At 34.5% G+C, this 72,089-nt stretch overlaps 3 protein-coding genes and 1 pseudogene across 4 annotated transcripts in view; 2 read left to right on the forward strand and 2 right to left on the reverse strand.

Annotated features, from left to right (window-relative positions):
* Positions 1 to 19,368: 19,368 nt before the first annotated feature.
* On the reverse strand, positions 19,369 to 21,157 carry LOC110638244 (LOB domain-containing protein 37). Its single transcript, XM_021788736.2, has 2 exons — positions 20,279 to 21,157; positions 19,369 to 20,181 (listed from the first exon to the last, which is right to left on the reverse strand). The coding sequence occupies exons 1-2, from the start codon at positions 20,460 to 20,462 to the stop codon at positions 19,631 to 19,633; spliced, it is 735 nt and encodes a 244-aa protein (XP_021644428.2). The 5' UTR covers positions 20,463 to 21,157; the 3' UTR covers positions 19,369 to 19,630.
* Positions 21,158 to 23,411: 2,254 nt separating this feature from the next.
* Positions 23,412 to 27,831, forward strand: LOC110638212 (uncharacterized; annotated as a pseudogene).
* A 247-nt stretch (positions 27,832 to 28,078) lies between these two features.
* Positions 28,079 to 34,287, reverse strand: LOC110638211 (uncharacterized). Of its 2 annotated transcripts, XM_058150217.1 has the most exons (8): positions 34,030 to 34,287; positions 33,852 to 33,946; positions 33,601 to 33,741; positions 31,149 to 31,247; positions 30,378 to 30,454; positions 30,107 to 30,215; positions 29,633 to 29,961; positions 28,079 to 28,515 (listed from the first exon to the last, which is right to left on the reverse strand). In XM_058150217.1, the coding sequence occupies exons 2-8, from the start codon at positions 33,919 to 33,921 to the stop codon at positions 28,423 to 28,425; spliced, it is 918 nt and encodes a 305-aa protein (XP_058006200.1). In that variant the 5' UTR covers positions 33,922 to 33,946; positions 34,030 to 34,287; the 3' UTR covers positions 28,079 to 28,422. The 2 variants fall into 2 exon arrangements, with proteins under 2 accessions (XP_058006200.1, XP_021644377.2); XM_021788685.2 differs by having other exon boundaries at positions 33,852 to 34,287.
* Positions 34,288 to 57,617: 23,330 nt separating this feature from the next.
* LOC110638217 (casein kinase II subunit alpha-2) overlaps positions 57,618 to 72,089 on the forward strand; it is a 20,782-nt gene continuing 6,310 nt past the window's right edge. Inside the window, 4 exon segments of the mRNA XM_021788692.2 lie at positions 57,618 to 57,787; positions 57,790 to 58,069; positions 58,238 to 58,367; positions 59,248 to 59,442. Of these exon segments, the coding sequence (XP_021644384.2) occupies positions 57,739 to 57,787; positions 57,790 to 58,069; positions 58,238 to 58,367; positions 59,248 to 59,442 (654 nt within the window). The 5' untranslated portion in view covers positions 57,618 to 57,738.

Here is a 72,089-nt window from a genome sequence, read left to right on the forward strand (position 1 = left end):
GATAGCATATTTTCTTCATAAATAAGAGAAATATAAATATAATAAGAAAACTCATAAAATAATATATAGAAATAAATTAATGTAAAAATAACATTATATACAAAATTCTAATACCATAATAAAAGCATGTAATACAAATCAATAAAACCTAAGGATTATTTATTCTTAAATATTTCCATTATTAACCATGTGGTCAATATTTCCTCCAAGAAAAAATTAAAATCTAAATGTATTGTATATTTCCTTCAAGTAAAAAATCAACATCTAAATACATTGTTTCAACTTGGTCATAGTCAAGATCATTATGCGTAGCATAACATTCATTTCCATATTTTTCTATTTCTTTTATCACGATTTTACCACTTCTGGTGTATCTGCTATTTCTCAATATTCTGCCAATTCTGGTGGTAAGATATATCTGTCACTTCTGGTAGTGAGATGTAATATTATAATTAGAATATTATTATTATGACCACCATGATTGTGAAAAATATATCGATTTCGACCATATCCATGTCCACAGCCATGATCACATTAGGGAAAGAAGCATAATCAGATGGATGAGTTTTTTTATTTTTTAATAATATTATACCACTTCTAGTGGTGATATCTTTTCAATAATAATTTTGTTATTTTGTTTTGCCATAAGAAGACATAAATTAATTTAAAATATTTCTCATAGTTTTGCTACTGTAGAAGCATATTTGAGGCATGAAAAATAGAGAATATTTTTTCTAACATATACTTCTTAATAATTTGTTCTCCACATATAATTGAGAACTTATTCATAACTGAGTTCTACTCAACGAACTCTTCTAGAGTTCAAGTGGATCTTTTACTATAAGATATTTAATTTACACCACTTTTTAGTAGTTATATGTTTTTTACAAACTCTTTCAGAGTTCAAGTGAGTCGTTTGTTGTAAGATATTTAAATTCCATAAAAATAATAGTAATGAAAAAAATATTATTGAATGAATTTCAACATATAATATCTATGACAAATAGTTCTTGTCCATAATATCAAAAGTCACAAATTCAAATTTTGACAAATTTGACATATTATCATAAAGAATTCAAGGTTAAAAACAAAGAAACAACTATTATTGATAAAAGATCAATAATAAAATTACCTCAAAGCACTTTTAGTAATTTCTTAATTTAGATAACAACATTTTCTTCTAGCCGGATTATCATAAATCACCAATTGGTCCAATTATCCAGCCTTAGTACTTTTGAAATTATAGAGAAGAAAACATAAAACCTATGTATGGTTGAGGCTTGAAACTCATGCTGATAACGTGTTATAAAATAACAACAATAAAAGATAAGAATATATAGAGAGACAATAAAGAGAATTTCATTATATGGATGAAAAATGAATCCAGAAAAATAATCACTATAGGGTTAAGTAAACCATATTTATAGCAGATAAATTACATCCCAAGAGACACTATATTACAAATTGTTTTAGCCCTCTAATCTCAATTACAAACAGACACTAAATCTCCATCAATATAAGTTAGAGTAGGATAAAACCTGATCCACTAGTATTATTTGTAAATGATTGAATTGTCCTGACGGATTAGTTGCAGGATCCATTGCTAATTTGTCCTGACGGATTAGCTGCAGGATCCATTGCTAATTTGTTACTAACCTATAAATTCGTCATTGATGTCATTTTTTTTTTTAGTGCTTGAAGATTAGACTTACTTAGATTTGAATCAACTTTTACTAAAAATTTAAAATTAATCAATTAATTTGTTAATCTGTAATTTTTATAAATTTCTTTAATTTGGTCTCTTTTTATATGTGGGACTCGTTGACAATTATTAGCAGAGAGCTAAAAAGAAAGCTGACTCATTTTTTCTCTCTTTCTTTTTTTTTTTTTTTAAATTCAATTACACATATAAAATTCTCAATTATCTGTGTGAGGATATCGAAAAAGCAGGCGTAGTTAGCAAATAAGAGTGTGAGAAGAATCCGAGAAAAGCATATAAGGAGAAGCATAAAAGTCAAGGTTAGTGAAGTTTTTATAACACTCAGAATTTTGAGGAGGATTCCTAAACTTGAGATACAACAACAAAATGACACACTAGTTTTCTAAAGGGAATTCTCTGGTATCCATGCTTTTTGGCTTTTCATTCATTAAGAAAAAAAAATAAGAAATTAAAGTAATCATGTGCTTAAAGATTTCCCAAATATTGATAAGGGAATTGTTATTTGACCCTATTTGGCAATGGTACAAAATTATATTTAATTATTGTTATTATTATGTAAAATAATTAATAAAAATATGTGTTATATTATTTTTTTATTATTAAAATAAATATATAATTATTAATTTATTATACAATATATAAAAGAATTAAAATATAATTATTATTTAGAATACTTTATATTTATTAATTATTTATTATAATGTTAAATAATTTGTTGATTTCAAAAAATTAATTAAAGATATAAATTTTATGATTAATAAATTTTAAAAGGATAATATAGTCTAAATAAAAAAAAATCAACTGCATGAAAAATAGTTTTAAAAATAGAGTTAATACAAATTACAACTGATAGATAGTCTATCAGCTGCAATTTGAATAGGCTTATCAAACACATTAGCTCATCTGTTTAGATATGTATCAACTATTAGTTAAATCAAAAAGTTAATTCAAACACCCACTTAGACTTTACTTGACTATTTGTGGTGGCTTTTGTAAACAAATTCCACCATTTTTGGTAAGAGAGCCTTGGAGATGTTTTTATTAAATGTAATAATAGAGGGTTTAATGTGAAATTAACTATTCTTGATTTGTGTCTAATCTAATATTAAGAAACTGAGAGATCATATAACATCTTTGAAGGTAAAATATTTGTGCTCACCCAACTTGAAGGTTGAAAATAAAATACCATAACTAGTGGCTTCCTATAGCAAGTGAGCTCCAAAAATTGAGGCAATTCTCTCTAAAATGGGCTCAAGGCATCAGGACAAGATTATCGACAAATGGGCCTAGTGCCCAAAACTCAACCCAATTCATTATTACCAACTTTTAAATCTGGTCTTCATTTGTATTTCCTGAATCCTCTGAATTGTTTGTTAATTTGAAAGCTGATTACTGTTGGGCCTGCACTACTACGCAACAATTCTGTAGGAAAGTGGACCTATTATTTGAAGATTACAACAATGATTCATTCTATCTTCTATGATTACAAAAGCTAAAGCTAAGCTAAACACGTGAAGAGAAAAGGACAAGCTGATTCAGATAACTAACCGTTACCAACAAATCGATATGACCGATAACTGACTATGCTGACTCATCTTTGCAGCCAATGAACACGTAATGAATTAGATAAGCGACGCCGCTCTATACTCACCACTTAATAATTTTTATTAGGAAATTATAAGATTTTTAATTTTTTTCAAATAATAATGAAATATGATGGAGAATCTGAAATTGAAATCGCCAAATCGGCAATTGACCAATCACGTACGGGCTATGGGGTATAGGTCCCACAAAGATAAGGGAGGTTCATGCACAAGGCGATTCCCTCGCTGAGTAAGCCATGACTAGGATGGAGGTGACATGTTCACGTGGAGAAATAATACGATAATTCCGGTGTACCATATCACTACATTAAATTAATAATAATATGACATATTATATATATTATTTATTAAAAAATTATTTTATTTCGATAATAAATATTTGATTCACATTTTTATAATTGAAGTGTTGTTACCTGTTTGATCCGATGTATCACATCATGCCTATTAAACGATAATTTTCCGTTCACGTGGGATCCAACATTCTCTAACGCAGGGAAGGGTGAAATTGCAAGAGAGAGAGGGAGAGAGAGAGAGCAGGAAAAGCAAAGTGAAAGAAAGTTGTAAACAAACAAGAATAGGCAGCATTCGGAATCTCTAAGATACCAACGTTATCATCCTCCACATTAAGCTACCCAATTGTCTCAACTTGCTTTGCCACTTGCTTTCATATTCCTATATTACATATAAAGATATTTTTTTATGTAGACCTAATTTACTATATATTCAAAATATATAATAAAATTAATCAATTAAATATATGAATTATATATATATATACACTTAACCAATATTAATATCCATTTTCGTATAATTTTCAGTTTAAATTACTAGTTTTGATTTAAAATTTATGAGAATTGGATTTTTTTTTAATTTTAGTTTTAATTTAATTTTGGTTTGATTTTAAAATTTGATTAAATTCTAACAGTTGAAATATTTTAAATTTTTCTATTTAAAAACCATTTTCACTACTTCAACGCTATGGCTAATTTTCCTAGACTATTCAAATATTTCCCTTTTCTTTTCTTATTTTGTTTTATGGAATTCTTTCTTAATTATTTAAAATTTAAGTAAAGAAAAATCCTTTGTTTTGCCACTTTTTACATTTTGAATATGTGAGCTGCAAATATTTTAATTTTAGTTTTTTTTTTTCTTAAATCTCTTCTACTTTAAGAAAAAAGGAAGAAAAAAAAATACTCTTTTACTTTCAAGGAATGAGAGGTTATGAGGGTGTTTGGTTTAACTTATAAGTTGGCCAAATCTACGTATAAGTAAAAAATTAAAAATAGATTAGTATTTGATTTGGCTTATAAATTAAAAAATTACTTAAAATAAATCATAATTGAGGTACTTCTTACTTATTATTTATTTATTTATTTTAAAACTATGTTTGGACCAAGTAAAAAAATTATATTATCCTAATAATTTTTTAAAAATATTAATATTATCCTCATTTTAATAACTACAATATTTAATAATATATCTTTTTTTATCATTTTGATAAATTAAGTTATTTTTAAAGATTTTTTAGCCAAATAATTAAATTATTTAAAAGATAATTTTAAATAATTTTACCAAATAATTAATTACTTATTTTAAATTAATTTATAAGTTTAAAATATATTTTAAATCAAAAGCTAAAAGTAAGTAGTTAAGCTAAACACTTATTAGACCATTCAAGCCTTCATCTAATCTATATTGTTTTTTGTTTTTCATTTGTTATATAAAATTAATAATAAATAAATTTATTTAATGAATTTTAATAAATGTAACATTGTAATTATTAGAAAAATAGATAAAAAAAATAAGAAATAATATCTTATAATAAAATTTATTATTAATGTTTTAATGATTTTAATTGGAAAAAGAAAAGCCTGCTGCTGTACCAAGTAGTTTGAAATTTATGATGGTAGACTAAGGGACTGTGTTGATATTGCTGGTCAGAAAATTATTTTTTTAAATATATTAAGTAGAGAATATTAAAAAATAATTTAAAATTAATTTAATAATAAAAACTCTAAAATAACAAAACAGATTTTCTCAAATTATTTTTTTAATAGCATCTAAAATAATATTTTTATTCAGGAAAGCAATTTTAATTCTCTAAACACAATGTCAAATAGGCACTAAACTTAATGAAGGCCAATCTTAGCGGCGGTGGTGAAATCCGACGTCTCTCTCTCTCTCTCTCTCTCTCTCTCTCTCTCTCTCTCTCTCTCTCTCTCTCTCTCTCTCTCTCTCTCGTTTATCTTTTAATTAAGAATAATTAAGTGCAGGCCAACAAATTCCCTCATTGCTCCTTCCAAGGGTGGTTTTTATTTTTATTGGGACTTCATATTCTCCTCCCATTTCATGGAATCCTATCCTGTGGGAAAATTATCATTTTCTATAATTTTTTTTATTATTTCAATTATTTGCTCAATGCTATTATTTATTGATAGTAAATTAGTACTATGTAATTTTAAAATTACATTGTGCCTTATTGATTACTTTAATAAGACTAAATAAAAATAGTGTTACACTTTTTTTTATTTATTCGTTTAAAAAAAAAAAGCACTAATTTTATGAGAGATCTAATACTTAAAATTTTTCAATGGAAATTTAGAAATGTTAAAACCATTTTTAGAAAATTAAATGCACAATAGATTTATGCTAATTTTTTGTGTTTTCATGACTTCATTTGTTGATCGAATTAATAATTAATTTTCATTTGTGAGAAATTATATAATTTTATTTTTTGGTATAATTTATTAACTCTGTTCACAATCTTAGAGACTATTCCAATATCACTGAAGTAAAATTTATTAGTTTTTTTTAAGAAAATAAAATATAAAACTTTCATTGAATGAAGACAAAATACAAAAATCTGAAGTATAAACCATTTATCCAAAATATAATGGTAATTATTTTGATTTAAAGGAAGTGATCACGTTGATAGAGCATTTAAGTTAGTCATTTGACGAGAATAATGCTATACTCGGTGGTAATCGATCACTATTAACTCTATGATTTTTCTTTCTGAATCTGATCTAGAAACATCAAACTTTGATATACTTATGAAGAAAAAAATTATATTTTTTTATCGTTGTACTTCTACTCAAATAACAAAGCAAATTGCCTAATAATTTCTTGATAAGAAGAAAAAAAAATCTCCAAATAGAAGAAATAACAAATCCTCATAAATGAGGAAATTTTAAATCCTCACAGAAGAACTGAGAATAAACACAAATTTACTAAAAATAAATATAAATCTGTTTCAAAATAATACAAATCTAAGAATTATTAAGAAAAAAAATAAAAAGAGGAATAACTACTAGTAAAAATACTCACCAAGATCACATTAAAAAGCTTTAAGCAAAAGAAAGAGAAAGAGGAGGAAGGTATTTGTTCGGTAACTATTAGTATAATTTTAAAACAGGTTAAAATGGAGTTTTGCATTACTTTGTGATTAAACGACAAAGTGATCAAGATTATAATTTAGTATTACACTCTAAGTAACCCAATACTGTTGGGTAAATAAATAAATAAATTCAAAATATAAAAAAAAATAAAAAAGAATTGATGGCGCCTTTACGTGAAATTGGCTGAACGATTCGGAGATGGATGGCGTCATAGTTAATTAATGGGTGCTTTAAAAGCTGACAACAACGAGTGGGTGGCGACCAGTGACCAGCGAGGGACCAAAAATTTTCCAAGTGGTTGAGAAGGTTCCGTCGGGTCCACACCCAAATGGGCCAGACACAGAATTGCAGAAAAATGAAAGGCACGTATAGGACCAAAAGCCATTTTCTTTCTTCGCTTCTGATCTCTATAGCTTGTTTTGTTAAATATGGAAGGCCCCCAATCACATAAATTTTAAGCAGAGTGTTGAACATCCAGGCAGCAGATCACAATAGCTAACCCCACCTAAGCACCTGTACAAGTTAAAATGTTGATGTAACGGTCTCAGAAAATGGTGTTATTGGTTTGGGTATTATATATGGTGTGAAATCAAGTGATGAAGCTTATTGTAGCAAAATCTTTGCTTTTAGATTGTGATTCTATATTATATGACTGAGTTTATTGCTATCTAAGGTTTGAAGATGTTTTTAATAGTAAGTTTTATCGATTTGATGATAAAGAGTGATAGTTCGGTGCCCATTAATGCGGTCCTATTGTTAATATTTATCCCGATTTGCAAGTAGAAGATGTTAAGAATTGGAAATGAAAAAGGAGTCGGGGATTCTGAGGGAGAAGAGAGACTGAGAGCAGGAAAAAAAAAATCCCTGCTTGAGTTTACTATTAATGTATTCATACTTGCTCTTGTTCGGTAATATAAGTTATTTTAGTAGTTGTCAGTTATTTTATTAGTGGTTAGTTATTAGATATTAAAAATTAGTAGTTAGTTATTTACACATTGATTTAAAATAAAAAATGTTCGAGAAAAATAACTATGGAATTAACAATTAAATGTAAAAATAAAGGTGTCATCTTATTTACTCTAATTAAAATGCTCTCTTAATCTTTAGGAGGAGTAACTTTTTATAAACAATTCTCTTTGTAACAACTTGATTTTTTAATATATATAAAATATTTTTAATTAGACTATTAATTTATTGCTATTATATTCATGGTGTTAAATTAGTATTTTCATAATAACAATTTTTTTATGAATATTGTTTTACATATATTATTATTACTATTATTACCAAAGTTTTAATTAATTTAAATATAATAAAAGAATTTTAGACGAATTTTCAAAATAGCAAACAAACCTCTCCCCCCAAAAATCTCTCTCTTCTTCCCGCATCTCTCCCTCTCTCTATCTCTATTCACTATCCCTTAGGCCAAACCTATGGCTGGCAACGACCAGCGAAGCTTTAGTGACCATTAGCAGACCTGGCGCAGGCTCATCGAGCAGTTAACAACAGCAGCCGACGTGTTTTTCTAGCGAAACGCGCAACAGGGGAGGCGAACGATTTTTCTCCTTTTTGGTGATTTCGATGTTAGATTGGAGCCAAACCATCGGCGTTCAACTCCTCTTCCTCTTGGCTATCAGATCCAACCAACTCAGCTCCCTATTGTCGTCGGAATCCGACGAATCGAGGAGAGAGAAACAAAAACTTCTGGTGCCTATTCTGGCCAATCCGACCGTTAGATCAGTAATCTGAGGCCACCATTGGACTCAGCGCGATGAAACCTTCAAGATGGGACTGATTCTGCTATGATCAGACACCATTTGAAAAAGGCGATCATCAAACATCCAGATTACTTAGTGAAATTTTTGAGTTTTTCGATGCCCATAAATTAAATATAATTATATGATAATTATTAATAATTTATAAGCTTCTTTTGGGTGCGATCGGATCGATAATGGCTCACCGGACTCGGAGTCAAGTTTTCAGCTCGGTCTAGGTGTCCTGCGGGCTGTCCCAAAAAGGGGCCATGTTTACAGTCGTTTCTAGCATTTTCTGACATCTCGGATGCGTTTCAGATAGCAGAATTTATAAAGATAATTCCTAACTCAAGCTATGTGATTTTTACCTAGGATTAAGTTGGCTAATTAATCTATAAAATATTCTTAGTTTAGTAAAATTAAGTAAAATGACTCTAATTAATATAAGGATGATGTAGAGGACCTCTAGGAATATGTTTATAATTTTTTTTCGAAGTGTTGGAAATAATTATTTAGACTGTAGAGGAGTTAGGGACCTGAGCTGGAGTTTAGCTGATTGAACTTAGATTAGGCTTCTTGTTGGCCCCAGATGGGCGTTATACTTGTTATTGTGGGTCTGAGACCCTGTGTGTTGCATTTTATTGCAGGGGTGATTAGGTCCAGTTATAGGTGAGACTCTATCAAAATTTCGGTAAGACCTTAGAAATTATTTTTGCTTGTTTAATTAAATTAATTAGTTAATTCTATTAGTACATTGATAGAGGTTAGTACATCTGTATAGGTGATCAGTGTCAGTTAGCCTTTTTTCTCTCTAGCCGAACCATCTGTAATCGGGTTGACCAGTCTGTGAGTTGGATATTGATTATTTTTGTAATTTCAATATTAATTATATATCTGGTATATTCGTGCATTTTATAAATATTTAATTATGTACATAAATAGTTAATATATTATAGGCATTTTGATTGTTGCATATTTAATTATTATTATTTGCTTCTGATTACTGCCCTGAGGATAATTTGGAGCTTAGTGTGTTATTTATATGTGGCATATATGGATATGGATTGAATGGGTAGTCGCAGCTTCAGCTAGTCTCACTGGAACCCTATAACACCTTCACTTTAACTAGTCCGTGCATTCGACTGTTCCAATGATTAATATCGGTCCGGACAGTCGAAATGTCTGAAACTATATGAAAACTAGAGTGAAGAGTCATAAATAACCCAAATAATGGTAAGAAAAAATTTTAGAAATGAAATACAATAAAGTTAAATGAGCCGGTGCCCCAGCGATGGGTGACCCAACAGGAAGTTGCTGTAAAAACAACTAGTAGCCCTAGACCCGAGGGAAACCCTGTGAAATAATTTCTGGGATGCTAGAGAAGAGTTACGACACCCTAGGTAGCATTAGAATGCCAAGAAAAGGTTAAGAGAATTTTTAAGATCGGTACAAACAATTTTTGCTCCTTAAGCCAAACGGATGGCATTTTGATCATTTTACCTTCAAAGAAGATTTTTGACCAACTTGTCCATTTATTTAAGTAAATTATATGACATAAAATATGAATAAAAATTTATGAAAATTAAATTAAAAATGAGTAGAAAATAAAGAAAAAGAAAAGAAAGAAAAACAAAATTTAAATTCAATAATGACATAATGATGATGCAATTAAAAAGTGCTTGGCCAATCAAAATCAGACAAGCTTACTTATAAGAGATAAATGAGTTAAAAATGAGAAAAAACCATCTTCTTCTCCAGCAATAATCTGCCGTCCCAACACCTCCTCTCCATTTCTTTTATTTTTCCTTCTTTCCACCATTAAAGCACCATCACCAAGCTTCCAAATACCTACCTTTCTTCACCAAAATTGTTGGCAGCCTTGATAAACCTCCATAGCTAGCCATTAAACCCAAGGAAAGTGGGAAGAAAGGGAAGGAAAATTGAGGATTAACCAAGAGAAAATTCTGCTCACACAAGGTTAGTGCATAAAACAAGTTCTCTTCCTTCTTTAATCTTTGTAAGCATGCTAAATCAAGTAGAAATTGCATGAAATCAAAAGAAAACCATGAGTAAATGGAATCTCTAAATATTGGTAGCCATGAGAAAGTTTGAGAATTGTTGGTTTTTACTGAAATTCAGTGGTTATTATTGATGACTATAAATGATGGATAAAGTGATTGGTATGAGTTTGGTGTGTGTATGCCATGAATTAGAATTTTGGAGTTAGGGTTTGGGGCAAAAATTTAGGTTTTACTCATGTGTTAATGAATGAAAGTCCTAATGGTCAATTAGTGACCATTTGGCTGTGTTTGATGAGGAATTGAAGTGAACTGTGGCTTTGGATTTGAGGTTGGGTATGCTGCCTCGTAGGACCTGAAGGGCTGGATGTGAGTCCAGCAAGTTTGGGTAGCTGTAACTTGAGTGGTGTAAGTTCAATTGGTGCAAGGCCAATTGGACATAAACCTAGACACATAATGCCATAACTTTGATGAAGAAACCTTGCCCAGAAAACAAACTTAGAATACCCTAAAAATTGATCAAATCTGGATAACCAATTCTGGACCTAGTAAAGTAACCAAATGAACATTGTCTGTTCATTTGGCCATAACTCAGTGTAGAAACATCCACCTAACCTGAATTATATATCAATGGAAAGCTTAGACAATTTAGGATAACTTTCATGAAGACCATAACTCTAAATTATGACTAGAACTAAATGAAATTGTCCATCAAATTCAGGACACCAAAACTGCCAGAATTGATTCTGTCCAGAAATTCTGGAAAAATTACAATCCGGCCAGTTATGGTAATTTGGACATAACTTGAGCTAGAAAAATCTAAATAGAGTTATTCAAAAAGGGAATTAAAAAAGACATATAAAGGAACAACTTTGATGAAGAAAAGCTTTCCAAATTCTCACTGTAGAATTGTCTAATGGAACAGTAAACTCTAGCACCCAAAACTGAAATTTTTTATTTATTTCCTATTGGTTTGAAGTATTGATTGGCAACCAATGCCAACACTTTTATGAACCAAAATGTGCTAATTTCATGTTGTTAGAACCCATATAACTATTATGTATGAGAAAGTCAACATTTTGAATAAATAGTAGGTGAATAGTAACCCCAAAGATATAAGAAATAATATTAGAAATTTATACTTCTGCTAGTAATAAAAATTAAAACATTATAAATTATAATTGGAACATATAATGAAATAATGATACTTATGAACCCTTAATGGTATTTATGTGCCTATGTATTGCCTAGACACGTGTGTCAGATTGGATAGATTGGCATGCTAATAGGGTATTGTTATAGCAGTACTGCGTAAGAATTTATGCCTATATTTATGGCTTTATGCCCGCACTCATGGCTTTTATGTCCGATTATATGTTATCATGGCTTTTAGCTATACTGATATGTTATCATGGCTTTTTAGCCATTCTGACTGTATACGTGGTTGAAGTTCCGCATTTCACGTCCCAAGGTATGACGGCCCGAGGCACCGCGGTGTCCAATGCCAACGACCCGTTATCCAGTTTAGTCAGTCTTTCATAGGTTACTTGGGCAGTAAAATTTATTGAAATGAGTTAAGAATAATAGCAACTGAAAATATTAGCAATTAAATAAAAGAGTAAGAATATTTAAAATAAATTAGATTAGTTATTTAGTAGAAAGAATTGAAATGAATTGGAACTGTAACAACAAAAAAAAAATGATGAGATTTGACTTTGGCGTGTGACAGTGGAATTCCACTATCATTGCCAAAGTTTTTATTAAAAAAAAAAAAAAAATTTTCCAAAAACGGGAGGAGGAACCCCCCCCCCCCCCCCCATTCTCTCTTTTCTTCCTCTCCTTCCCTCTCTTCTTCTTTCTTTTTCCGGTGACCGACCGGCGACCTCCCGAGCAGCTCCCCACCTGGCCGGCGACGGCAAGAGCCACCAGAAACGGCGGCAAGAGAGGGAGAAGAGAGAGAAAATGCGCCAAGACAAGGCGCAGCCTTTTCCAAATACGATTCCGGCTTCATCCAACGTCCGATCGAGGCGATTCAGGTGGCGTTGGAAAGCTTGTTCCGAGACCTTTCTTTTGATACCAATTTTGCAACAAATGGAGGTCGGATGAGTGAGATATGGAGGAGAGAAGTTTCGGGTTTTTCAAGCTTTTTCGTCAGATCTACGATGATCCGACCGTTGGATCGATGATCCGAGACCACCTATGGACTGAGGAAGAGGAGAGAAACATGGTGGTATGATCAGATCCGGCAAATGTCGCCGGCGACCCGCGGCCGGCCACCATGCGCGGTGGTTCCAGCGGTGGCTCCGGTGGACTATGGAGATGATTCAACTTCCAGAGGCTTCCTCATAAATTTTTGGAATTTTTGAGACACAGATAAACTTCGGGTAAGACAATTTCTATTATTTCTCTGTTTGTGGAGCATAAATACAGTGTTTCTTAAGTAGGAAAAATTCGAGAAAAATTCTAAGAAAAATATATGATGAAAGTAAAATTATTTGGAGATATTCTATGGTGTTTGTTGAATTTTTGAGTGATTATAGAATATTTTTGAAAAATATAGATAGATTTTAGTTAGATTTTTAGCATATGGGCATATAAGATTATTTGAAATTAAGATAATTAAATTTTATATAATTGGTTGAAGCTTGAGGATGGAGGTTTAAATATGTGAATATTTAATTGGGTTGAATTAAGAATATGTTAGATGTTAGAAACTTATGGAATTGAGTAAAATTCTTGAATAAAATATTCATGGGTGATTAGAAAATTACAATTCATTTTGCAATAGCCTTATAATATTATTAAGGACCGTGGGACAAAATTTTAGAATTTTTAGAGCTTGTTTGAGTGGATTTTTGAAAAATGTCAATTATAGGGACTAAAACGTAATTTTTAAGATTTTGAGTATTGTCTGATTTGGAGGGCCCAGGAGGGGCCATGTGATATTGATGAGATGTGATTTTGGAAATTGAGAATTTAGAAGTGTTATTTGAGCCTTTTTACAGGTTAGGTAGGTTCCAGGTATAGGGGAGACTCTGCCGGATTTTCGGTACGACTTAGGACGTACTTGGTCTTTTCTTGATTTGTATTGAGTCATTTGTATTAAATAATTGTAATGTAATTGTCAGGTGAGCCGAGACAGCCTTCTTCCTCCGCCCAGCCGCCCTAGTGACCGTTGTCAAGTCTGTGAGTAAAATATTAATTTTAATTGTAATTTCGATATTATTATATGTTCAAGCATGCCCATACATCACTTATATGTATATATCTATGTAGTTAAACTTTAGGCACGATTTATATTGCATTCATAACTGTTAAAGTGCCATGGATGTTGTGGTAATTTGGAGCAGTGTGCGTGCGTTAGCGTGCGTGTGATGTGGTGTGGACTATGGATAGAACGGGTAGACACGGCTTGAGATCTTCGCTGGGACCCGGTCCTTCGGGGTAGACACGGCTTGAGTTCTTCGCTGGGACCCCGATTTGGTTATTATTGATATTTTAATTTTATTAAATTTTAATAAATTATTTGAGATTTTTCGGATTTTAAAAATCGGGTTCGATTTTTCAAAAATATAAACTTTGATGATTTTTAAAAATTTATTTAAAGACCACGTGGCAAAACTAAAAATATATTTGGAGTCTACGAATTTTTCTGAGTTTTCTGAAATTTTTTCGAAATTTTTGGACCTCATTTTCGGTCCCGAGGTAGAGTAAAAATTCAAAATTTTATATTCCGAATTGAACCGGACCGGATCGGACCGGCTCCCTCTCCTTCTTCTTTTTCTCCCGCGCGCGTCTCCTCCTCCTTCTCTCTTTCTCCTATTTTCTCTCTCCTCCCGCCATAGCCAGCCGGCCAGCCAGCTCACCGACGTGCCGCCCCACCCCTTCCCCACGGCTGGCCGCCACCCCAAACCGCCGAAAAACGCACTTGAACGCCCCTCCCTTGTGCGTGCGACTGTTCGTCTTCCTGGCCAAAATCCGGCCGATCCGGCCGCCAATCGGACCGAGTCTTGTGTCTAAACTCATCTACTCGTCGAGAGCTTTCCATAGACACCAAGAACACCGAAATCCATCGAGCGGTTTGTCCAATTTTTGCCCGGGAAGTTTTAGCCCATTTTGACTTTCGGGCTAGATTTCTCGCAAACCGTGAACCCCACGAGAAAACCGAGAGTACCAGAGCGCTCCATTCGTCGAGAGCTTCGCGGGGATATAAATTTCAAAATTTTCCGACACCATTTTACGGTGGGTCCCACAGAACTTCGCAATGTTTTCCGAGCATTAAATGAGCTTAGAAAATTCTGAAAAATTTATGTACTAACCCCCATGTTGTGGGCTTCGTGTAGGTATCCTCACTTCGTGGAAATTCGACAGTTGTTCAGGTCTGTGAATTTCCGGCCAGACAAACCCGTTACCGGAAAAGTCTCCGAATTGGACCGAGGTTTTGGCTATCCCCCCATTGTCAGACGTCCCGAGCGCGTCCCGGAGTCGGAATCGGCAAAGGTAAACCCGAAACTTGCTTTTTCATAATTTTCTAGTGCTTAAATAGGATTAAAAATCTATAAAATATTCGTGGTAGCTCAGAAAATTATGATTCTTTTTGCAATAGCCTAGTAATATTGCTAACGACTGCGGGACAAAGTACAGTTTTTGCAAAAATGATCAATTATAAGGACTAAATTGAAATTTTACATATTGTGATGGATGACTGATTTGATGGGCCCAGGAGGGGCTGTGTGATGTGATTGAGTTGTGGATATATGGATTGTGAATATAGAAGTGTTTTTTGAGCCATTTTGCAGGTTGGGTAGGTCCTAGGTATAGGGGAGACTCTGTCGGATTTTCGGCACGGCTTAGGACGTATTTGGTCCTTTCATGATTTGTATTGAGTCAATTGTATTAAATAATTGTAATGTAATTGTCAGATGAGCACAGATGACCTTCTTCCTTCGCCACCGCCACAAAGGACCGTTGTCAAGTCTGTGAGTAAAATATTAATTTTAATTGTAATTTCGATATTATTATATGTTTAAGCATGCCCATGCATCACTTATATGTATATATCTATGTAGATAAATCCTAGGCAAGATTTCTGTTGCATTCATAACTGTGAAAGTGCCATGTATGTTATTGTGGTAAATTGGAGCAGTGTGCGTGCGTTGGCGTGCGTGTGATGTGGTGTGGACTATGGATAGGACGGGTAGTCACGGCTTGAGTTCTTCGCTGGGACCCGATCCTTCGGGGGTAGTCACGGCTTGAGTTCTTCGCTGGGACCCCGATTTGCTTTATTAAGCGAAAGTCCGACTTGAGTTCTTCACTGCACTGTGTTGGATTTAAGAGAGTCAGATAGGGATCAGCTCCCATATATTATGATTGATATTATTGGGTGTGTGAGTGCTCCAAATTACCTTTTTGATGTTATGATATGAAATTATTGCTGGTGTTGCATTTCACTCTACAGGGTGCATTAGTTTTAGATAGTTATAGAGATTATGGTTTAAATTGATATTTTACTCTCTGAGTCGAACGCTCACTCCTGTTCAATATTTTTTTCAGGCTACATGAGGATTTTATTGTGGTTAACCTGTTTTTCTCCTTCGCAGGTTGTTTATCAATATTTGTGTAATTTTATTTACTCCTAGAATTTCCACATGTGTTAGAAATATTTAATTGATTCGGTTCTGTAATATAAATTGTTATATGGACCTGTAAAATTGTTATATGGACCTGTAAAATTATTATATGCATGTTTGATAGACTGGATGAGGGAGCTGAGGTCCCATTTATTTTATGCTGATATGAGTATGTGGAGGGTGAGTTGAGCTCCCCAATTGATGATATATTTTGTTTACAGGTCGGGTGAGTGAAAAACTCCCCGTTAAAAGGTCCACTTTATAGCCGGACTCTGTCCGGTTGGTTTCTTGAAATTGGGCCCAAATGGGCCTTAGAGTTGGGCTAATGAATAGTTAGGCTTACTACGGGCCTTGGGGGCTTTAGGCTGGCCCAGGTCCTAATGCCGGTCCGGCCCATAGGTCGGGTCGTGACAAATAGTTTTTATTATTTTTTAAATTAATAGATATCCGATGTGACATTGGTTTATAAGTATATTATATTAATTAATGATATTAAATAGTTTGTACAAGCTGTGTATCAAAGTTGGGCTAGACTTCCTTAATAGTAGATTTCTGACAGATATTAGGTTGGGTTGGCTCAAATAAATATATAATATTTTATTTTTTTTATTTTTGTTCCCATGTTGGGCCTTAATTTTGGTCCTAGTTATAGGTTTGGGAATAGTGAGGGGTTGTATACTGACTTAGGTCCTAGTGTCGGTTCGACCAGTGGGATCAGGTCATGACACTCTCAATCTCTAAGTATTAATATAAATATTATACCACAAAATATAATATAAATAAGAGAGATAGCGTTTTGACTCTAATCAAAATACTAAACGCTACCTTAAAATATATTGTTGAATAATGCTAAAATGCTATTTTAAAAATTGTTGTCAACTAGTGCCTAGGTGTGATGTCCAATATTGAAAGGAGTTTGATTAATTTCAAGCTCATAATATTGATCATCAAGTTTTTCTCTCTCAAGTCCAACTTTTTGGAAGGAGATAGAGTAAAATAACGTTTTATAAAATAAAATTTTTCATACTTTTCAAACTTTTCTATTTTTTTAGTATTTGGGAGGATGAGAATGTTTTTTTATGATATTTGAAAGTTTTAAAGAGAAAACTTTATTAACCCACCAATTTGATGAATTAGAAAATGTAGGTTTTCAAAAATCTCTAAAAACCATACATTAAAAAATTTTCTATTCTCCCAAATATAAGTCAATGATTTTTAAACCTTACAAAAAAACCTTCCATTACTTTAAAAAATTTCCTCCCAAACAAAGGCTAAGAAGGTCAGCATTTTAATACACATGTCTATCCTGTCTTAATTATCTTTAAACATATCTTAATGGAGTCAAAATAAGAGATGGTGTATTTATTAATTTAAAAATAATAATTAAAATTTAAGAAATAATTTTTTTTTATTAAAACAAGTAGTTTCTATAACTTGTTTATTATATACTTGTTGTATAAAATATATTTACTCAATTTAAAATAAAAAGATAATTTATAATTTAATCCCTAAATTTAGTGATACATATAACTTAATTCATATATATTTTCAAAATTAAATAAGTCAGTCTCTCACCTTCATCTATTAACAAAATAGTCTTTGCCATTATTTTACTATTAATTCAAGTTTCAATTGAAACAATGAAATCTTTTATATTTTGATAAAACTAGTTTTTTAGTCACTCATTTTTCAAATTTTATATTTAAATAGTTAATATTCTTTAAGTAAATAGATAACTATTTTAATATAGAAATATATTAACTGTTTAAATATAAAAAATTAAAAATGAGAAATTAATTTATTTGATTTTAAAATTATAAAGAGTAAATTATTAATTTTATTGCGATATCAATGACTTAGTTTATTCAATTGAAATAAGAATTATTGGTAAATTAATATTATTGATTATTTTATTATCGATTTAAAAAAGCGAATAACTAATTTATTTAATTAAAATTAAATTATATATTTTATTAAATATGAAATACTAATTAAAATTATTCAAAACAAAATCCCACAATTATTTAGCTGTATGGTACAACTATAAATTAAAAAAAAAAAAAAAAAAAAAAAAAAAAAAGAAATTGAAATTGAATTGATGATGCGGATCCCACCACTCCCAAGATAGGAGGGGGAGATGATGGCCCTCAAGTGGGAGGGACGAAAAAAAAATTGGAGAAAAGAAGATGTGTAGACCCAAGAGAAAGCAAGCACAGCCAAAATCAACGCTGACTGCTTGCTTCCCCAACCCCATTGGCCAAGAAAGAGACGTAAAAACGCCAACTTTTGTAATTGTAGGCCTCCACCCTCTTTAATAAATCCAATTTCAATTCACTTCACGTCTCCTTGAGTCTTCCAAAAGCCGAGAGCCTCTCTTTCTCCCAAAGGAAAGCTAAGCTCTTTACCCATCCAACTCTCTTATTCTCTATTATGGATAAGCCGCGGAGAATGGTGCTTTATCATGACGTCAATTACCTACATTTTGCTTAATTATTTTGTCTGCTCCAATAAAATGGGTGATTAATTACTCATTACTAATTGCCTACCTAGTGGATAGGTCAAGCCTTTGGACCTAATACTTCCTTTGCTTGCTTATCTTGGTGTTTTTTTATGCAATTTTCATTTTTTTATATTGTTTTCACACTTAAGCACATTGAAATGTGGATATTAATATTAAAATTGTACGTAAAATTATGAAATTTTAAATTAAAATAATAAAAAAAAGTGTGAATTTTTTCACTTTTTCAAGAATTGAAAACATAAATTTTCTGTCAAAATGGATAAGGTTTAGATTAAGGCTTGTTAAATAATATTAATTATTTTAATAATTATTTATTATTTTAATAATTATCCATGTTTTAATAGTTATTAATTATTTTATTAACTATTAAATGATATTATCTTATTAACTCTGATCAAAATACTCTCTCAATTTTTAAATATTATTATAAATATTATGTAATCGAATAATATTACTAAATAGTATAAATAAAAAAAATAATTAAAATATTAAATATTATCTTAAAAGTTATTGCTGATATGATCTAAGTTTCTTGACAATGCTTTTAATTTAATGCAGTTGATATAAAAAAAAAGTATACCCTTTGATAAAAAAAATAATTTAGTAAAATTTTAAATTTTTATTTTTATTTTATTTAGTGGAAATGAATTTTTTAAAATTGAAAAAAAAATAAATTTGATTTTGTAAAATTTTAAATAAGAAAAAATGAATTTAATAAAATAATTTAAATAAAAAAGAAAGTAATTTGTTTTATTATTCATTTCATACAGTCATCACAACAGAAATTTAGCAGGACAATCACTGGCAAATTCATTTGTTCCCTTGGCCACTCACAAGAGAAATCTTCTACCGGTGATGTACAAAAACTCGCCGGAGAATAATCCAATTCCGGGGGAAAACTAACCAAAAATTATCAAAAAGGACTAACTCCCATGACGGGGATGTCAGATTCACAAAATTAAGCAAAGCACTACTTTTTATCTTCCTAGACAAATAGATTCAGGAGCTTTTTCTCTCCTCCATTCCCGTATTGATATCCCAGCCCGCTCTCCAGGCACGTTGTTGTCGTCGTCGTCACTGACTCCTCTGAATTCATCGACGGAGTCTCCGGGCGCCGTATTTCCGGTTTACGTAGGGCTGTCTTTGGGGAAAAGATCGGTGTCAGCTGAAGATCCAGAACCCTCCGTGGAAACTGTAGCTGCAGTTGTTGCTGCTTAATTTCGTCGGTTCGTTTCCGTTTTGGTGAACCTTTGGATCTTGAATTGGAGAATCGGGAATGGGGGTTCGGATTTGGATCCTGGAGTTTCCACATGTCCGTACAGGCCACTTCTGCTTCAGACGCTTCGTCGGAAGCTGGGAACGAAGATCCTCCAGCTGCGAGAAGCTGAGGCAACGGCCGCAGCGTGCCGCCGCGTAGAACAGTTTCTACAGCAGCTTGGCAAACGTGCCAGTTTCCGGTCCCCAACAGCCCTACAGCACCGTTTACAGGATTCACGGTTCTACCGCAGGCTTCAAATAATAACGATTGAAACAAAGCTGAAAAACCAAGAAACCAATATCAAAACAAGATCTATTCATATATATCAGAAGCAGAAAAAGGGGTACGCAGTAATAGAGTCCAGTAGATACAAACCAGGACGCTGGCTTTCGGGGACTGCTGAAATGAAAGACATGAGGCCAGCTCGGCCGAAGAACTTAGCGACGAAGACGGTGGCGTGGCCTTGAGCTTCAGGGGTATCGATCCACTGTAAACACGGGCGTAGAATGCAGGTTTCGCTGCACCCTTTGCGTAAGACTCTGCACCCGTTGCAACTCATTGTTTTCTACCTCAACACTCACATGAACACGAACACAAAACCCAACCCAGACCCAAAATGGTTACCTTGAAGAATTCACAGGGAACAGGAGCTAGAAAAGATAGCGGATAAGCAAAGACAAGAGACGTAGGAAGATAGAGAAGAGAAATTAAGCTTGCAAGGAAGAGGGGAAGGTGGTATATATATATAAAGAGGAAGCAGAAATTGAAGCATGGGTTGTGTTATGCAGTTAACTAGGGTTGAGTTGGTTGAGTAGTGGGCTAGTGGGTGGGTGACTGTATTTAACTAGCGGAGGGCAGTAGTAAGGAAAAGAAAGGGTCAGATTCCAAAGAGTTGGGCGCGAGCGGCTCCGTGTCTCCGCGGATGGTTGTCCCTCCACCGTTGGATTCTTCATTTTCTTTATAAAAAAAAAAAAGGGAAAGAAAGCTTTGTGATTTGTGGTGGTGGAGTGGATATCTTGACCGATTGGGGCATTCCCTTTTTATTTTTATTTTATTAGCTAATTTCAAATTTTCTATTATTCTCCATAGAGAATAAAAGCAAGGTGGTGACTATACTGAAAGACTGGCTTAGGGAGAGGGAAACTGTGGGTATTTGGAAAAAAGAAAAATGGAATGGTGGTCATGGCATGCACATGTATGGAGAAATGGGAAAATATTCGATTTGTTGTAGTGGGGTTATGATATTGGTAGTGGAGAGAAAAGACGTGGTATTTTTAGTGGCTAATCATTGGTTGAAGGATTGGTGCGAGATTAGGAAACACATCCATTGTTAGCGGTGCTAGTTTTTCCATTGCATAATTTCTTCTCTCTCGTCAATAAATTATTTTCATTCCCTTTTAACTTCGATCAGTCATTCAATTCAACCTCATTTTCTTGTTTCAGAATCGTATATATGTATACTTTTACACTCTGTTTAAGAGAGATTATAGTAAAGTAAAGTTTTATAAAATAAGATTTTTTTATGATTTTAAAAAATTTTTGTGAATATGCTCATAATACATCCTAAATCCTCATATGTGTACAGTACATCCCATTTGCCAATCAAGGATTCTGGACCCATTTCATCTGATAAGAAGAGAGGGCTCTACACAGACACACATATAACAGGTAAAATGTGGTATATATTAAAAAAGATGAAAAGATTATGATGAAGTGAAAATAATAATAATAATAATAATAATAATAATAATAATGATATGTATTTTCTTATTTAGACTTATCATTATGAATCAAAATACAAAATATATAATATATTAAACAATCTCATATATTTATATTTTTAATTCATAATAAATTGAATTTAAATAAAATTTTTTCTAATAATACATTCCAATACTGGTATATGTGCTCATCTTCTTTAATCGCTTTCCTATATGAGGTGTGGGAATTCATTAAGAAACCTTATTAATTTTAGTAAAAATTAAGAAAAAGGAAAAAAATAACTCTCTAGTTTATTCTTTGTCAATTTAATACGTAAAAATTAAGTTAAGACTACTCACTTGTATGAAGAGAGAATCTTAAAATCTAGATAGTATTACTGTTAAAGTTCTATTAAAAAAATATTTTATTAAATATATTAATTAAAAAATATTTAAAATTAAATTTAATAAATTTTAATATTAAAAATATTAAAATAAAAAAATTTTAATTATTTTTTAATGGGTTTAAAAAAAATTATTAAAAAAAATAACATTTGCCCCTAATTATCAAATCCACACTTAGTAAAATAAAATATTAAGAGAGAAAAAAATGGAGAATGAAAATATTATTAAATATATAAAATTTATTATTTATATTATAAAGAAGACATACTTCTTTATGAGAAAGATAATATTAATGTTTAGCGGCCCCTGATACATTTAACAATAAACTGACCATGAATGAAGAATGGGCCAAGCAGACCAATGAAAATGACGTGTTCTTCGCGAACGTGGCGTCCTTATCCTTACAATCATCAAACCTTCTTTCCCCATTTGCCCATTTTTCCCTCCTTATTATTCTATTTCTACTTATCCCATGAACTTTCTTCCCAATCCCAAAACCTTTTGCTGAACCTTATGATATGGAGATTCAATCCTTTTTTTCCAATAATTCAACCCATTTGGGTAAAAAGTGTACATTCAAATTAAAATAAATCTATTTAAAAAAAAAAAAAGAAATATCAAGATCATAAATTCACATTGTGAAAATAGTATATTATTATTTTAGTAATTATGTTATTATTTTATTATGAAATTCCTTAAATGAAAAAAAAATAATATACATTCTCTAGAGTTGGTGGATGCTGTTAGAGTAATAGCACATTGAGGTGGGAGAGATAGAGGTGATGGATATATTAATGGGGAAATTTTTGACTTCAACCCCAATGGGGGAAGAGACAATGAAAAGGCGTTAATCTCTGCACCACATACAAAGAGATTGATTCATTGTAAGAATAGAACTGTTCAGTCTTGTGGCTCTTTTTCTTTTTCTTATTAACAAGATGTGACATGTGAGGTCATTGCAAATCTAAAGATGCGATTTCCGTATTTGAATTCCTCCAAATCTTGTTTGCCATTTCAAATAAGAATAATAAAAAATTTAAAAAAAATCTCACTCTAACTATATGTTAAATTTTAATTAATATTATCATCAAATGAAATTAATTAGTACAACGTGACTTAGAAGCATTACACATTTCTCATTCCTGAGGATTTAACACAAAATCATTCAGAGTGGAAAAAGCGAATCCATATAACCGACCCCAAATTTTTGGGATAAAGGCTTAGTTGAGTTAAGTTGAGTTTATCACCATCAAATGAAATTAATTCTACCTCTCATTAAAGAATGGTTCATTGAATAATTCAGATGAGATAGACCACTAAATGATGATCTAATTTAGTAGATTATATATTTTTTTTTCTATTTTATTACTTGAAAATTTCTTAAAATGGGAGATAATTGTCAAGGCCTGGACCACTAATCTTGTGCACAACTAGGTGTGTATTACAAGAGGATAATTCCATTAAACAGTGCTAGCTGATATAAAAGGATAAGATACCTCATAAGAAAATTGTCATTAATGTAGTGCTTAAATCTAATGCACCAGTGGTCCACCCCTTCATGAGTGCAATTATGCTTGAAACAAGATATTTAAGGGAAAGAGAGATATTGATACATTTCATAATTTCAGTGAAGCTACTGATGAAGAGCCTGCAATAATATATATATAGCTAGTTGACAAGATAAGGCATTCAAGTTGATATGTTCATAAGAATGGAGGATGGGACCAAATGATCCAATCATTTTAGCAGCAACGGAGAGATTGCAGTAGAATCCCTGTTATGAACAGCAGCAGCTGGGGACCATATATTAAGTAAAAAAGCTAGATAAGGTAAAGTTTTCTCTACGAGAACAAACAAAACCTCAAATCATCATGAAATATAGGCAAAGTCTCTGATATTCCGATTTGTGGGGTCATCTAAGAAGGCAATTTGGATTAGATTAAAGGCTTATCTTCACCCCAGAATGATGGTGTTTCTTAGCAGCAGTCCAGATGCTTGGTGAAAATACACACTAAGTTTTAATTAATCAGAGAGGAATCTTTAGTACAAAAGATTTATCATAGGATTCCAGGACGATTACATCAAGAAAAATAGTACCATGTTGAATCAAATCAAGACGCACTAGGAAAATTTTTTATCTTTGGAGATAAGATCAAAAGTTTCACCACCAAGAACAAGTACAGGTATTATTCCCTAATGAGTGGCTAACTTTTGTTATCAGCTAAGCATAAGCTTTTCACTGTCTTTTCTTCAAGAAAAGTGTAGCCTATAGGATTTACAAGCACACAAATTTAGTATTACTGTAATTATTAGTTTATCACCCCCTTCAGTTCCTGTTGTTTTCCTCTTGTAAACATCCGAGAATATCTATCAAATACATCAAATCAACTTTTATCAAGTGGTCCATCAACCAAGAGAAGAAAAAAAAAATTCTATGGTGCCATTCATGGCTGTGAATGCTTACTACAAACTGAAAAATGAAGGTTGCAACCAGTAACACTTCAGCAACTCTTAGGATACTTGTTCACATACCTAATTTCTTTGCACTTCAAGATTGAGACTTTGGCTGCAACTTTATGGCTCAATTTGATGCAAGACTAGTATTTCCTATAGATGTGAAGAAGAAGCCATGGGAGCAGAAACTCCCCCTTCACAACAGGTGGCACCTGGACATGCCGCCGGTCGCAGAGATCAGGGCCACAGAGGTTTGTAGGATTGAGATGGACTTTAGTGGGGGTGGAATTACAAGAAAACTCTGCAGAGGTCATCAAGCATGCTGATACTTCTATTGTAAGTTATAATACCTTATTTTTTGCAGTCTTTCTGTGTTCCAGCCTTCCGTTTCCGCTTAATCTGCCGCACATAACCTATAGTTTATAGGCTGTATCAAAGCATAGGCGGTGGGTTTGGTTTCTGTCTACAAATTTGCTGGGTGGGAGTTCAATGGATTTTTTGGATGCCAGGAGAAAAAAATTTAGAATATTTAGCTATGTTTTTTTTTTTTAAAAAAAAAATTGACAGAAATAGGTTAATCATCTTCATTAATTATAAGACCTTGAAATATGACGTGTCATCTACTGAATGGAAATTCAGGGAATCATAGGAAAAGCTGCCATTACTAATTCCACTAGACTAATGGATACCACTCCATTTACCTAGAGATTTTAAGAAAAAAAAAAGAGAAAACTCTCTGCATTTCCGCTAGCTAGTTCACTTATGCCTCCTTCAACCCCAAGACTGGTAGTGCCTATAGATTTGAAGAAGAAACCATGGGAGCAAACACTACCTCTTCACAACCCTTGGCACCCTGAGATTCCACCAGTTGCAGAGGTTAAAGATGGTGAATTTTCCAGGGTAGAGATGGTAGATCGGACTGGAGGTAGTATTGAAGATGATGATTCTGCTGTAGATGTAAAAACTGTAGACCTCTCAGCTGTAAGTATGAATATTGCTCAATGAACTAGTTCTAAAATCTAGATGAAATATATAAAGTCAACCCTGCCAAACTTTTAGTCACTTTAGGCAGAAAGAGAATGTTTAACTAGATCACAAGAACTTGCATATTGAGACTAAGCAAAGCAATTGCAATATCAAGTAAGATCCATTTGGGTGACTGTTAAGTATGGTATGCTTGGAGATTCCTCCAGGTTCATTATCTGAGCGGACTGATCAGAGTTATGGAGAAGGAAGGAATTCCAGCCAAGCCAGGTGATCTCCTTAAGGTTGAAATTTGCAACTTGGGTCCTCTTCCTGGAGATGAATGGGATTTCACAGCAACATTTGACAGAGAAAATGGAGGATGTTATCTCACTGACCATTTCCCTAGTGCAACCAAAGCTATTTGGTATTGTGAAGGAATATATGCCTATTCTCCTCACATACCAGGTAAAAGAATTGTATTACCTTTCCCTTTCCCTACCAGATATTCCATATTATAGAAGCAAATCTACAATCATGCCCATAAGATTGAACAAAAGAGTAGTCTACTATATGCAGTAATTACATGATTCCGTATGCATATCAGGGGTAAAATTTCCAGTTTTGACTCTCCCTGGAATAGTTGGAACTACACCATCAATGGAACTCCTCCATATATGGAATGAAAGGGAAGGAGATATTGAAGAAAATGGGCTAAACCGCTGAAGTCTTTCAAACTATGCCACGTTTTGCAGTCTAAACCACTAGCAAATTTACATCAACAAAAGGATGCCATCTTGGAAAGGTATGAAATTAAAATAAATGAGGATTTTGAGAAAGTTGCTTTAGCCTCCGACTTAATGCAGATTAAATATCCAAAATTTTAGTCACTAAAAAACAGTGATAGATGCAGATAGTAGCGCCAACTTACCTGAGTATTGTTTATGCCAACATTGCAAGTGCAAATTGTGCCTACAACAATTCTGGTAGTAGGTGTTGGCTACTAGCATTGAAACTATACTAACTTCTAGCTGCAGGAAATCTGCTAATTCTAACAGCGTTTGCAGATCCAGAAGGGCACTCCTGAGTGGGAAAAGATTGCCAAGGAGGCAGCAAGAACTATCGCAGGAAGGGAGAATGGAGGAAATTGTGACATAAAAAAATCTCAGTAGAGGTTCAAAAATATAGCTTCCAATATTTGTAGAAGAAGCAAATTGGTGACATGCACTTCTCTCAAGGTGATGGTGAAGTCTCATTCTGCGGGGCAATCGAGATGACTGGTTTTCTAGAGCTCAAGTAGATATTCATTTTCCATATCCTAACATTTTCTATAAGTATATATTATTGTTGCACCCAGATTTTGGAAAGAATATTGAAAATCATCTCAGAATAGTAAATTTCCCAAGATTTGACACTTGTTATTGTGCCATCAGGTGTGAAATTATAAGGGGTAGAATGGAGTACCTTACACCAATGGGTCCGACTCCTTTTCACGTGAACCCAATCTTCAACATAGGGCCAGTGGAGCCACGATTCTCAGAGTGGTTGGTATTTGAGGGAATCAGTGTTGACAAGGGTGGAAGGCAACATTACCTTGATCCAACCATTGCTTACAGGCTTGCAGTGCTAAATGCCATTGATTACCTCTCTAAATTTGGTTACTCCAAGGAATAGTTAACACCTCCCAACTTGACATATTTCTCCCAAATTTCTCACAAACTTATGCATCACTACTAGTAAGAGGATATATATGTATAAATAATGCTGACTTTCAGATGTATCTTCCGCTATCTTGCTGCCCATGTGAAGGAAGGATTTCTGGAATAGTTGATTCTCCTAATGCTGTTGCAACCCTGGCAATTCCAACAGCAATCTTTGACCAGGTAATTTAAGTTCCATCCTACCTTCAGAAATTGAACAGTTACACACTGCCCTTTGGATAAAGCTAACCACTGATTCAGATTGCTATTAGTTCATATAAACTATTGACTCTTTTTTAATTCTTTCTTTTGGGTTCTGAGATAGTTGGATTATTTGCAGGACATTCGTCCCAAACCCAGCAAGGTGCCTGGTGGACCCCGTGTAATGAGGAAACCAGATGTCCTAAAATGCACTTATGATGGAAACTTGCCCATCACAAAGAACCCCAGCGCCATGTCATGACTACAACTTGGTTGAAGCAGCAGATGATTCAGGCTAAATCTTCCACGCCACATTTCATATATCTAAAGATTCAATCACATGACATAAAAATGCTTGTACCTTCCAAGCGTTTTTGTCTAGCCATTTAACTACAGGTTATGCCACCAAAACATGTCAATGAACAATGCCGAACCCACATCGTGCCTGGGCATAATTATGCTTAAGGTGATATTTAGAGCAATTTTCACATTCCTGAAGACACAACACTCGAGTTCATTGCAAAGTTAATGGACAACAGAAAACAGAACTTGAACACTTCCCAACATAATTTAAGACAGGATACAAGCTTCTGATTCATGCAGAAAATAATTACCCGGTAATTCAGCAATTCCAAGGTTTGCCTTTTAGCAAGTAACCTTTTTTGTGGCATTAACGATAGAGGAAGAGTCGTAAACAGAAAATATCTCCTCTAGAAATTTGGTTTAATAAAGCACATGAAATAGTGAAATAGTGAAACACAGTCAAAGTTGCAGAACCAATAAATTTCACATGTATACAAACAGCAATGAGATTAATGTCCACTCAAGACAGTTCTCTCCTGGGCGATGAATTTTACAATAGTGAAAACATTCTTATCTTTCTTTTTTTTTTTTTTTCTCATTCAAATATATCACTCAAAGGTGGAGTAGGTTAAAAGTACAGCAAGTATCCAAAAACACCTCTGGCTATTCAGCAAGAGATTGAAAACAAAAGGATGTCATACATTAGTCGTCCTATTTGTCTGACGAAACTACCTTTAAACTGTGAAGGCAAAATTTTTTTCATTAGAAAAGGCTACTTCAGAATATTGTCAACTCAATAATATATTGAGAGTGTCCGATGGTGTCGAAGAGATGGGCACCGCACGCCAAAAGCCCAGAGCCAAAGGTCCAATTCAATACTCAGCACCTGAGTAAACAAGTAACCAAATTAGAATAATGAAAGAAGAGATGTGGAGAAACAATAGAAGAAGATAAAGGCTCATGCTTTTAAGTTAATGATAAAACATGACAAAGTTAGATGGGCTGTCTCTGCAGGACAATTAGCGGAGATAGGAAAGGGAAACTCTTCTACTGGTAGCAACCATCAATAAAGACTTTTGATCTTTGAAGCATTTTTATACATTAAACATCTAATTCTATGAATTTCGTTCAACTTTATGAGAATCTGGCATAGCAGGTAAATACTCCACTGCAACCCAACATGGCATCATCAAGCATCAGGGAAATGATGAATATTAAAAGATCTTTTAGTCATGAACTGCAGTCCATACTGCAGCAAATTCAATTACAGTGAGACAACATGATACATTGCGGAATTAGATAATCATCTAGAGCAATTAACAAGTCCACTGGATGTGTCTCAGTGCGATTTTATCTGCCAAAATCAATCATTATGCCTTCAAATGCACGCAATGAATTTTCTGGATGCGTGTACCAAAGCACATTGCTGGTATATGAAAGATCAATTTAATCAGGGACTTCTTATGAGACGCTACTGATATAGGCTAAGGTTCACACAATCAAAGAAATTCATACTAAATATTTGAAGACCCAGACATACAATTATGAGTTGCATCTGGATTACTTATAAATGCCCGCAAATATACCAAAAAGTAAAAATAAAAATAATAATCAAAATCCCCATTACTTGTCTATAAAAGAGATTTTGTTTCTCAATAGCAACAGATGGTTGTTGCAACCCACTCTTCATTAGCAGCAAATATAGATATTTGCTAAAGAGAGAATTATCATGACAAAATAGTCTAAGTGATTACTAGGAGTTTAATACCATAAAAAATTACCAGATAAAAGTGAAAAACATTTGGAGAAATTATAATTTTAGGTACATAAGCATTTCCACAAAGACAGTGTATGAAGCACATGCTTCTTTAACAATACAATGAAGTTTCTAACTTTCAGTAATGAAGAGAAATTAAAATGAAATAAGATTGATAATTGCTTGACACTGATATGTAATATAATAAATAAATAAATGTGTGTAAAAGGAGATAATTTAACTATACCTGCTTTCCTGATTTTACACGAAGCAAGTCCCTCATTTTCTCCACAGCATATATGGAGCATGCTCGTAATTCAACTTCCTCCTCACTGCCTGAAAGTATTTCATTATCAGACTCGATCATTCTGACAAGGGTTGAACTATATTTTAGCACACCAAGTTGCTGAAGCACAGCAGGAACAATATAGTCCGCAAATATAGTAATTGAGCCAATGTCCGTGAATTCTCCATATCCTCGGCCCTTGAATGCACCAAATAGATCAGCTGCAAATATCTGAGCTCTTTTATACAAGAATACTTGGTGGCCCTTGTATACTGAGTGATCTCGAAAGCCTAAAGCATTTGAATCAGGTGGAAGCAATATTTCACTATTCTTGCAAACAAATGCTACATCATCCTATACAATCATATTATTATATGGCCACTTGTAAGGAAATAAAAATTCACAATGAAGAGCCAAAAGAGAAAAAAAAAATACCAGGAAAGAGACTGGTTACAGTAGCAACAAGCTTTGCAGCTGATTTCCCACAGGTCTCCACAAGATTGGATGCTTTACCTCCAAAACTTCTTTTCAGCTCAAAACCAACCTAAATTATGAATTTACAGATATCAAGCAACTAATTTTGTTTTATTATGAGGCTAAGAAATTGCATGTCATCGGAATTAGCTCCATACATATGAAGAACTCAAACATCAAGAATTTCAAGTCTCACAATAATAAAAATAATATCAATTAGAACTTTATAAACCTCATGGAGTAAACGAATCCGCTCATCCTCCAAAGGAAGTGGCCTGGGCCATTTTAACAAATCACGTAATTGAGGACCTGACAACAAGCATTAATCTCATCACTATATGGAGAGAGAGAGAGAGAGAGAGAAGCTTACTGACTACATATGCAAAAAGGAGTATTCATTTTCAAAGGAATAAGAAATTAATCAACTTATGCGAAGGAGAGGAGAGGAGACTAACAACGTCTTAAACATGAATCTCTTCATCTAGAAATAAAATTTTGAAATGACCACATTATGAAGGTACAAAAGTGCTCATTTGAAAGTGTAATTCATGTAGATGAACATAAATCAAATCCTAGTTTATGCATAGAGCTTGTGTCTCTACTAAATTTCTAATTTCCATTTAATGTGAGAGAAACACAAGATTTATATTCAGTGTTAAACATCTTCAATTTACATTCACCATTTACTTCCTCTGGCAGTAGCTACACAATTGCTTATGCTGATATTTACTGTTCCTACAGGTAGACAATTGATCAGCTACAGCTGCCAGAGAACTTCCCTTTTACTAGAGGCTGTAAGGAAAACTAACTAAAGCAAACTCATTTTGTCAACAATTGTTTAATGTTTCCAACCAATTTTATTTTTCTATTCCAAACTCTACTTATATTTTTTGATCCAGACGCCTTCTAATTCCAAAAAGAATTCATGGGGTGCGCTTGTGTGCAATCACGCCTTCCTGTATTGATGTATAAAGATACAAAATTCAGCTAAAGGTTGCAATACCTGTGAACTTCTGCAGACGATCAGCATCAAACACAGATTTGTCATTTTCCAAAGCTGCCTTTAGGCCTGATGCCAAATGATCATAGCTTAAATCCTTATCTATAAACAACAAGCAGCACATTATCCAAAAGAGGCAAAAAAGAAAACATTAGTGAACTACATAAAAATAGTGTTAAATAGCTGAATGCAGAAAATCCATCTAAGGGGTTCCATGTGATATTCAAATGAGTTGACTTATCCATTAAAATTATAAACTAGTTAAACGGTTTTACAATTACAAGTTGAAGATGGCAATTAAATAAGTAAAAAATGGAAATTTTGTGATTGCTGGATGCCTCATTTCAATCCTTTCTTCGCTTGATTAAAAAGTATAATTAAGCCTCATAAAGCGTTTCCGCAACGTCATCAATGCATAACATATTCTAACCTAGGAAATGCATAACCTGCATTTGTCACTCTCTTTCTCTCTATGCTTCATTTTGAAAAAAATGAGAAGTTAGATCAGCCTAAAATTCCAAGACAAACAAGTGAAGAACACAATGGGTTTGAGGTATATACACAAGCACAAATGGAGTGCTTTCAGGTCCCATTTTAAAAAAAAATGACTTCCAAAAGGTCCAGCAAAAGCATCCTTAAAATATTTTTCATTCCTTCACAAAAGCAAGCAAACAATTACAAAAGGATCAACAAATCATCCAATGTAAGCATCTGCCACATGATGTACCTTAAAAAGAAAATGAAAATTTAAAGCAATCCTCATCTTAATTGCAAGAACATAAGATGACACTCCACAACTCACAGATGCAAACTCCCACTAGTAACTTATGAAAATTCTTTATTCAGAGTTCCAGACAGAATAATTAAGAGTAATGGTTTTATGCTGGATTAAAAATATACCACTGTTTTTGTCCACTGAAAAAAAAAATATACCACTGTTTTACATTTTTACGGCATGAAGCTTCAACATCAATCAAGGCAATAGGAAATGCTGAACAAAAGCTTTTGATGGAACATGGCAAGGAAGAGTGCAAGAGAACAAGGACAGCAACTTAAAAGAACTAGCTTTATCCTCCTAGCAAGAATGGTGCCAATCAAAGGTGGAAGAAACAGGGCCAGGTAGACACTAAGCAAAATGATATGGGAAAACTACAAACTTAACTACACAAGCAAGCAAGAGGAGGCATAACAATAACGTCAATGATAGTACTTCACATCAATACACATCCCAAGTGTTTACAGAACAGCTTTGAGACTCAATAAAATGAACCATAAGGCCTTGTTTGAAATGATTCTTGTGCTAGAATTCAATTCAATTCTAATAAAAGAGTTCAATTCAAATGAATTTTTAAAAAAATTCAGGTGTTTGGAACCAATTTTAAAATGATAGAATTCATTTGAATCATATTGTTTGGAATACTTGACAAATGAATTGAAGGTTCCTATTTTTCTAGTTTGCCCCCTTATTTACAAATAAATAAGTATGACTTAAAGTAGGGGTGTTTTAAGTTTTAAATAGAATACTTAACTAAATGAATTGAATTCTTGCAAAATCATGCCACTCTTTGCATGAATTCATTTATTTCAAAACGACTTATTTTTAACTAAAAGAATCGAATTCTATTAATTTTAAACATTCCAAACATGAGAATTAGTGAAATAGAAGTCACTTAATTTGAATTCTTTTGTTTTTAGACTTTCCGAGAACACCCTAAAAAGCTAGGGGAAAATAAAAATATAATTAAATAAAACTCTCAAAGGAACATAAATACTGCAGAAATTTAAAAAAAAAAATCCAGTGGTACAGAAATTGCATTAATTTGATTATTTCAATTAACTTACAACCGCTGAATCAAGAGAAACTTCACCGAGTTGTCTAACAACAAAGCATACAAAGCAAAGAACTAGAGGTTTCCCATCTAATCAGATCATTAACCAGGCATTGTAGTCAGATAAACTTCTAAGTCCATAGAGTGCCCTCATTATGCAATTTCCTATCAGCTCAAGTAACTTCCATCCCAACTCTTCACTTTTTTTTTCTTGGTTCAAGTGCTTACATTATGTTACCGTAAAGCAGACAGGACGGGAAAAGAAAAAAGAAGAGAAAATAAAGGAAGAAGATGAAAAAATTTCTTCATTCCAAAAATAAAATCAGCAAATGGGTGAAATTTGAAGGGTAAAACTTGTCCTGTGCACTAAGAAAAAACATGTTAACATAGAGCAAGGCTCTTAACGAAATGATTCAACTATTTGCTTTGCCCCTTCCAATACTCCATGTTAGGTTCCCCGCTTTAATAAACAAGAGAAGTTGAACAGAAGTAATCCTAAGCCTGAGTCTACCAGCAAAAATAAACACCAATGAAACAACAATTCTTGCGTTTTTCAGGCAAACTGCAGAATAACAAAACCAGCATTAAGGGATAAGAAACAAGAAACAGAAAATGGAGCAACATACCAGGCCAGAAGCAAAAATTCAACGTATCCAAAACAAACAAATACTGAACAGTTAGCGGTCCGTTATCGAAGTAATGAATCCCTTCAAAATCCCACTCTATTCTCGGAATTTCCTGAATATTCTCCACCGCTCTCTCAATCCCTGCAGCACCACCACATTTCAAATTCCATTTACATGAAAAAAAAAAAAACAAAAAAAACAAACTGCACCTCACTATGACAACCAGAACTTAAAATGCTGTATCACCACACCTGCAGAGTCGACGACAACGTGAGAGGAACAGCTAGCCACCCAAGCAGCGCTGGCCCTGACCTCTTCCATGGCTGCTGGCTGCTAATTTTGAACCCTAAAAAAGGATAGTATTTTGGGATACATATGGTTGATATACCAGTAATAAATAATATGAATTAAAAAAAAAAAAGGGAACACCGGTCTGGCGCGTGAGCCAATAGTCTCCTAATTCGAAGTTTCCCGCTTTTTGTGTGGCAGTTTTTCTACGTTGGTCTCCATTTTCTCGTGTCCCCGGCCCGATGCGTGGAGTACGTCTCGACCACGGAATCTCCACCGTAAGCAGGCCCACAGGCCGGCGTATGGTTTGGGTCTCAAGTCTCAACGAGAAGTCCCACGTGCGCAGTGAGCAGGAGGGGACCAATGAGCTTCAGCTCTCAACAGCCATCTTTTTTTTTTTGGTTTTCTTTTGTCCAGTGGGATAATGCTGGTGAAAAAAGAAGAGGACCCTAACCGAACAGTCCACATCTACTCCGTTTGCTTCGTCTAGAAGATTTTATCCATGTAAAAAAAAAAAGGCATTTTTCAAAATTTTTTTAATTATAATATTAAAAAATTTATAAAATTTTTCAGCTCCATTAAAAATAATATATTTTATATTTTTTAAATTAAGTTATAATTTTTAATTAATATAATTAAAAAAAATTTCAACGATAAACGGTTGTCGGCTAGGAATTATTGTGAAATGGAAAAACGGGGACGTATGAGTAGTCAGTACGTCTGAATACCAAGTCCAAATCCAATCAATGTGGCTCTCATGGTCAACAAAGGTTTCAGTTCTTATTTTGGAATTTAGAAACTACTATCTCTGGACTACGACAATCCAAGGAAAATGAATTTTTTAATTCTATAGACTGCCAGCGCTCCCTTGACCATGAGGCCATATTGGATTTTGGGTGGGCCGAACTTCGAACTTGTACTGCCACTGACAGAAAAGGTTGGGCTTCGATAAATTATAAAATACATGTAAAAATTTAATATGCAAGATTATTAATTTAAGTAATATATCTATTCTTTTAAAAAAAAAAGTAATATATCTATTGGATTTCGATTAAATTTTAAATATTTGATCAGACTGAAATGAGTCTAAAAATCTTGCTTTTATCATTATCACCCAATTGTATTATTAATACATTGCAATTTACAAGAGAATTACATTTCGCTCATTACTAAAAAATACAATTATCCTTTAATTAAATATTTTTATTTTTCTTTTTTATTGATTTAAAAGATAAATATATAAAAAAAATTAGGGATATTAATTCAGTTATTAAACTATTAGAGAAGCAATTAATTACTTCCCATTATTTTAATATAAAAAAGGTTGTTCAGAAGAATGTTAGGATCCAAGCTATCAAAAGAAAAAAAATATTGGAGTGTTTTGTTTTTTTTTTTTTTTAAATATTGGAGTGTTAATAGAATAATTTTTTGGCAGCTCCAATTTGTTAAAAATGAAAAAATAAAAATCCCTTGCGTTTAATTTCCACAAAATTATAGATGGGAATGGATGGAGTATTTTTGGGTTTTTAATTCAATCCAACTCTTAAATTTACATAATAATATCGTGCAAAGTTTAGATTTCGCATATTGAATATTTAATATTTATATTTATATTCAAAATAATAATATTTATAAAATTTTATTTATTATATTTAAATCAATATAATTTAAATATTTTTTTGTAAAATTATTAAAATTTTAAAATTTAAATTATTAATGAAAATTTTTATGTAGATTATTAATTATATAATAAAAAATTAAATGGGTTTCGGGTATTATTACGTAGTAATAATCAAGTTTAGGTAGAATGGTAATAGGTGGAGTACCTGCAAAAATTGCTCTATGCGAACTTGATTAATATTCTCAATACTTAAACATATTCCAAACATGATTATTATTACATGAAAAATATCCAAAACTATTTAATTTTATATATTTTAATTAATAACCTGCATAAAAAGTATTTTTTATTAATAATGTATATTTTAAAATTTTATTAATTCTATAAAATATTTAAGTTCTAATTATTTAATATATATATATAAATATTGTTATTAAAAATATATATTATATTTAATTAATTAATTATGCAAACAGATTCTAAAAGCCAAACCCATCATTCATATTATTTTTCAAAACCGAATATACCCTAAACTTGATTATATAATGTTTAAACTCAACCTATTAGTGTTCAGTCGGGTTTTATGCCTACAAATACCCAACTGGTTAACATCCATAGATTCAGGACAAATTGGATAGTTTAAAATAAATTTTAGTCAAGTTCAAAATGGATTCAAATATTGATAATTTTAACCGGGTTTGAGGATTGATCTTTCTTTTCCTTTCCTTTAGAAGTTAGTGCTCCTTGAGCAAGTTAACCCTCTTTTTTTTTTTCTTTCATTTTTTTGTCTAAGGTTCAACCCCTCCTTTCTGTCCCACTAAGGGGCCTTCTTCTGCCCTGTCGAATGGGGGAAGGCTGGTCTTTCCTTGCCAAGTGTGTGGGTTCCCTTTCCAACCACTGAGTTGGGTTGTAAAATAGCTTTTGGATGATAGAGCATTCGATGATTTCAATGTAAAGGGTCTTTATGTGGCTAATGTTGATTTATGTGTTTTTGTGGTTACTATTTCTGTGTTTATGGATGTTTGCATGTAGGTGGCTTGCTTGTTTTGCTGAGTTTCTTGATCTGTTGAGCGAGTTGTCTAGTATTGGCTTGCTGGCTAGGTTGTCTTTAGTTTTAATGCCCACAAACTTCTCTAGGAGTAGGATTTGGCCATGGGTTCGGTGGAGTGAGATACCTCAGGGTTGTTACTGGTGCGTAACACCCCAAAATTTTAAATTTTATTATTTTATGAGCATTTTTTGTATTTTAATTTTATTTAAATTTGAGGAATTTTTTTGAGATTTTTCGGATTTTAAAAATCGAGTTCGATTTTCCGAAAATATAAACTTTGATGATTTTTAAAAATTTATTTAAAGACCACGTGGCAAAACTAAAAATATATTTGGAGTCTACGTATTTTTCTGAGTTTTCTGAAATTTTTTCGAAATTTTTGGACCTTGTTTTCGGTCCTGAGGCAGAGTAAAAATTCAAAATTTTGTATCCTGAATCGGACCAGTTGAATCGAACCGAACCGGATCGGACCGGTCGAATCGGACCGGCCTTTTCTTTTTCTTCCTTCTTCCTCCCGCGCGCGTCTGACCCCTCTCCCTTCTCTCTCTCTTTTCTCTCTCCTCCCTCCTCCCCTTGCCGCGCCGCCACCTCCTCTGCCTTCCCACCTCGCCGGCGCCCCACCTCGGTCCTCCCCCATGGCCTGGCAGCCGCCGAACGGCCTCGGAAAGGGCGGACGCGCCACGACACTGACTTCCCTACGATCCGGCCACCAATTGGATCGGGTCTTGTGTCTAAAATCATCTACTCGGCGAGAGCTTTCCATAGACACCAAGAACACCGAAATCCATCGAGCGGTTTGTCCAATTTTTGCCCGGGAAGTTTTAGCCCATTTTGACTTTCGGGCTAGATTTCTCACAAACTGTGAATCCCACGAGAAAACCGAGAGTACCAGAGTGCTCCACTCGTCGAGAGCTTCGTGATGACATAAATTTCGAATTTTTTTGACACCGTTTTTCGGTGGGTCCCATGGAACTTCGCAGTATTTTTCCGAGTATTAAATGAGCTTAGAAAATTCTAAAAAATTTATGTACTAACCCCCGTGTTGTGGGCTTCGTGTAGGTATCCTCAATTCGCGGAAATTCGACAGTTGATCGGGTCTGCAAATTGCGGGCCAGACAGACCCGTTATCGGAAAAGTCTCCGAATTGGCCCGAGGTTTTGGCTACCCCCCCCCCCCATTGTCAGACATCCCGAGCGCGTTCCCGAAGTCGGAATCGGCAAAGATAAACCCGAACCTTACTTTTTCGTAATTTTCCAGTGCTTAAATAGGATTAAAAATCCATAAAATATTCGTGGTAGCTTAGAAAATTATGATTCTTTTTGCAATAGCCTAGTAATATTGCTAAGGACCGCGGGGCAAAGTTTTAGAATTTTTAGAGCTTATTTGGGCAGTTTTTGCAAAAATGATCAATTATAAGGACTAAATTGCAATTTTACATACTGTGATGAATGACTGATTTGATGGGCCCAGGAGGGGCTGTGTGATGTGATTGAACTATGGATATATGAGTTGCGAATATAGAAGTGTGATTTGAGCCTTTTTGCAGGTTGGATAGGTCCTAGGTATAGGAGAGACTCTGCCGGATTTTCGGCACGACTTAGGACGTACTTGGTATTTTCTTGATTTGTATTGAGTCATTTGTATTAAATAATTGTAATGTAATTGTCAGGTGAGCCGGGACAGCCTTCTTCCTCCGCCCAGCCACCACAGTGACCGTTGTCAAGTCTGTGAGTAAAATATTAATTTTAATTGTAATTTCACTATTATTATATGTTCAAGCATGCCCATGCATCACTTATATGCATATATCTATGTAGATAAACTTCAGGCACGATTTATGTTGCATTCATAACTGTGAAAGTGCCATGTATGTTGTTGTGGTAATTTGGAGCAGTGTGCGTGCGTTGGCGTGCGTATGATGTGGTGTGGACTATGGATAGGACGGGTAGACACGGCTTGAGATCTTCGCTGGGACCCGGTCCTTCGGGGTAGACACAGCTTGAGTTCTTCGCTGGGACCCCGATTTGGTTATTAAGTGGAAGTCCGAGCTGAGTTCTTCGCTGGCACAGTTGGAATTAAGAGAGCTGTATAGGGGATCAACTCCCATATATATATGATTGATATTGCTGGGTGCGTGAGTGCTCCAAATTACCTTTTTACTATTATGATGTGAATTTATTGCTGATGCTGCATTTCACTCCACAGGGTGCATTAGTTTTAGATAGTTATAGAGATTATGGTTAAAATTGATATTTTACTCTCTGAGTCGAACGCTCACTCCTGTTCAATATTTTTCCAGGCCACAGGAGGATATTTTTGAGGTTAACCTGCTTTCTCCCTTGCAGGTCGATTACCAATGTTTGTATAAACTTGTTAAATCTTAGAATTTCCGCATGTGTTAGAAATGTTTATTTGATTTGGGTCTATAAACTAAATTATTATTTTGGACCTGTAAACTTAATATTCTATGCATGTTTGATGGATTGGATGAGGGAGCTGAGCTCCCATTTATTTTTATGTTGATGAGTATGTGGAGGGTGAGCTGAGCTCCCCAATTGAGTATTTACTGTGTTTACAGGTCGGGTGAGTCATAAACTCCCCGTTGGTAGGTCCATTTTATGGCCGGACTCTGTCCGGTTGATTTCTTGAAATTGGGCCCAAATGGGCCTTAGAGTTGGGTTAAGTGAATAGTTAGGCTTACTACGGGCCTCGGGGGCTTTAGGCTGGCCCAGGTCCTAGTGCCGGTCCGGCCCATAGGATGGGTCGTGACAAATGTGGTATTAGAGCTTAGGCTCCAGATTCTTAGGGAATGTTCATCTAAAGTGTAGGGAAGAGTCTACTAGGGGTCACATGCGGAAAAATAGGGTCCATATTCGTCTTGCATTGTCATCTTTGCTTTTAGTTTCTGCTTCATATATTGTGTGTAAACATGAGTCTATAGAGCTATGTGATGTGCAGTTTTGAATTTTGTGGGCTAATGCTGCTGAATTTCAGGAAAATGCGTAGAAGCAGGAGAGCTGCCTTGCACGAGAACCGGATGTGCTGACGAGGTGTCGGCAGGATGAGGCGCCGCCAGGAGGCGGGGTAGGAGGCCTAGAGGCATTCAAGTAGAAGAAACGCCACCACGATCTGAGATCAATCTTTTATGGCACAGGGTCCTATGGACCCAATGGCAGCTACTCTAGCTGGGTTGCAGAGAACCATCGATATGATGGCACAATATATGGTCCACCCACCACAGCAGCAGCAGTCCACCGCACCAAGAGGGGAACCTTACAAACAAATCATAAATTTCAAGAAATTGGTGCCTGGTACTTATGATGTGTCAGACGATGCATATCGGTTTTTGGATTCCTATGACAGCAGAGCAATTCTGATTGGTGATAGAAGACTAATAGAGTGTATACAGCATGTCATGGGGCCTATGCCTAGACAATGGATGAATGACTATGTGTTACCTCGGATGGAGGGTTTGTCATGGACTCAATTTGTGGAACTGTTCATCAATCGGTTTGTGCCAGAAAGCTTTAGGGATCAAAAGCAGTGAGCCTTTGAGGCCTTAAGACAGAATGGCAGGTCTGAAGATGAATATGCTACAGAATTTCTGGAATTGAGCAGGTATGCCCCCACAGTAGTATCTACAGAGACTATGAAGGTGAAAAGATTCCTAAAGGGGCTGGACAGGAGGTATGCAAACCTAGCCATGATGTCTGATCAGTCTTTTGATGTGGTAGTTGATCGAACTAGCAGATAGAGATTAGCTATGCTGTGGATGACAGCGGAAGGGCAAAGAAAAACAGAGCAGAGGGTTCTTCAGGTGTCCCACACATGGGTACTACTGATAGTGGTGGTCAAACTAATTACAGAGGAAGAAGCAAAAATAAGAGGAGTGGATTTAGACACAAATCCCGAGGGTTCAGACCAGGGTACGGATCCAGCAGTGGTCACAGTTCAGGGTACAGCAGTTCTGGGTCTGGTTCAGGATCCTCCTTGGCACCTTGTGCACAGTGTGGAAGAGGACATTCAGGACCTTGTATGATGGGTTCAGGAGTATGCTTCAGGTGTGGCCAACGTGTCACTTTGCTAGGGAATGCCCCGTGTTCGATGAGCCACGATGGGGTCACAGGTGGTTCTGCGAATGTTCCTCGCCATTGTATCCGGTGCTTCGGCATGGCAGTAGTCGATGGCCAACAGGGCCGAGGACAAGGGGGACGTGGATTTGGAGGCAGATCAGGAGGTAGGAGTCAGTATCAGGGTTCTGCCACTCAGGGTAGGGGTCAAGCTCGGGTTTTCACCCTGACCCACCAAGATGCTCAAGCTTCAAATGCAGTTGTGGCAGGTATTCTTCTGGTCTGTTCCTATGAGGCTCATATTTTGATAGATCCGGGTGCTACGCACTCATTTGTCTCTCCTGTGTTTGCCATGAGGTTGGGTAGAAACCCTACAACCTTAGAATGTCCTTTGTCGGTAGCTACCCCACTTAGCGACAACATAGATGTAGATATGGTTTTTCAGGGTAGCCCAGTGGTAGTGGATGGAAAGATCCTCCCAGCAGACTTGGTTCCTCTACCAGTAATGGATTTTGATGTAATTTTAGGGATGGATTGGTTGGCAACTCATTATGCCACCTTAGACTGCAGGAACAAAAAGGTGTATTTCCACATACCTGGTGTGGAAGAGTTTAGCTTTGATGGTGACAGGAGCGTGGCTCCATATAATTTGGTGTCAGCGATTAGCGCTAGAAAAATATTGAGGCGTGGATACCAAGGGTATTTGGCATTGGTGAGAGATACATCTGTAGAAGGTGTCAGCATGGAAAATGTTCCTATTGTCAGAGAATTTATGGATGTCTTCCCTGAAGAGCTTCCAGGGTTGCCACCGGAAAGGGAAATAGAGTTTTGCATTGATATTGTGCCGAGTACAAACCCCATATCAATGCCGCCTTATAGGATGGCACCAGCAGAATTGAAAGAGCTAAAGGAGCAACTACAAGAGCTTTTGGACAAGGGTTTTATACGTCCGAGCACTTCACCCTGGGGTGCTCCTGTTCTATTTGTGAGAAAGAAGGATGGGTCATTGAGGTTGTGTATTGACTATAGACAGCTGAACACGGTGACAGTGAAGAACAAGTATCCACTTCCTCGGATCGACGATCTGTTTGATCCGCTCCAAGGAGCTAGATTCTTTTCCCAGATAGACCTGCGATCAGGCTACCATCAGTTGAGAATCAGGAATGAGGACGTGTCCAAAATGGCATTCAGGACAAGATATGGTCATTATGAGTCCTTGGTGATGTCTTTTGGACTCACTAATGCACCAGCAGCCTTCATGGACTTGATGAACAGGGTGTTCAAGCCATTTTTGGACCGTTTCGTCATCGTATTCATAGATGACATTTTGGTATACTCTCAGACCGAGGAAGAACACGTGTGGCACTTGAGGATGGTGTTGCAGACTTTGAGGGAGCACCAGCTATATGCCAAATTTTTGAAATGTGAATTTTGGCTAGAAAGCATCTCATTCTTGGGACACGTGGTTTCTAGTGACAGCATTCAAGTGGATCCCAAGAAAATTGAAGTCAGAATCGATTGGCTTAGGCCTACAACAACATCGAGGTGCGAAGTTTTCTGGGTTTAGCTGGCTACTATAGGCGTTTTGTGCAGGATTTTTCCAGGATAGCAGCTCCCCTAACTAAGTTAACTCGGAAGAATGTTCCATTCATTTGGACAGATGATTGTGAGAGGAGTTTCCAGAAGCTTAAGGAGTGTCTAACCACTGCCCCTGTGTTGACACTACCTATGAGTGGTGAAGGATACACCGTGTACTGTGACGCCTCCAGAGTTGGCCTAGGGTGTGTTCTGATGCAGAATGGAAAAGTAGTGGCTTATGCTTCAAGGCAGCTGAAGAGGCATGAGCAGAACTTGTAACACCCCCGTTGCATAGCCTGGTATATTTCACTGTTCCGGTGACCGGTGTCGGTCCGGACAATTAATGGGATTAGGGCCACACTTAAGACAATTTGAGAAGCCATGAACACAAATAATTAGTAATGTTTAATTAGTTAACTATAAATAAGAAAAACAGAACATAAGAGGTTAAACGAGCCGAGAGTCACAGCGATAAGTGACCTCCTCGGGAACGACTGCGAAGTCATTTTAAACTCAAATTTCGAACCGTAAAAAGTGACGCTGCGGTCCTTAGGACCCTTATGAACACAGTGGAAAAGAGAAAATCACGAAAAAGAACTGTTAAGCCAGTCAAATAATTAGTTCAGGGAGCCGGAAGAAATATTGGATTATTTGCAAACCGGGATGAACCGACGAGGGGCAATTTGGTCAATTGACCCCGAGAGCTGACTCCTGACCTAACTGTCAAATAAAATCGGAGAAAAGAAAATTTCAGAATCGAGAATTAAATTAAAGAACTAATAGAAAAAGAAAAAAAAAAGAAAAAGAGATGAAAATGAAAAAAGTCAAAAGTTATGACATCATGCATGATGTCATAACTAAATTAATAAATTGAATTAATTAATTTGGATTTAGTGGTCTTCCATAAGCAAAAAACGTATAAAGGAAAGAAAAGAAAAAGAAAATTATTAGAAAGCTCTTCTTCTTCCTAAAGTGACACCCCACCTTCCTCCATAAATCCCCCATGGAAACTCTCTCTTTAAGCTTACATTAAGCTTAATTTTTCCTTATCCAACCCTAATAACTCTCATAAGAACTTCATTAAAGCTTGTAGTTGCAACTTGAGAAGAGAATTACAAGAAGAAAGAGGAGCTAAAGATAGGGTTTTGAGGATTAAAGAGAGGCGAGCATGTTAACTTATTACTTTCCATTTTTAATGCATCATTAGTTGTTGAATTAGCTTGTAATGTGTTAAAATGAAATAAAAATATGGGGAAGAACAAACTGAATTTTTGGGCAGCTTGAGAGGAGTATGGTTTGCATGAATTTGATGCATTAGAATGAGTGTAAAAACCTTAATTAGTTAAATGATGATAGTTTAGAACTTTGAAATTGTTAATGGTAACAAAGTAGTGAGATTAGGGTTTTGGACTTAGGGTTTTGAGGCAAAATTTGGAGAAATGCATAAATGGCATGTTTGACCTATTGTGAAGTGAAATAATGGTCAATTATGACCAAATAAGTTGTGTGGGAATGATAGGAAATTTAGTTATATTCGGAGGTAAATGGTCATGCTGCTGGCAGCATGACCAAACCCACTTTGAAGGACCAAAACTCAAATTTTACAAGTCCAATTGATATGCCACCAATTGGGGATGAAAATAGACATAAAATAGCACAATTTTCATTAAGGAACTATGGCCAAAAACTGACTAAAACTTGGTGAAACAATTGACCAAAGTGAAATGAGAGCAGCTGCCATCAAGATTAAATCGACCAAATGAACAGTAACTGTTCATTTGGTCATAACTCGAGTTAGACAGGTCAAATTGACCTGAAATTTGGCCAGGGGTTAGAGGAGATATAGATCTAAAACTTTCATGAAGAACATTACCCCAAATTATGCCATTAACCCATTCAAATTATTGAGCAAAGTTGAGTTACCAAACCTGCAACTCTGCAGATTTTCATTTGGACAGTAATGTTTGGATGGCTATAACTCTCTCTAGAAAACTCGGATTTAGGAGATTCTTGAACCGATGGAAACCTAAGACATAGTAGAACATTTCATATGAAGAAAGTTAGACCAAATTATGAACTTAACTTGATCAAATTACTGACCAAATTTGGATCAAAATCTGCCAGAACCCAAAATACCAGTATGAACAGTGCACGTGAACAGTAAACTTATTTTGGCCATAACTTGAGCTACAAAACTCCGATTGAGGTGATCAAAAAATGATAATACACTTAAGACAATAAGGAACATTTTCTATGAAGGAAGTTTTGTCAAATTCCAACAGTAGATCGACCAATGGAACAGTACAACTTTGAAGCACTAAAACCAAAAATTGGCAATTTTGCCAAAATGACCTAAGCTTTGAAAAAGTGACCAAAACCAACAAGTTTAATGACCAAAATGTGGTATGTGGGTGAAGTTGGAGTTCCCATACCTATTAAGCCTTAGAAAGTCAACTATTTGACTTAAATAGTGCAGTGAATAGTAACCCAAAACACAAAATTTCGAGAACGTCGAATTTAACACGTTAGAAATAGGTAAATGCGAAGTTAAAATTTATTTTGAGATTTATGTTAAGTTCTAGTACTGAAACATTGTAAAATTTTGTGTTTCAGTTGAAAAGAATATCGGGAAGGAACCCGAGGAAACGAGTCGAGGCTAAGGGACGACTCGCTTGAGGTTTGTGCACAATAAACCCTATTTAAGCATTTTACCCTTGAAAAATTGATTTAGCACGCATTATGAATTTATGAACTTTTGTGTTGCCACCTTGTGATCAAATTGTAACTTTGGAAATTGATTTGATTTTTGTATGCAATATTTGAATGAAATATTTAAAATGGATTTTTGATTCACACTTAGCATGATAGTTACTTATTATTCCTCCTCCATTTATGGGGTTGAGATCGTTCATTTTCCTCCCTCTCTGGCTTGCCAGTTGAGGTTGTAGATCGGATGAGTACTCATTAGCTAGCTAGCCACCTCCCTCATTGATTTCGATTAATGGGGTTGAGATTGCTTTGTCGTGGTGTACAACGCGGCATTGATCGGAAATTTTGTGTCATGGCTTAAGTTGTGTATGATTTTGGCAACACTGTGTTTATGAAATTTTTTGACTAAACTGTGTTTAATATATTATTTGACAAAATGAGTTGTTATGAGCTTTGATATTTGTGAAATGTGATTGTGAAGTATTCAAATTATGTTTCATCAATAAATGATTTATGTATCACATTTTAAATTTTTATTGTGCACCACTGAGTATGTTTATACTCAGCGATAGTTTAATTTACTGTCGCAGATAAGAGCAAGGAGAAAGCAGCAGAGTGAGTCATGGATTGACAAGAACTTCTTGATCCCTTTTGTACGGGTATTGTTTTATACCCTTATGGTTATTTTGATGTAAATACTGTAATGTCATAAGTATCAATGTAAATTGAGCAGTTGTAAATAAATTGTAATAATATTATTTTGGGTTTGCTTATGTAAATTTAATATTTATAAATATGAATTTTCTGCTTTATGCCTTATTAATGAAGTATAAAAAAAAAATTTGTGATGACCAAATTTGATTAAATTGTGGAAATTGCTTTGAAGTGATTTGAATTGGGTTGATTTGAGTTTTATTGGAGATTGGGAGTTGTGGAAAACTTTTGGAAGTGCTTTTTAAAGGTCTTTAAAGAACTGGTTTCTCAAAATACAGAGGGAACTTTGTCAAAATTTTTATAAAATTTGCGGCAAAATTAAAATGAACAAAAATTTTTATTAGTATTTAAACTTGAATAAATGATTTTAAATTCTTATCAAAATGCTCACCACTTCCAAAATGTAAGAAAATCGTTTTAAAATCCCTTGTAGGGTACTTAATGAGTTATCGGTAGGTGAAGTTCGGTAGTTCATTAAGTATTCTACGGGATCATGTTATGCCTTACAGAGGGGTAAGGTGTGACAGAACTACCCCACCCATAATTTGGAATTGGCGGCTGTAGTCTTTGCACTAAAAATCTGGAAACACTACCTGTATGGTGAAGTGTGCGAGATATACACCGACCACAAGAGTTTGAAGTACATCTTCCAACAGAGGGATTTAAACTTGAGACAGAGGAGATGGATGGAGCTTCTGAAAGACTATGATTGCACCATCCAGTACCACCCTGGGAAAGCGAATGTAGTAGCAGATGCTTTGAGCAGAAAATCTTCTGGCAGTTTGGCGCACATTTCAGCAGAGAAGAGACCATTGATTCAGGAGATACATGAGTTGATGGATCAAGGTTTAATCCTAGATCTTTCAGATGAGGGGGTATTGCTGGCTCATTTTTGAGTGAGGCCAGACTTGAGAGACAGAGTTAGAGTTTCCCATCACAGAGACCAACAATTGATGAAAATCATAGAAAGAGTACAGCAAGGTGAAGGTAGTGAGTTTGGATTTGCCAATGATGGCGCCTTAGTGCAAGGTTCTAGGATATGTGTGCCCGATGTGGACAATCTCAGAAATGAAATCATACATGAGGCACACTATACACTGTACAGTGTCCACCCAGGCTCCACCAAGATGTACCATGATGTGAAAGATAGCTATTGGTGGAATGGCATGAAGAGAGACATAGCAGACTTTGTGTCCAAGTGCTTGACTTGTCAGAAGGTGAAGTTTGAATACCAGAGACCGTCAGGGAAGCTGCAAGAGCTCCCTATCCCAGAATGGAAGTGGGAAATGATCACTATGGATTTTGTGACTGGATTGCCCCATACCACGCGAGGATATGATTCGATATGGGTAATTGTGGACCGTCTAACCAAATCAGCTCACTTTTTGCCTGTGAAGACTACGTATTCAGTAGCACAGTACGCCCGACTCTACATTCGAGAAATAGTCAGATTGCATGGAGTTCCGACTTCCATAATATCTGACAGAGGGCCCCAATTCACTTCTCGGTTTTGGAGAAAGTTGCAAGAGGCACTTGGCACACAGTTGAACTTCAGTATGGCTTTCCACCCTCGCATGCAGACAAATTGAAAGGACAATCCAAACACTGGAAGACATGCTTCGCATGAGTGTCTTGGATTTTGGAGGTCAATGGGATGATCAGCTAGCTTTGGTGGAGTTTGCCTACAACAACAGTTACCATTCCAGCATAGGGATGGCACCCTATGAGGCACTATATGGAAGAAAGTGTAGGTCTCCTCTGTGTTGGACGGAAATGGGGGAAGCGAAGGTGCATGATGTAGACCTAGTGCAGTACACTTCAGAGGTAGTTCCTTTAATCAGGGAACGATCAAAACTTTCGAGGCGTAAGAGTTATGCACTTGACGGAGGGATGTGGAGTTTGCAGTAGGCGACTATGTATTCCTGAAGGTTTCTCTAATGAAGGGAGTCATGAGATTTGGAAAGAAAGGCAAGTTAGCACCTCGGTATATCGGACCTTTTGAGGTTACGGATAGAGTTGGAGCAGTTGCCTACCGGTTGGAGCTACCACCCAACCTTTTTCACGTTCATCCCGTGTTTCACATCTCCATGCTCAGGAAATACATTCCCGATCCTTCTCATATACTACAGCCAGATGTAATAGAGCTAAAGGAGAATTTGACATTTGAGGAGCAACCTGTAGCCATAGTGGACCACCAAGTGAGACAGCTAAGATCAAAACAGATCCCTATGGTTAAGGTCTTGTGGAGGAGCCAGTCAGTGGAAGAGTGCACCTGGGAGTCAGAACGGGATATGCGTAGCAAGTACCCTTATCTGTTCAATGTATAATCATGTGCTTTATTATGCCTTGTGTAAAATTCGCGAACGAATTTTCTGTAAGGGGGGAAGAATGTAACACCCCAAAATTTTAAATTTTATTATTTTATGAGCTTTTTTGGTATTTTAATTTTATTTAAATTTTAGGAATTTTTTTTAGATTTTTTGGATTTTAAAAATCGGGTTCGATTTTCCGAAAATATAAACTTTGATGATTTTTAAAAATTTATTTAAAGACCACGTGGCAAAACTAAAAATATATTTGGAGTCTACGTATTTTTCTGAGTTTTCTGGAATTTTTTCGGAATTTTTAGACCTCGTTTTCGGTCCCGAGGCAGAGTAAAAATTCAAAATTTTGTATCCTGAATCGGACCGGCCGAATCGGACCGACCTTTTCTTTTTCTTCCTTCTTCCTCCCGCGCGCGTCTGACCCCTCTCCCTTCTCTCTCTCTTTTCTCTCTCCTCCCTCCTCCCCTTGCCGCGCCGCCGCCTCCCCTGCCTTCCCACCTCGCCGACGCCCCACCTCGGTCCTCCCCCACGGCCAGCCGCCACCTGGAATGCCGGAAAACGGCCTCAGAAAGGAGACGCATCTCGCGCGCAACGCCTGGACTTCCCGGCCAAAATCCTGCCGATCCGGCCACCAATTGGACCGGGTCTTGTATCTAAAATCATCTACTCGGCGAGAGCTTTCTATAGACACCAAGAACACCGAAATCCATCGAGCGGTTTGTCCAATTTTTGCCCGGGAAGTTTTAGCCCATTTTGACTTTCGGGCTAGATTTCTCACAAACCGTGAATCCCACGAGAAAACTGAGAGTACCAGAGCGCTCCACTCGTCGAGAGCTTCGCGGCGACATAAATTTCGAATTTTTTCGACACCGTTTTTCGGTGAGTCTCACGGAACTTCGCAGTGTTTTTCCGAGCATTAAATGAGCTTAGAAAATTCTGAAAAATTTATGTACTAACCCCCGTGTTGTGGGCTTCGTGTAGGTATCCTCAATTCGCGAAATTCGACAATTGACCAAGTGCGCAATTGCGCGGGCATGACTGCATCTTGTCGAAAAGTCTCTGAATTGGCCCGAGGTTTTGGCTACCCCCCCATTGTCAGACATCCCGAGCGCGTTCCCAAAGTCGGAATCGGCAAAGGTAAACCCGAACCTTGCTTTTTCATAATTTTCTAGTGCTTAAATAGGATTAAAAATCCATAAAATATTCGTGGTAGCTTAGAAAATTATGATTCTTTTTGCAATAGCCTAGTAATATTGCTAAGAACCGAGGGGCAAAGTTTTAGAGTTTTTAGAGCTTATTTGGGCAGTTTTTGCAAAAATGATCAATTATAAGGACTAAATTGCAATTTTACATACTGTGATGAATGACTTATTTGATGGGCCCAGGAGGGGCTGTGTGATGTGATTGAACTATGGATATATGAGTTGCGAATATAGAAGTGTGATTTGAGCCTTTTTGCAGGTTGGGTAGGTCCTAGGTATAGGGGAGACTCTGCCGGATTTTCGGCACGACTTAGGACGTACTTGGTCTTTTCTTGATTTGTATTGAGTCATTTGTATTAAATAATTGTAATGTAATTGTCAGGTGAGCCGGGATAGCCTTCTTCCTCCGCCCAGCCGCCATAGTGACCGTTGTCAAGTCTATGAGTAAAATATTAATTTTAATTGTAATTTCACTATTATTATATGTTCAAGCATGCCCATGCATCACTTATATGCATATATCTATGTAGATAAACTTCAGGCACGATTTATGTTGCATTCATAACTGTGAAAGTGCCATGTATGTTGTTGTGGTAATTTGGAGCAGTGTGCGTGCGTTGGCGTGCGTATGATGTGGTGTGGACTATGGATAGGACGGGTAGACAAGGCTTGAGATCTTCGCTGGGACCCGGTCCTTCGGGGTAGACATGGCTTGAGTTCTTCGCTGGGACCCCGATTTGGTTATTAAGTGGAAGTCCGAGCTAAGTTCTTCGCTGGCACAGTTGGAATTAAGAGAGCTGTATAGGGGATCAGCTCCCATATATATATGATTGATATTGCTGGGTACGTGAGTGCTCCAAATTACCTTTTTGCTGTTATGATGTGAATTTATTGCTGATGCTGCATTTCACTCCTCAGGGTGCATTAGTTTTAGATAGTTATAGATATTATGGTTAAAATTGATATTTTACTCTCTGAGTCGAACGCTCACTCCTGTTCAATATTTTTCCAGGCCACAGGAGGATATTTTTGAGGTTAACCTGCTTTCTCCCTCGCAGGTCGATTACTAATGTTTGTATAAACTTGTTAAATCTTAGAATTTCCGCATGTGTTAGAAATATTTATTTGATTTGGGTCTGTAAACTAAATTATTATTTTGGACCTGTAAACTTAATATTCTATGCATGTTTGATGGATTGGATGAGGGAGCTGAGCTCCCATTTATTTTTATGTTGATGAGTATGTGGAGGGTGAGCTGAGCTCCCCAATTGAGTATTTACTGTGTTTACAGGTCGGGTGAGTCATAAACTCCCCGTTGGTAGGTCCATTTTATGGACTGATCGATTGATTTCTTGAAATTGGGCCCAAATGGGCCTTAGAGTTAGGTTAAGTGAATAGTTAGGCTTACTACGGGCCTCGGGGGCTTTAGGCTGGCCCAGGTCCTAGTGCCGGTCCGGCCCATAGGTTGGGTCGTGACACCTTTATAGCGTCTAATCCCTCTATGATGGCGAAGAATTCCAAGAGCCATGCTTTGTCCAGGTAGATTCTCTTTGCTCAATCCTTCCAACTTTGTAGAGTTGTATGGGCGTGGTTTCTTTTGCATAAGTTCCTCTAGGCTTCATTTGGTTTTTCATCAAGTGTTAAGGTTCCTTTGTGTGTGTCTTGCTTGGTGATTGCATTCCAAGCTTCAGATTGTTGAATAGCAGTGCAACCCTCTAAGTTGGTTTGTTCAGCCTCCTTTGAGTTTCTACGAGTCAGATCCATCATCCTAGGGCTTCATCTTGTTGAGCTTGGGTTCTACTTGTAAAACGAGGCTTAGGGTGATTGGGTTAGATGGGTTTCTGATTTATAGGCATTTGGGAGTATTGTATCTTGTATGTATTGCTTATAGGTTATGGCCTATCTTGTAACAACTCTTTCTTTTTTTTTTTTTTAGTGAAATCTATATATCTTTTGACAGGTTCGAGAAGAATTCAAATATTAAGAATATTAATCTGATTTGATAATGATGATTTTTGTGGATGAACTTAAAAGGATATTTGGTTTGATATATGAATCAGTTAAATTTATTTATATGTAAAAAGTTATAAGTAAATAAAGGTATTTGGTAGGGGTGAGCATTCGATTAACCGAACTGAACCAAATTTTTAACTAACCGAATTATTAACCGACTCTAAAAATATTAACTGAATCGAAATTGAGAGAAAATCAAAATTAAACGAAACTATAACATTCTGAAATTTTAAATAATTATTTTATGTGTAAATTATAATATTTTAATGTATTAAATATTATGGTATTTAATTTAAATTTTTTGAATTTTTAAAATTAGTTTTTTGAGACAATTAATTTTAATGATTTCTAAAAATTAATTTATAGATTATGTGGCAAGTTTAAAAATATATTTAAACTCAATAAAATTTTCTAAGTTTTCTGTAATTTTTTTCAGAATTTTTGTGCATCATTTTTTATCCAAAGGCAGAGCAAAAATCAAATTCTGGGTGTCCTAAATTGAACCGATCAAATCAAATCGGATTAGATCAGACCGATCGAATCAGACCAATCCCTTTTTCTTTCTTCTTTTTCCTCCCCATGCGCACTACCTCTCCTCCTTCCTCCCTCGCCAGCACCCCTCAGGCCAGCCTCCCCTTGCCTGTCGAAAAAATCACCCAAAGACCTCCCTCCCTTCAACGCGCCTATTCAGCTTCCTTTGCTGATTTTAGCAAATTCAGCCATCAATTGGACCAGGTCCAATCACCATCGTGTTCTACGCCTCGAGAGCTTTCCATAGATATTGATTTTATTAATTTTCATTGAGCAGTTTATGAGATTCGAGCCCAAAAAGTTTTAGCCAATTTCGACTTTTGAGCTAAATTTCTCCCAACCCGTGAACTCCATGAATTATTTATTTGCATCTGGATGTGAATTAGCATTAATCAATTGTTAGGCTCATTGACAGATTAAATAATAATATCAAATAATAAGTTTAGTAATTGGCAATATCTAAATGGATTGATTCATGTAATTGGGTAAGCCTGTAATGGTTCAGGATGTCCATAAGCTCACTAAGGAAAATGCTCCAACTCTCAGTCCTATATATATATATATATATATTCTGATAACCTCATTTAACATCATAAATAATTTAGATAGAATTTAAATACTGTGGATATTGGGAGTTGTGAACCCACCCTTTTGCTTCCCTTCTTAATTGTTCACAAAAAATTATGGATACAAGCATATTTTCAGGTATACATATTCTCTAATCATGTAATATATAATAATTTAATTTATAATTTTTACAATTGGTATCAGAACCATGGTTAGGGATTACAATAAAATCAAGAAAACTCATTGAACTCATCTGGGACCCTTAGGCAGGATTATAATAAAAAACAGTTTTGTTTATAATTGCTTTTTTAGCTGGATCTGAAAGGAAACTTTAGTTTTGTGATTATGTTATATACATAATTCATGTTTCCTCTATTATTTTATTCCAGCTGTTGTTTCTATGCAATTATCTGCTATGAAAACTCTGAATGGCTGTAATTTTAATGACTGGAAAGAGTCTTTGAGCATGTTCCTAGCAATAGCCCAATTGGACTTAGCCTTAACGGTTAATGCACCTGCTAAACTTACTAATGAATCCACTATTGCTGAAAATACTTATCATGATAAGTAGCAAAATTCTAATAGGGTTTGCTTAATGGTGATGAAGTATACTATAGATAAGTCCATAAGACAAGATATTTCTAATAAGGAGATTGCTAAAGAATTTCTGCAGGCTATTGCTAAAAAGTTTAAAAAGTTTGATAAGGCTCAAAAGAGTCATTATCTTTCTTTGCTAGAGTACATCGAATATGATGGTGTCAGTGGTGTACGGGAACACATTATGACTCTTATAAGTTATTTCAACAAGCTCAAGTCTTTTGATCTTGATTTGGGAAAGAGTTTTCTAGTCTGGCGCATTCTTGAATCTCTTCCATCTCAATTTAAAACTCTTAAGACTTCTTACAACTCCCAACAAGGGGAGTGGACAGTTGATCAATTGATAGCCATTGTGTGCCAAGAGGAGAATCTCTCATTTTGTTAATTATATTTTTAAAGGGTCTAGTAGCAAGACTAATGAGAAATTTCAAAAGGACAAAAAGCCTAAAGCTAAATTTGAGAACAAGAATAGTGGTAAGTATGGTCATAATTTAACAGTTAAAAAGAAGCCCTTCAAAGGCAAATACAACTATTGCAAGATGCTTGGCCATAAGTAAGAGGATTGTTTTAAGATTAAGAAGAAGCGTGAGAAGGAAGGGGTTCAAAAATGTGAGGAAGCCAAGTGAAAAGGAGAAGACTGTTTTAGGAGTAAATGGAGTTGCAGTAGTAGAACTCATAGGGACTGTTTCTTTGAATTTCTCTTCTGGACATGTGTTGGAATTAAATGATACTGTTTATGTTCCTTCTTCAAGGAAAAATTTAATTTCCAGTTCTATTTTAGATAAGTGTGGTTATGTGTTTCTTCAGGGCAATGTAAAAATTGTTATTTATTTTAAATATGATATTGTTGGTTCCGCTGTTTTATGCAATGGTCTATACATGTTGGATTTAAATTCTGTTCCTTTTCAATCTGTTGATCTTTCTATCAATATTGTTATTGGGCACAAACGTCAAAGAGTTAATGATAACTCTTCAATATTATGGCATAGACGATTGGGTCACATTTCTAGGGAAAGATTAGAAAGGATGGTTAAACAAGGTGTCACCCCATTGAACTTCTGAGACCACCAGCGTGCTCCACTCGTCGAGAGCTTCGCAACGACAACGATTTGGAATTTTTTCGACACTGAAAATCAGGTGGATCCCATGAGCTTGTCAGTGATTTTTTGAGTCTTAAATGAGTTTTTTTAATTAAATAAAAAAATTATATTCTAACTTCTAGTGTTGTAGGCTTCGTGTAAGTATTTTTGTTTCGAGGAAATTACACTAGCGATTAAAACTGCATTTTCAGGCCAGACAAGCGGGCTGCCAGACCTACTTTGAAAGTGAGTTAATATTATAGTGTTTTCACCATTTTCAGATGCTCCGGATGCATTTCAGGTATCAGAATTGGCATAAGTAAACCCGAACTCTAATTTGTCCTTTTTGCCTGATGCTAGGTTTAGAATAAAATTCATAAAATATTCGTGGGTGGCCATAAAATTATAATTTCTTTTGCAATAGTAAATTAGCATTGCTAATGATTAATTATAGAATTTTTGAGGTTATTTTGGATAATTTTTACAAAATGTTCATTTTTAAACTTAATACCTGAATTGTGTAGTTATATGAGTTTCGACTGGTTTGGCAGGCTTAAGAGGGGTAGTATGTTATTATTGTATTGTGGGTCTGAGGTCATTGGATTAGAAAGTGTTATTTCAGTTGCTTTGCAAGTAGAGTAGGTTATAGGTAGAGAAAAAATTCTGCTAAATTTCTAGCATAAATTTAAGATGTCTTTGACTTTTTAAATTTTTGTTTTATTTTAATATTGATCAATTCATGTATATAATTGTTTAGGTGATCTAAGTCAACCTTCATCCTCTTTTTCAGCCACATCAATGATCATCAGTTGATCTGTGAGTATATATTGATTTTATTTATAATTTAAATATTATTAAATTATATTCAAGGCATGCTCATGCATTCACATATATATATATGTATATATTTTATTAAATGCTAGGCACACTCCTTTGTTGCACATTTTATTGTACTTGTTTATAGACGTCGCTTTAATTTAATTTGGAACTCTGTGTGTGTGTTGCGCGTGTATATGGTATGGATATTGATATGGGCAGGATGGGTAATCGCAGCTGGGGCTTGACTCATTGGGACCTGATCCTTATATATTGATAAGTAGGGGTGAGTATGACTTTGAGTTGATCTCGCTAACCCCTGCACTTAGATTATTAAGAGAAAGTCCAGCTTAAGTTGACCTCGCTTGCAGTTATTGGAATTAAGAGAGCTATACAGGGGATCAGCTCATATATATATATATATATATATATATATTAATGTGACACACGGGTATGCGAGTACTCTAAATTATCTTTTATGCGAATATCGTCTGAATTATTTGAAACTATGGGTATATATTGCATTTCATATATAGGAATGCATTAAGTTTAGATGGTTATAGAAATTATATTTAAAATCAATATCTTACTCTATGAGTCGAACGCTCACCCTTGTTCAACTATTTTTTCTCGGGTAATAGGTGAACTTATTGAGAATAACCTGCTTTATTTTCTTGCAAGATTAATCAGAAAAGCTTAGTTGTGGTTTTTTTTTTTTTTTTTTTTTTTTTTTTACCTTTGTTTCAATTCTAGAACTTCGCATATGCCAGTAGCGTATTATTTTTATTTGGGTTTGTAATAACTTAACCTTATTGAGTTGTAAACTTAATTATGGGAGATTTATAAGATGTATGTAATAGTTATTTCTATGGATGGAGGAAGCTGAGCTCCCAATTGTTTATTTATTTGTTTGAAGATTGTGAGGGTGAGCTGAGCTTCACATATTATTGTTTTATTTATTTACAGGTTAGGTGTGTAATGCTCCCCGTTGAATAGTCTAATTTATAGTCGAACTCTTTTTATTGAAATTGAACTATATTTATGGACTTTATGGATGGGTTAGAAATAGTTAGGCTTACTACGGGTTTCGGGGCCTTATACTGACCTAAATCCTAGTACCGATCCAGCCTAGAAATTAGGTCGTGACAAAAATCGAAAATATTTGGTGGGTTATCGGCTATAACTGAACTAATAAAAAAAATTAAAAATATATTTTATGTAATTAACTATTTAATAAAATATTAATAAAAATATATTTGTATTCCTTTTTATTTATAAAAAAATAATAAATATGATTTCAAATTAATAAGATAATAATTATAAGTTAAATATTATTATAAAATCATAAAAATAATAATTATAAATAATATAATATTAATAAAATTATAAATAATATATTAATTAATTGAAATTTGATTATTTCAGTTAGTTTGATTACTAAATCAAAGTTAACTGAACCGATAACTGAAAATAAAAAATTTTTATTATTACTAACCGAAAATCGAATCAAATCGAATTTACTCTTACCGAAATAACTAAATTTCATTGGTTTGGTTCGGTTATAACCGAATAATGTACACCTCTAGTGTTTGGTTTAACTACTTACTTTTAATTTTTGACTTAAAATAATTTTTTTAACTTATAAGTCAAATTAAAAATAAGTAATTAATTGTTTGATTAAAAGGTGCTTCAAAATAATTTAATTTATTGAAATTACAAAAAAAATATAATTAAGTGTTATAATTATTAAAATGAGGATAATACTGATATTTTTAATAATTATTAGGATAATATAGTTTTTATTTGGTCAACTAATAGTTTTAAAATAAGTAATAAGTTATAAGTACTTATAAATTTTGATTTATTTTAAGTAAGCAAAATTAACTACGTAGTCCCTATATTTTAAAATTTACACTATTTAATTTCTGTATTTTATTTTTGTTAAACTATTTAGTCTCTATTTAGTCCATCTATTTGAGGAAAACAAATTAGTTGATTCCCATATTTTGTAAAATATTATTATTTTATTTATTTATTTTAATAAAACTAATTAGTTGGTACATATATTTTAAAAAATATAGTATTTTGAAAAAATATTATTGGATAAAAGTAAAAATTTTACTATGTGAAAATTAAATATGAATTTATATATATATATATATATATATATATATATATATATATATATTTTAAATTTCCAATCCCTTGGATATCATTTTTGTATTTTTTTTATTGAGAAATAATTTTTCTAAATTACTTAAAAATTTAAGTAAACTGATTAATTTTTTTATGCAAATAGCTTGTACCATATGAAAATAAAGAGAGAATGAAGTAGAGAAGGGTGCGGGCAAAGAGGAGAAGAAATATGGAAAGAGAAAGAAATAAGGGAATGTAAAAGAGAAATGAGAGAAGATAAAAGAAAAATAAAGGGCAGATGATTAGGGTAATTTAAGTATAAAAAATAATTATGAGATTAAATAGTTAATGAAATCAAATTATAATATATTTTTTTAAAATATAGGAGCTAACTAATTAGTTTTATTAAGATACAAGAATTAAATAGTAATTTAACTTATATTGATTAATATAACAATTAATAAGGGACTAAACAGTTTGACGGAAGTAAAATATACGAACTAAATAATATATTTTAAAAAATTTATAAATTAAATAATTAATTTTATTAAAATACTAAGATTAAATAATAATTTACTCTATTTTAATTTAATTCATAAATTAAAAAATATTTTTTAAATAAAAATTAAAAATAAATAGCTAAATTAAAAACCTTATTAAATGCAATCTAGATACTTTATTTTTTATTTTTAAACTGGTTACTTCAAAATTGGGAAAAGAAAAGAGAATATAAATATCTAAAAAAAAAGCAAAAGGAAAAAGAGAAAAATGAAGAAGGACAGCGATTCGGGTTCCGGCCATGCTAAAGCAAACTCCTTTTTAACCCCTAAAATTACGACTGGATGGCCATAAGGCCTCTGCTACATCAATTAGCAATCTTCAATCACCATAACATTTCCCTCTGTCCCCCACCCAACTATTGCAGATCACCTTCCTCCATCGATTAGCTTCCAGCACCACTTTCTATCGCCAAAAGCAACAGCAAGACCGTCGACCGCCGGCACACCTCCATCGGTTGAAGCCATTAGCTCCATCGCCTGACACGCTGGCGCAGAAGATCGGGAAATCGATTCGCCGCCCTGGCGCCCCATCCAAGGCTAGGGTTTACTACGACGTCAATGTCATCCGCCCTAAGGAGTATTGGGATTACGAGTCCCTCACCGTCCAATGGGGGTAACTGTCCTCTTTGTAACTGTCCTCTTTGTAAGAAAATTACGAGTCCCTCGCCGTCCATCAGCTATTATAAGAAAATTATTTAGAACTTCTATACCTCTCTGTTTGGGCATATCCTTTTCTATTTTGGTTACTTCATACTACAAGTTGTTTGCATGGTGTTTCCAGGGAGCAGGATGATTATGAGGTAGTGAGGAAGGTTGGGAGGGGGAAATATAGTGAGGTATTTGAGGGCGTCCACTGCACGGATAATGAGAAATGCATCATTAAGATTCTTAAACCTGTGAAGAAGAAGAAGGTGAGTTTTAGCCACTGCACATCCCTGCCATGGGAATTGACCTCAGTTCTCTTCTATTGTAGGGTTCTAATTATCACTATACTGTTGGTTCTATAATTTTCGTAGATAATTAGTGTCAATGAATATAATATTGTAAATCAAGAATTAAGCACTAACAATTTTTTTCCTTTTCTTCTTAAATTGTGTTTGTCATGTATTTGCCATTTATCTTACCATGAAGAATAAATAATAGTTTGCATAGAGTATAATGGGATATAATATATGGATAAGATTTTTTTTTTCGTTTCTAATCTGTAGTTATGGCAATTCTCATATTTGATGTTTGGATGTAAGAATTTCGAATTGGGATTTGGTTATAATTTGTAGTTTAATTTGTTTGAATGAAAGTTTACCTATTCTTTAATTGATTAGATTCATGAATGTGGAAGAGAACACATTTGAGGTGAAATTACACATTTATATCATATTTCAAAATCCACACACGAATGAACTTCTATATTCATGAACCTAAAGTTACTATTCTAAAATTCTTTAGCGATTCATTTTTATTTTCCGTGTTGTTTTACAGTTCATCTCAGCTATCTTTATTGAATATTGTGCCTGAATTAAGCTATTGGCTATGTTAGATTTAGCCATCTGTAGCTCTAAGATTGATTATGATATGAGCAAAGCCATAATAGTTCATATATATTTGACATTTTTGCTAGAGATGGATCATATTAGTGCTTTGTTTTGAAAAAGATGGATAATATTTGTTCTTGTGACATCAGAAGCTAAACCTTTATTTATTTTTTCTAATTCTTTTTATATTGTGCAGCTCAGTTTGTAGGATGACTTTGTGGAGACTAAGCAACTAATTCTTTTATTTTACTAAATGCAGATTAAGAGGGAGATTAAAATACTGCAGAATCTCTGTGGGGGGCCAAATATTGTGAAGCTGCTCGATATTGTTAGAGATCAGCAATCAAAGACCCCAAGTCTTATTTTTGAGTATGTGAATAATACTGATTTTAAAGTGCTTTATCCAACACTTTCAGACTACGACATTCGGTATTACATCCATGAACTTCTGAAGGCAAGCTCAATTTATTTTCCCTTTCCCTTTTTGCTTAAATTGACAAAATGAGTGTTTGCGGGTTATATTGATATTGGTAAAATATTGTTTGAGATATAACATTAAGTAAATTAGGCATTGACCTACCTAATGCCTCTTAACTTTTTAATTTCAAGACTGAAGCAATTATATTGTTTGCTTAATATAAATAACCAAATTTTAATTCTTCAATTTTCCAAGGGTAATTAAAAGAGAAAACTGGCATGATCTGGCAATTTCACTGTGTCAACAACAAATAAATCTCCATGAGTGAGATTTTTGAGTGTGTTTTACCCTTACATGTAGAAAAGTTTAGCACAAAATGTAACACTAACTTGGTTATTAAGTGGGATTGGTTGCAGTGTTTTCCAAGACAATGAAGAAAAATGTATGTGATTTTGCTTTTTTTTTTTTTTTTTTTTTTTTTAATGAATGTGCAAAAAGTGAAATATTGATGTGATATGATGATATCAGGTTGGTTAGTGGTTGTGTTGATGCTTCCTGTAACATAATAAGTATTGGCATATTTTTATTGCTTGTAGCCAGAATGGCCTGATCTTGTGTGTATTAGAGGAAAGGTTGAGCTTCTCTGAAATTTGGTTTTTGTTGTTTAACTTTTAAAGTTGGTATAGTGCTGGCATGTTTAAAGTTTGTCCTAATAAAAACAAAAGGTACCATAGTTATCAAAGGCTCAAGGCGCGAAGGGGTCCTAGAGCCTAGGTGCTAGGTGCAGGTGCGCGCCTGAACGAGGCGAGGCGCAAAAGAAAAAATTCCATTAAAATTAAAATAAACATAAATAATCTATCAAACTTCAAGTAACATGAAACTAAACATAATAATAACTAAAAAGCACTCAAGTAATTTGTAATTTTGCAAATTGCAATAAAAAAGGGTAACCACTAGAAGTTTAAGACACTAACATATAGACAATGACAACCACTAAAGGTTTAAGTCACAAATAAGACAATGACACTTGAAATAGTCTTTTAGTGTCTCAAAACTAAAGTTAAGTAACTATAAAATAACTACTCTTTAATCTACATCAATAGTAACATCATAATCTTCTTCATCTTCTTCAACTTCATCATCCTCCTCCTCCTGATACTCATATTCAAAATCAATATCTTCATCATCATCTTTCTCCTCTCTAATAGGTAAAGGAGCTTTAGTGGATGGTGCTTTTCCTTTTTCCTTTGCCATAGATCTTGGAATATGTGTGGATGCAACATTTGTTTCTTTACTTGATCTAGTATTGTAGGCCTTCTCGTCAATTCCAATAGCTTCAGCAACCATATTCCATGTCAAATTGTCATCTTCGAAAACAAGTTCATCCATATCTAACTCCTCCGTTTGACCCATCAACCATTCATTACTATCATCTATGTCTTTCAATGAAATGGGATCAATGCGGTCATGTGCATCATATCGGCGTTTCAATGACCGATTATACTTCACAAATACTAAATCATTTAAGCGTTGTTGAGCTAGTCTATTTCTTTTTTCACCATGAATCTTCAAAATATAATAATTTAAATAAGTATGGTTTATGTACTTTTTATGAAAGGTATAATTCCAAAGGGAGATTTTTTGTCACTTACATGCTCAAAGATGCTCCAATTACGCTCACAACCAGATGCACTACATGTGAGGCTAAGCACTTTTACAGCAAAATTTCTCAAATTTGAAGTTGAAGCTTCAAAAGTCTTCCACCATGTAGCTATTGATAAAATAACGCAACATATTAATTATCATTAAAAAAAAGGAAGGCTAGATTACAATCTAATAACTAAAATTATGTTACCTGGAGATACTGCTTTTCGATTCCTAACTGCCATATCCATCCCAAATAGGCCTTCAGCATTTTGATAGAAAGGTAATTGTGCCAAGATTTTATCTTGCTCTTCTTTGCTTGGAATCAGTCTTTCTATAACTTTGTATAAGTCAGTAACCTCTTCATCTTGATCAATATCCTTATATGAATAAACAGGATTCACAAAAAAATTCAGCTGCATGCAAAGGCCGATGGAGTTGGTCTTCCCACCGTTTATCAAAAATCTTAAACACGGCCTTGTATCTTTCTTCATTTTCACCAAATGATTTGGCAATTGCTTCTTTAGCCCTATCTATGGCCTTATAAATATATCCCATTGTAGACATTTTCTTACCATCAACTAATCTAAGCACACGGACTAATAGACCAAATATCTTTAAGATATAAACCATATCAGTCTAAAAAGTAGGCATCATGACAATATTACACGCTTTTTTACCAGCTGGTTCTTTTGCCCATTTACTTTTAGTCCATTTCTCAGAAGTAAACATCTTTCTCAAATTGGTTTTGTGCTTATGTATACGTTGAAGGGTGAGAAAAGCAATTGCAAATCTTGTGACAATTGGCTAAATTAGCGCTCTTTCACCTGTGAAGTGCCACAACATGTTAACCACTCCTAGACGAACATAAATGTAGCCATTCAATGTGACTGCCCTTTTAATTGTGTTATGAATGTTGGCCATTTTCCCAATGTCTTCTAGCATCAAATCTATGCAATGAGTAGCACTTGGAGTCCAATACAAATGCGGGTGCTTAACTTCTAACAACTTTCGTAAAATCAAAATAAGTACAGCATAAATATTACATACATGCTTTACTTTAATGTAATTTAATTTTTATAATAAAAATTAACTCTTAATTCCCTACAAGCACACAATTGCTAGCAATATCTGTGACTACTTGAATCACATTAGCCTCTCCAACACGCTTCACGGATCTATCAAGAAGTTCATACATCTTTTCACCGGTCTTTGAATACTCTGAAGCATCCACCGATTCAAGGAAAATAGTTCCTTTTGGAGAATTCACCAAGAAATTAATCAAGGTCCTCTACTTATTAGTCCAACCATTTGCCATTATGGTACAACCATATTTTGCCCATTCTTCTTCATAGGACTTAAATGAATTCCTCAGATCAGTAACTTCTTCATTCAACAAGGGGACCCGCGCCTCATGGAAAGTAGGTGCCTTCATACCAATGCCAAATTGTCCAATAGACTCCACCATAACTTGAAAACTTGGATAATTAACGGCATTTAAAGGAATTGCCGCATCATACATCTACCAAGCTATATCCTTACATGCTTTTTTTCTCAATTCCTTTTTACATGCTTCATTAATAGTGGTTTGCTTCATTTTTGAATTTTTTCTATTTTGCACCACTTTTTCAGCATTTTGGGCAAAATATAAATTCATAGGACCCTTTGTCCTTGGCCTTTTTCTCATATTTTGAACATTACTACTTCCTTCCTTTGAGCATCTTACAGTTACACCAATTTCATCTTCATCCTCATCATCACCAAGCCTTTCAACATCTTCATAATCAGGAAAGAACTACTATCAAAGTTCTTTGTTGCAGCTTTTTTCAGCATATACTCTTTTTATCTCTTCACGTACATGTGTTGGACACTTCTTACACATGATGGCATTTTGATGTCCCCCAACTATATGCTGCTTAGCTTGATACATCCCTCCCGTTGTAACTTTGGTACAAAAGTTACAAACAACATTTTTTCTATTTGATGGATTCAATAAATGACAATACTTCCAAGCAGGATCTTTGTTACTATTGTCATTTTTAGCATCAGTGGCAGCAGTAGATGCTTCAGTTTCCATCTTCCTGCAAATCTTCAAATGACCAAATTTGCAAAACAGATGCAAGGAAATTAAGGCTAATTTTCATTAAATTTGTTACCTAACTAGTAATTACTTGATTAGCATGCCAAAATTCTCATTCATAATCCAATATATAAAACTCAAACTCTTAACTACACATGAATTAAAGAAATTAACTAAATTATATTTATAATTTCACTAAAATAGTAAAATGATAACACAATTTCAAGTAAAGAATTTCATTAATTGAATCATAATTTTACCAAAATGATAACACAATTTCAATTAAAGAAGTTCACTAAATTATAATTTCTCTGATAATCCATGCCACATAAACTCAAATATAAATTAACAGTAACAGGACAGCCATAATAACATATGTTATATACCCGGAAAAAAAAGCAGTATCATAGTACACGTGCAGACTGAAGAGAAGAAGAAAAGATGGTACCCATAGAAGACCCATGAAGAGAGAGTAGAAAATGGCGTTTTTCATAAATTACACTTATAATTTCACTAAAATAGTAAAATGATAACACAATTTCAATTAAAGAATTTTACTAAATTATAATTTTACCAAAATGATAACACAATTTCAATTGCTTCTTTCACTAAAGTATAATTTCTCTAATAATCCATGCCACATAAATATAAATTAATAGTAACAGCTTTGAAGACTGAAGATGGGAAGACTGAAGAGGGAAAAAAAAAGCTGCAGTATCATATTATATGTGAAGACTGAAGAGAAGAAGAAAAGATGGTACCCATGGAAGACCCATGAAGAGAAATAGTAGAAAATGGTGTTTTTGAAAAGAACCGAACATATAACCAAGGAAAAAAAAAGCAACAATATATGTAAAGAGAAGAAGAGAAGATGGTACCCATAGAAGACCCATGAAGAAAATGAGTAGAAAATGGTGTTTTTGAAGAGAAGATGGAAGACCCATGAAGAGAAAAAGAGTCGAAGAGATCAGCAAGGAGAAATTAAAAAAAAAAAAGAAAAAAAAAGAATTACCTGTACAGTGTAAAGAAAATAAGATGGTACCCATAGAAGACCCATGAAGAAAACGAGTAGAAAATGGTATTTTTGAAGAGAAGATGGAAGACTCATGAAGAGAAGAGTCGAAGAGAACAGCAAGGAGAAATTAAAAAACAAAAAAGAAAAAGAAAAGAAAAAAAGAATTACCTGTATAGTGTAAAGGCGTTGGATGGAAAGATGGGTGACAAAAGGTAAACTTTTTTCTTGTCTTCTCCTCTTCTTCTTCTCTTCTCCTTTTTCTTTTGGGAGCTTCTCTTGTTGTGTGGATGGGTGAAAAAAGTTTCCTTTTGTCTTTCTTTGCTGCCTCACGTGGGATAAAATAAATTAGGGTTCTGTTTTTATGCCCTTTTATATGCCTGCCTCACCTCATTTGAGCGTGCCTAGGCGTGTCTTGCTCCTTGCTGTGCCCGGGTGCTCCTGGATGAGGGCGCTTGCCTCCCCTGGTCAGAGGCGCAGCCTTTGTTGCCCCTTGTGCCTAGCGTGCGCCTTTCAAAACACTGATTAAGGTAGCATTGTGAAGCCGAAGCCAACACAATACAGACTTTAGCAGCTAAACAATAAGAACACAAATTTCATCTATCACACAATGCAAAATTAAGATCAACTCTATATGTAAGGTTTTGCCTTCTGATAGATCACAGTGTCTACCTTTTCTTTTTATCCTTTCAACCTAATATTTGCTGCCTTTTATCCAAATTTGTGAGCTTCACAAGTTATCCTAATGAGGTTATTGGAAGTTGGAACTTTGTTGTTTTTGGATTTGGAGGGTTTCTTGTAGGATGTTGTCATTAGCAGATAAACAATAAGCACCCAAATTTCATCTATCATGCAATGCAAAATTAAGATTAACTCTATATTTAATGTTTTGCCTTCTGAATTCTGATAGATGACAGTGTCTACCTTTTCTTTTTGTCCTTTCACCCTAATATTTGCTGCCTTTTATCCAAATTAGTGAGCTTTGCAAGTTATCCTAATGACATTATTGGAAGTTGGATCCATAGTTGTTTTTGGATTTGAAGGGTTTCTTTAGGATGTTGTCCTTGCTAGGCATGATGTTTCTAAACATGCCACGCTTGAGAGGATAGAAGTATTCTTCAGATTGTTTTGGGGCATGAACATAAACAGAAGAATTAGGAATAAGAACACCTTATTTGCAGTTCCTTGATAAATGATAATCAAAAGCAGTTAAAAGGTGTAATAGTTTTTTCTTGATACAATTTTCTCAACACACTGGAATATAGGATTGCCTTATGGAAGAAGTTTTTGATGCGTCTCCTTTGGTTTGTTAGCCATTTCATACTATGGTTCAATATAAGAGCATTTTGGAACGCTTTTTGTTGTATTGGTGCTAGTGCTTAGTGAAGGAGCGGAAGTATGAAAATTATTAGATTAGAACATTGAATTCAAAAATTTTCTTCTAGGGTTTCATGCATCATGCAAGATTCATTATTTACCTATTGATTTCAATGTTTAATAGCATATTAAAACACTTTTAATATGTATTTGGATCTACATTTGCCATTTAAGATTTTAGAATTAACATATTAATTCATTAGAACCCTAGATTAATACAAGAACATGTGCACTAACCTTTTGATGCACTGTAGATGTGCTTGGTACCTTTGGGAAGCACCTAGGACTCCAAATGTTGTTCCTCTAGATTGTCCAGACCAAGATCACCAATGGCAGCCCCTTGAACAGTTTCTAAAGCCTTGCCAACCAATTAGAAAATAGGAATTTGCCTTTAGAGAGGTTGTAAATGTATACAGGACACTATAAACGATTTCTAGCAATTTTAATTCAAGAGAATATGGGCAATTCTTTTTGAATTGATGAAAGAAGAAGAAGAAGAAGAAGAAGAGAGAGGAGAGCCTCTTTGGGTGGCGGCACATATGAAAGAATAATCAGATTGTTTTTCATTCTTTCATAACATTATATTATATAATTAGGTCATCATTTAGAACTCTTGCCACATATCATCTTCTGATTGCACCTTAACTTCAATTGACCTAATCACATTAAGCCAAGTGTCAAAGATAGGTTTAATCTTGACTTTGATCATCTTACATGATTGGAAGACAAATGGCAAGCTTATATGGTGCCATGGTGACACATGTTACCCTGTGAAATGACCAAATTACCCTTGTGTTGTAATTTTGAGTTCTCAACCCAAAATAATTATTTCTCCTCTTATAATCAATTTATATCAAATATAAATCAATTAATTAATCTCTATTAATTAATTTCTCATAATTAAATTCATATTTAAACACTTTAAATATAAATTTAATTTATATTATACGTTAAATAATCTAGATTTGGTTTTAAGCCATGCTGGGGATTTTGCAATCTAATTGCAAACCAAACATATTTAATTAATCAATTAAACTCTTTAACTAATTAATTAAATCACATTTAACTTGGTGATTACTTGTGTATGTGTATGACTCACTAGGCTCATTACTAATTGGCAATGAGATATGATATCAACTCTTAATATCATCAGAACTTTTTCTTACCATAAATGATTTCTCTAAATTATTTTAGGCTCCTCATAGACTATGGTTAACACCTAGCATAGCATGCCATAGCCACCCAATTAGTAATAAGGAATACCTTAAATGAACTTTTAATTATATATTACCATGCACTAGAATCTCTCTGTTATAAAATCTCAATTCGAGCTGGAGCCATGGTTTATGTCAAACTCCATTTGCTATGAATATTATGTTCTCTTTTAATTTCAATTCTTGATTAAAAAGATTTTCTCATCAGAAACTCTTTTCTGATTAAATCTATCTGTCCTAGCTAGGAACTTAAAACATTAAGAACAATTAAATGAACATAGGATTTTATCCCTATTTACTTAAAGTAACAGATTCCATTTTGATCAACACCTACCTCCATATATAACTAGTAGGAGTCAACACATGCCCATGTACCCATACACAGTATAAGTATGAAAGCAGTATCAAACTCGAACCACTTATATACAAGATAACTGTGCTATCTCAGGTTTAAAGATTATATGCACTGATATGATTTATGACAATGCATTGACAAGAGTAAACTCCATGTGCTTATCATAAATATCACTGGTTTGGCCTACTTATCATGCGTAAGTGCCTATTATGTTTGTTATATGGCATGAGACTCACCATTCCATCTTATTTACATCTCATATAAATAATTTAGGAACAAACATGATTACAATATTTCTGGATAAGTCATGTCCTTATTGTGAAGTATCCTCAATTGTGAACCAATTTATGATACTTTGTGCTAGAAATACTGTCACTCATATTCTCAATAACTTAAGAATAGAATTTCTAACAAAATATCAATGGACATTTTCTATTACACATAAATATATTATGTAAACGGAAAAGTGAAAATGCCTTTTATTAATAAAACATGTACAAGATACATACTAAATGATATGCTCTAGGGTATACTACTAACAATCTTCCACTAGCACTAGAGTCATTCATTACAATATCTTAGATCTATCTTCTCAAGATGTCGGTCTAACTGAGCTTGTGACATAGGCTTAGTGAATGGATTAGCTGGATTTTCGGCTGATGCTATTTTCTGCATGGCTACATCGTCTTGTCCAACTATCTCTCTGATAATGTGGTAGCGCCTTTCTATGTGTTTGGATTTCTGGTGAGACTGGGGTTCCTTAGCTTGTATGACTGCTCCATTGTTGTCACAGTGGAGTGCAATTGCTGACTCAATGGAAGGAACTACTGCAAGTTCTGTCTCGAATTTCTTTATTCAAATAGCTTCCTTTGTAACATTTGATGCAGCAATATACTCGGCCTCGGTAGTTGAATCTGCAGTCGTACTTTGTTTGAAACTCTTTCAACTGACTGCACCTCCATTACAAATGAACACATACCCAGAGGTAGACTTTCTATCATCGATATCTGATTGGAAATCAGAATCAGTATAACCATCCAATTGCAAATTACCACCTCTATATATCAAGAATAAATCATTAGTTCTTCTCAAGTATGTAAGGATATTCTTGACAGCTATCCAGTGTTCCAAACCTGGATTGGATTGATACCTGCTAGTCAAATTAAAGCATATGCTATATTCGGCCTAGTACAAAATATTGCATACATCAAACTTCCAATAGTAGAAGCATATGGAATCCTGGTCATTTTATCTCTTTCTTCATATGTCTTTAGATACATCTCTTTAGAAAGGTGGATACCATGTCTCACTGGTAACAATCCTCTCTTGGAATAAAGCATGTTAAACCTCTTTAACACATTTTTCAAGTATAGACTTTGGGATAAACCAATTATTCTTTTGCTCTATCTCTATAAATGCGAATCCCAAGAATATAGGTTGTCTACTCTAAGTCTTTCATGGAGAATGTATTTGACAACCATACCTTTACAGTTGTCAACATACCTGTGTCATTACCCGTCAACAAAATGTCATCCACATATAAGACAAGGAAAGTGACAGCACTATCACTAACCTTCTTATATACGCATGGCTCATCCTCATTTTTTATGAAACCAAATGACTTAATGGCTTCATCAAAATGGATGTTCCAACTCCTCGAAGCTTGTTTCAACTCATAAATGGATTGCTTTAGCTTGCATACCTTAGAATCATCTTGGGATTCAAAACCCCTAGGCTGTTCCATTAAAATGTTTTCTTCAATGTATCCATTGAGAGAAGCTGTTTTGACATCCATCTGTCAAATCTCATAATCATAGTATGCAGTTATTGCTAATAGAATCCTAATTGATTTAAGCATGGCAACAGACGAGAAAGTCTCCTCATAGTCGATTCCTCGTCTTTGGCGAAACCCTTTCGCTACTAGCCTTGCTTTATAGGTCTCTACATTTTCATCAAAGCCAATTTTCTTCTTGAAAGCGCATTTGTTCCCTATAGGTACAATACCTTCAGGTGGGTTAACAAGATCCCAAACTTGATTCTCATACATGGAATCAATCTCGGATTTTATAGCATCAATCCATTTTGAAGAGTTTATATCTGATATAGCTTCTTCATAAGTAAGTGGATCATTTCCATGATCTATTTCTTCATGAGTAGACAACTCTTGTTCTTCTTTATGAAGAAAACCATATCTTACTGGTAGGTGAGATATCCTGGTTGATCTGCGAGGAATAGCTATAGATGTTTCATCAATATGTGTAGGTTGACTAGATGGATCCATATCCATCTGATCTGTTGGTTGGTCAGAATTATCCAATTCTAGCTCTATTTGCCTTCCTTTGCCTCCTTTTTGAACAAACTGTTCAAGAAATGTGGCATCTCTACTTACCACAACCTTTTGTGATGTAGGCAAATAAAAATAATATCCAAAATTCTCTTTTGGATATCCAACAAATCAACCCTTTTCTGATCTGGTTTCCAATTTATTAGTGTTCAGCTTTTTGATATAAGCTGGACAACCCTAAATCTTAACATGCTTAAGACTTGGTTTTCTTCCATGCCATATCTCATAAGGTGTGGAAGATACTAATTTTGATGGAATCCTATTCAGAATATGCAAAGCTGATTCTAATGCAAATCCCCAAAAGGAGATTGGCATATCAGTATAGCTCATCATACTACGTATCATATCCAATAGGGTACGATTTCTCCTTTCAGATACACCATTCAACTGTGGTGTTCCTGGAAGAGTCAGCTGGGAAACAATGCCATGCTCTTTTAAGTATTCATCAAATTCAGTACTCAAGTATTCACCTCCACGATCTGATCGAAGAGTTTTAATAATTTTTCCTGTTTGATTTTCTACTTCAGATTTAAATTTTTTGAACTTTTCAAAGGATTCATGTTTGTATTTCATCAAATACAAATACCCAAACCTTGATTTATCATCAGTAAAGGTAATAAAATAATGAAAATCGACTCTAGCCATTTCTCTAAATGGGCCACATACATTACTATGTATTAGCTCCAAAATATCTTCAGCTCTTAGCTCTTGTCCAACAAAGGGTGATCTGGTCATTTTGCCCTGAAGGCAGGATTCACAAGTTGGAGTAGGTTCAAAACCCAATGAGGATAGAATCCCCATTTTCTCCAGTTTTGCAATTCTATCTTCTGCAACATTACCTAATCTTAAGTGTCAAATATATTTTGAACTTGAGTTGATTTTCACCATGGCATTGCATTCATTTAGATCACTTGCATTCAATTTGTGTTTGTCATTATTATCCAAATAATAAAGACCATCATGCATATAACCCGAATCAATATATTTATTTCTAAAATAAATATTGCAAACATCATCTGTGAACTGAAATTCATAGCCATTTCTAGTCAAGCTAGATATAGAAATGATGTTTTTAAAAGCATCAGGTATATATAAAATATTATTTAAACACAAAACATGTCCAGACATGTAAAAAGATTTAGATCCTATGGATAAAGCTTCAACAGTTGAGCCATCGCCAATCCGGAGTCTAACATCTCGAGAACGCAAGCTGCTACTGTTTACTAGTTCCTGCATATCATAAGAAATGTGAGAACTGATATCAGTATCTAAAACCCAAGCTATAGATGAACTATGAGCATCATCAACATCTAAATAACAATATATAGACATACCTTCTGAAGGTGTATTCTTCTTGTCCTTCAGAGAAGTAAGATACTCTGGGCAGTTTCTTTTCTAGTGCCCATCTTTCTGACAGTGGAAACACTTTCCTCTGCCTCCATTAGCTTTGGTCTTCCCTTTCTGTTTAGCTATCTTTTTGGAAGGACCAGGAACTCGAGGTTTCTTTTTCTTGTTGTCCTTCTTCTTGTTGGACTTTCCAGCAGAAGAAGATGCAATCAAAGCTATCTCTTTTCCTTTATTGCTCGGCATATTCTTTTGGGCAATAACTAGCATGTTAAGTAGACCAACCAAGGTGTATTCCTGCTTAGTCATATGAAAATTTGTCACAAAGTTCCCAAATGACTCAAGAAGGGACTGAAGGATCAAATCCGTCTCAGTTAGAAATCCATGTTAAAGTCAAGATGTTCCAACTGCTCAATAAGCCAAATCATCTTGTGGACACAATCTTCAACATTGTCGCTCAGACATCTTCATGCGAAATAGCTGCCTAGATATCTCATATCTGGCTTCCTGCTATGTTCACCATATAACTCTTGTAGGTGAAGGAGGATCTCACTTGCATATTGCATGTTCTCATGTTGCTTCTGTAACTCATTACTCATAGAAGCAAGCATTACTTAGCTCTCATATCATGCTCCTTCCACTTGTCCAAAATTTCATGTTCCTCTTGAGGGGCCTCTAGAGGCAAGGGACCAGGAACCTGTGAGTTTAGAACATATCCAATACGTTCTAAGTTCAGGACAAGTTTTAAATTTCTTCGCCAATCAGAAAGATTAGGTCCTGTCAACCTATTGTGATCAAGTATGCTTGCAAGGATATTGGATGGTTGTGGTGGTGGTTATGGTGCGCTCATTATTATCAGAAAATTAACTACAGAAAATAATCAGATTAATTAGTAAATGTATTATGTAATTAACCAAAATGATTATGGTCTTTTAATCAAAATGGTCTTCCCACTAACTTAGCAAATCCTACACTTTCAAAGTAGAAATCGGAAATCCTAGGTAGATAGATTTCTAGTGGGTGATTGAATTTTTATAGTCTTATTGATCATCCTTAGGCACATCCATTATTAGAATTACAATAAACTGTAAGTGAGCAACTCCTTGTCCATCACATTTCATGTGAGGTTCAATCTTTTTACCTAGCCCCTAATGCTCAAAATCTCAGGCACATCTATTATTGACTTATTTTGCATTAGTTAAGTTGATCCCATTGAGCCAGTAAACATGCAAATAATTTTAATGTCCTCAGGCACATCCATTATTGGCCACCAAACCATTTACGTATTTACAACATCTCATACTTAACAATTA

Source organism: Hevea brasiliensis, chromosome 7 (genome assembly GCF_030052815.1).
Source record: "Hevea brasiliensis isolate MT/VB/25A 57/8 chromosome 7, ASM3005281v1, whole genome shotgun sequence".
Taxonomy (NCBI): Eukaryota; Viridiplantae; Streptophyta; class Magnoliopsida; order Malpighiales; family Euphorbiaceae; genus Hevea; species Hevea brasiliensis.

Bases quoted from the DNA above. Each gene is read 5' to 3' on its own strand.
- LOC110638244 (XM_021788736.2), bottom strand. From the start codon at position 20,462: ATGAGTTGCAACGGGTGCAGAGTCTTACGCAAAGGGTGCAGCGAAACC. The intron at 20,182-20,278 runs GTTTGTATCTAC...TTGGTTTTTCAG, and splicing joins CCCCGAAAGCCAGCGTCCTG to CTTTGTTTCAATCGTTATTA.
- LOC110638211 (XM_058150217.1), bottom strand. From the start codon at position 33,921: ATGGAAGAGGTCAGGGCCAGCGCTGCTTGGGTGGCTAGCTGTTCCTCT. The intron at 31,248-33,600 runs GTATGTTGCTCC...TGTTGTTTATAG, and splicing joins GAATTTTTGCTTCTGGCCTG to ATAAGGATTTAAGCTATGAT. The intron at 29,962-30,106 runs GTATTTTTTTTT...CAAATGCTTTAG, and splicing joins TGTAACCAGTCTCTTTCCTG to GCTTTCGAGATCACTCAGTA.